This window comes from Apium graveolens, chromosome 1, assembly GCF_009905375.1.
Source record: "Apium graveolens cultivar Ventura chromosome 1, ASM990537v1, whole genome shotgun sequence".
Taxonomy (NCBI): domain Eukaryota; kingdom Viridiplantae; phylum Streptophyta; class Magnoliopsida; order Apiales; family Apiaceae; genus Apium; species Apium graveolens.
In genome coordinates this window covers 178,134,812-178,206,900 of record NC_133647.1, presented here as the reverse complement: position 1 = coordinate 178,206,900, position 72,089 = coordinate 178,134,812, and the positions used below count along the sequence as shown (strand labels likewise).

Below are 72,089 nucleotides of genomic sequence, written 5' to 3'. Positions count from 1 at the left end.
CAGTTAGAGGTTGAGTTTCTGGAGTTGAAACAGGGTGAGAAGAGTGTGGCGGAATATGAGGCCAAGTTTACGGAATTGGCCCGATTGGTACCTGAGTATGTGAGTACAGAAGCTCAGAAAACAAAGAGGTTCTAGCAGGGATTGAAGCCAGAAATTCGCAGTGGAGTTATAGCCTTGCAACTCAAGACATATACCTCGGTAGTCCAGGCCGCTCTAGTAATAGAGAGTGACCAGAAGTTGGCCGCCAAGGAAAGGGGCGATAAAAAGAGAAAGTTTGAGGGTGTTATGGATAAGGCGGATCAAGGAGAATCCAGTCAGAAGTTTCCAAAGCCCTTCGGAAGGAATAGAAATAGGAGGTTCAGGAGACAGACTTATTCCCAGGCTAGGCCTATTGCCACTTTAGTTGCTTCCACTCCAACCCAGTCAGTCAAGTCAGCGGTGGTTCAATGTTTCAAATGTGATCCGAAGGGTCATTATGCATCGGAGAGCAATTCAGGGAATCCAGGAATTACCTTTTTTAAGTTTGGTAAGGTTGGACATATTGCCAGGAACTGTAAGAATGCTACTTAAAGTAGCATTGGAGGTAGTGCATCCCAAGGACCGGCGTCCAATACAGCTAGAGCCAGAACCTTCAAGATGACCAAGAGATCCAATACACAGAACTCGGATGTAGTTGCAGGTACGCTCTCTCTCAACTCTGTAACTGTTAATATTTTATTTGATTCAAGAGCATCTAAGTCTTTTATATCAAAGGATTGTGTGAATAAAATGGATTTAATGTTAGAAGACTTAGCTAAATCTTTGACTATAGAAGGGGTTAATCAGGATAAAGTCTCAGTGAGTCAATTTTGTCCTAAGTGTCAACTAGAAATTCGCGGGCTTTCTTCTTCGGCTGACCTAATACCCCTCGAGTTAGGAGAGTTCAATGTGATTTTAGGAATGGATTTGTTTTCGCAACATAAGGAAAATATTGACTGTAAGAAAAAGAAAATTATATTATTTACAGAGGATAATAACAGGGTAAATTATCAAGGACAGAGGCAAGAAAATAAATTTCTCTCGATATTAAAAGCAAAGAAACTGCTAAGAGAAGGATGTGAGGCTTACTTAGCCCATATAGTAGACACTGAGAAAGAGGTACCTAATCTGGACGAGATTCCAATAGTAAGGGAATTTCCGAACGTCTTTCCAGATGAGTTGCCAGGATTGCCACCAGATCGTGAGATCAAGTTTTCTATTGACCTAGTTCCCGGAGCAGAACCAGTTTCAAAGGCTCCATATCGAATGGTCCCAGTAGAGATGAAGGAATTAGCTAAGCAACTTCAAGAACTACTGGATAAGGGAGTGATTAGGCCCAGTGTATCCTTATGGAGTGCACCAGTATTGTTTGTAAAGAAGAAGAACAGAAGCATAAGATTGTGTATTGATTATCGGGAGTTAAATAAGTTGACCATCAAGAATAAGTGTCCCCTACCCAGAATTAATGATTTGTTTCACCAGCTTAAAGGAGCGTGTTATTTCTCCAAGAGTGACTTAAGATCAGGCTATCATTAGTTGAAGATTAGGTCTGAAGATATACCAAAGACTGCGTTCAGAATTAGATATGGACATTACGAGTTTCGGGTGTTGTCATTTGGATTGACCAATGCACCAGCTGCTTTCATGGATTTAATGAATAGGGTGTATAAGGAGTATTTAGATAAGTTTGTTATTGTATTTATTGATGACATCCTCATCTACTCAAAGACTAAAGAGGATCATGCAGAACATCTGAGGATTGCCCTACAAAGGCTGAGAGAGAAGCAGTTGTACACTAAATTTTCAAAGTGCGAATTTTGGTTGGAGGAAGTTCATTTTTTGGGTCATGTGGTGGGAAAGGATGGTATCAAGGTGGATCCTATAAATATTGAGGCTGTATCCAAGTGGGAACAACCAAAGAACCCGATGGAAGTAGAAGTTTTCTTGGATTAGCAGATTACTACAGGAGATTTGTAAAAGACTTTGCCAAGATTGCGACTCCATTAACCAAGCTAACCAGAAATAATGAAAAGTTTGTTTGGACAGAGAAATGTGAGAAAATCTTTCAAGAGTTGAAGAAAATATTAGTGCCAGCTCCAGTGCTAGCATTTCCAGATGAAATGGGAAATTTCATAATCTACAGTGATGCTTCTTTGAAGGGTTTGACCATGTGTTGATGCAGCATAATAAAGTTATTGCCTATGCATCCAGACAACTAAAACCTCATGAGCAGAAGTATCCAGTTCATGATTTGGAGTTGGCAGCAATAGTGTTCACGTTGAAGCTGTGGAGACATTATTTGTACGGAGAAAAGTGAGAGTTCTACACGGACCATAAGAGTTTGAAGTACATATTCATCTAGAAGGATCTGAATATGAGACAAAGGAGATGGTTGGAACTGATGGTTGGAGACATTATTTTTCTTTTTTCTCTTTCTTTTCTTTTCTTCTTTTCTTCTTTTTTCTTTCTTTTTTCTGAACGAGTGCGTTTCGCTCCATCTCACTCAACCCTAGACTACTCATATAAATATGAGCCAGCTACTAACCATTTGAGACCTAGCCACAACAACTAGCCATGAAATCCGATTTTTCCCAATTTCTAAAAATCCATGTTATTTTATTATTAAGAGAATACCCTAAATTTTAAATATAAACAAGCGATTAAACCTCGACAACAAACAAACCATGATCATGATCTAGCACTTAAGCAACCTATAAGACTTTGTGAAATACAAGTGTCTCTAGCATGCAAATCAATTCGATATGACTTAACATCGCTAAATACGACATCATACACTAGCATCAATATCACAAATTAATCAGAAATAGCTCAACTTAAGGGATCATGTTGTATGCATGCAAATGCAACTATATGGACTCACATAATAACATAAATAAATATGTCCTATATGAACAATCATGCAAAAATATGAATGAAATATATGCAATATGAATCTATATGAATCTATATGGACACACACAAACTAATCCTTACATTATTAACCCCAAACTTAAAATTTTCAATATCCTTATTGAAGGTAATAATAAGGATTTCAGGCATACCTAGTTGTCAGGAAGATCACCCTCCTCGGGTAGAGGATCAGGTGGCCAATCAAACTCGACACCAGTGGCTCAGAAAATAGTACCCAAAGCCTGTGTCAAATCTGCAGCAAAACGATGGTGAATGTCGTGCATGGCCTCCATACGCCTAGTCACTCGACTGTACTGCTCATCACCAACACCAGTCCTATCAACTACCTGCTGTACATGAGAAGAACCCTCAGTAGGCACGGGAAGATCCGTCCAGCCACTCTTTACATCATCAAAAATATATCCCAACTCCTTATCATGGGGTGCACCTAAGAATGAATAACTCAAGTGATCTAGCAGTCGGTTGAGCTCAAGTGTGGGAGCTTCTTTAATAGATAGTTCAAAACGCTTCTGAGAAATTTTCAGCTCTGCTAACCCAAGAGAATCGAATGGCATATCCAACTTCCTCTTTCATGGAGAAGCATTCAAAACCTGCATTTGTTCTGCTCCTTCTTCATCTTCAATAACTGATTCCCCTATTAAGGATCTCTCTAAGGTATCTGACTTTGGCAATTTTTCAAGTTCCAAATTCATGACAGAGTTGACCCACTCTACTTTAAAGCACTCATCTTTAGTTGTGGGTAACTTTATTGCCTTGAACATATTAAAAGTGACCTTTTGATCGTGAACCTTCATCGTAAGCTCTCCTTTTTACACATCGATCATAGTTCAGCCAGTAGCTAAGAATGGTCTGCCCAAGATAATGGGAATCTTCTTATCCTCCTCAAAGTCAAGAATTACAAAGTCAGCAGGAAAGATAAGTTTGTCCACCTTGACCAACACATCATCCACAATGCCTCGTGGATATATAATAGAACGATCGGCCAACTGCAAGGACATATATGTCGGCTTCGGATCAGGTAGACCAAGCTTCTTGAAGATAGACAAGGGAATCAGATTGATGTTAGCTCCCAAATAACATAAACACTTGTCGAACAACAAGTTTCCAATGGTGCAAGGAATAGTGAAGCTTCCAGGATCTTTAAGCTTCGGAGGCAACTTCTGTTGCAGCACAACACTGCATTCCTCCATTAAAGCAACGGTCTCTAAGTCATCGAGCTTCATTTTCCGAGAGAGAATACCTTTCATAAACCTCGCATAGCTAGGCATCTGTTCAAGAGCTTCAGCGAAAGGTATGTTGATATGAAGTTTCTTGAACACCTCTAGAAACTTAGTAAATTGCTTATCCAACTTCTGCTTTTGCAGCCTCTTAGGAAAAGGAGGTAGAGGATAGACCTATTTCTCCCATGTATTACCCTCAGGAGGAGTGTGTTCCATAGTTTTCTTCCTTGATTTAACCTCGACATCATTCTACACCACCTTTTCAGCCACAACTGCATTTTTTAAAACTTGAGATTTTTCAGGCTCTTCGTCTTGCTGAATTTGGGGCCTTGCGACCTTTCCAGACCTCAAGGTGATGGCGTTCACCTGTTCTTCAACTCCCCTCTTTCCTGGATTGGCTTCTGTATCACTAGAAAGCGTTCCTGGTGGTCGATTCAATAAAGCATTAGCAATTTGCCCTATGTGGTTCTCTAGAGTCTTGATAGAAACAGCCTGGCTTTGGCATATAAGAGCCTGGTTTTTGCACATAAGCCTCAACTCCTCCAATTCAGATTTTTCATTAGCAGATTGACCGACACTTTCATGCGAGTAGTGTTGAAGTTGGAGTTGTTGTATTGGTGCATACTGTTACTGAAAACCAGGAGGATTGAATTGATTGGATCCAAACAGCTGATAAGGGTGTTGTACCGTATTCTGATTGTTGCTCCAGCTGAAGTTAGGATGATTCCAGTTGTCAGGATGATAAGTGGCAGGAACTAGCTGCTGCGATCTCTGAAAGTTGCTCACAAACTGCGCTGAGTCACTAGATATAGCACATTGCTCCGTCGCATGCGGACTTGCACACAACTCACAAACACTGGTTATCTACTTAACACCATAGTTAGCCAGAGAATCGATCTTCATAGACAATGCCTTTAGTTGAGCAGTGATAGTTGTAGCTCTATCCACTTCAAGAACTCCTGCTACCTTTCCCTATGGCAATCTCTGGGTTGGATATTTATATTCATTAGCAGCCATCAGTTCAATTAGATTGTAAGCTTCCACATAGCTCTTTGCCCATAATGCTCCACCTGATGCTGCATCGAGCATGGGTCTTGAATGTGCTCCCAAACCATTATAAAAGCAATTGATCACCATCCAGTCAGGCATTCCATGATTAGGACACTTTTTAAGCATCTCCTTGTAGCGCTCCCAAGCTTCACATAGAGATTCTCCCGATTGCTGCGCAAATTGAGTAAGAGCATTCCTCATTGCAGCTGTCTTCACCATAGGGAAGAATTTAGTAAGAAATTTCTGAGCAAGATCCTCCCAAGTAGTAATTGAACCAGCTGGTAAAGCGTGTAACCAGCTCTTAGCCTTGTCCTCAGAGAGAATGGAAACATTCTCAGTTTCACAGCATCCTCAGAAACACCATTAAACCTGAAGGTGTCTCAGATCTCTATGAAATCTCTAATGTGCGTATTAGGATCTTCCGTTGGAGCACCCCCAAAATGAACTGAATTCTGTACCATCTGAATTATGCCAGGCTTGATCTCAAAGGTATTAGCTGTGATAGCTGACCTGACAATGCTAGATTGAATGTCATTGATCTTGGGTTGAGAACAATCCATCAAGGCTTTCGTTCGTGCTGCTAGATCTCCCATTGTAATGAGTACCTGAAACACAACAAGTAAACCGTGAAAGTAAAAGAGTCTGAGTCAGTGAACTTTAACAACCACTGATGACAAGCACATAAACTAAAAATTAACAACACCGAGTCCCCAACAGCGGCGCCAAAAACTTGTTAGTCGCTAAACACGCACTAAATTACACGCAAGTATACACGTTCGCAAGTAGTATAAGATTTAGATCAAATTCATTCCCACGGAGACTCTTTGATTAATTTAAGAATATGCACCTATGCAACAATAATATGGTTATTATCCAATGCTAAGACAAATAACAAGTTATGATTGTTTATAACTAAGAATTAAACTAACAATTATAACTAAGAGAACAAGAATGGTTGAATTAATATATATGACAAACATGGGATCCTAACTTCATTAAATACTTAATTCAATAGCCTTTTTGTTCTTAACCTTAGCATGTAATGGTGATGACACTAATCAGATAACACGAAACTAGTAAACGCCAACTTTCGTTGTACGAATACCCTACTACCAAGCATCTACAAAAGAGATAGAAGTTGAATAGCCACTAATTATGTTGAGACCCTATATGTCTATAGAATTTGACAACATAAAGGTTTAATTCGCAAGTTATCTATCGTGATTACATAGGGCAAGTAAGATGGTTAAAATTACCTACGAATGATGCGGATCGCTCCACAGAGAAAGGAAAAACAAAAAAAAGAAAAGGGATAAGAGAAGAAAAGGATATTTCAAAAGAACACGATCAATCCAGAAACGTGAACTTTGAATCTCAAATTGCTTAGATCAATCGAGAAACTAAGTAATTTGAATCTAACCTTCAAAACAATCCAGTTATTGATGTTTAGAGGAAAGAAAAACTACTCATAGTTTATCTCAAAACAAAAGTTTTATATCATCCATTGTCTCTCTTAAAAGATTACATGAGAGGGGTATTTATAGGCTTAGACAATAACCTTTCCAAGAGAAATTTAATATCAGCTTGAATTAGCCAATATCCGAATCCTTCCAGGAAATAAATTCAAAAACCAAACCCGAATAGAATAAAGACAAAAACCAAATCCAGATAGGAAAATAAAATCCTAAGTGCTTAAAACAAGAAAAACCCTTTCAAGCGAAAGGTAAAAAATTGCAAGCAAAATTCTAATTAATAATTATATAATAATCAGCTACTTGTCCAACTTCGTGCATCGCTCCTTTATTCCTTGTTGTCCAAGTAAGCTTCACAACCCATGTTTGCGTCCTCTCCAATTGAACATCACAACAAGTACACATAGCCAAATCCCAATTAACATATTCATTCCTTGATCCTCATCCAAATTGATGTGGATCTCTCCACAAAGAAAGAAAAGAAGAAGAAAAAAAGGGATAAGAGAAGAAGAGTATATTTCAAAAGAACACGATCAATCCAGAAACGTGAACTTTGACTCTCAAATTGCTTAGATCAATCCAAAAACTAAGTAATTCGAATCTAACCTTCAAAATAATCTAGTAATTGAAGTTTAGAGGAAAGAAAAACTACTCATAGTTTATCTCAAAACAAAAGTTTTATATCATCCATTGTCTCTCTTAAAAGATTACATGAGAGGGGTATTTATAGGCTTAGACAATAACCCTTCCAAGAGAAATTCAATATCAGCTTGAATTAGCCAATATCCGAATCATTCCAGGAAACAAATTCAAAAACCAAACCCGAATAGAAAAAAGACAAAAACCAAATCAAAATAGGAAAATAAAATCCTAAGTGCTTAAAACAAGAAAAACCCTTTCAAGCGAAAGGTAAAAACTTGCAAGCAAAATTCTAATTAATAATTATATAATAATCAGCTCCTTGTCCAACTTCGTGCATCGCTCCTTTATTCGTTGTTGTCCAAGTAAGCTTCACAACCCATGTTTGTGTCCTCTCCAATTGAACATCATAACAAGTACACATAGCCAAATCTCAATTAACATATTCATTCCTTGATCCTCATCAATCATGCATAACAATAACACATGAACCTATGCTAGCATGGAAAGTTCTAAACCTCTATATTCACTTTCGCTTCAATAGAGATTAACACACTATCTTATATGTTAGCTACGCACATAAAACGAATAAGCAAAACCAATACTAGGATATCAATCAATCACCACACACCAAGATATTGAATAAATTAACTATAGAAATCCATAAGTAAATCTGTTAGAACCCCATGATAACGATCAGTTCAATATAAAACTCGTCATCAACGTGGGTTCCAATGAAAACATGGTATAACAAATGTAGTCTTAATAACGAATAAACAAAACCAAGTACGAACCAAGAGTAAGGTTAACAAATAAGAAAATTAGCATCCAAGTTACAACTTAGAACAAAGACTCACAAGTAAAAACAAGATCTTCTTCGTCTTCGTTGAATCCGTGCTAAAACGGTCTTCTTACGGCTCTCATTGCGCTCTGGTACGTCTCTCTCTTAAAAACGTCCTTTATTTGAATATATATAGCAGCCCCATACAATCCAAAAGTCCTCCAATAGTAATTATAATAAAATCAGGATTCTTTGAATTCGCACCGGCGCGGCCGCGCGCTACCACAGCGCAGGCGCGCTGCCTTTCTGACATCCTGGCACGGCCGCACGCTTGACCAACGCGGGCGCGCCGTACCTCTGGAAAAAACTTTATATTTCTGATTTTCTTTGCTGCTTTGAGTCGGCTTCCCACAAGCTTTTATTCCAACACTACCTTGACACCAAATTAGCACCAAAACAATGCTAATTCACCTGATTACCTAGATAATGCCTGAAATGCAAAAACACTAGAAAACACGTTAAAACACTTAACAACGTGAATACAAACGCATCAATTCAAAGCTTAATAGAGCATTATAAAGTGTCACAAATGCCACTCAACAGACGGTCACGAATTTGCTCAAGAACAATAAAGTTGAGCCGAACTCGAACCGAGTTTGGACAAAGTCGAGTTGTCCACAAGTAATTCGCATATAATTTGTCTTCTACCAAAATTAGAGTATAATTTATAATTTTATAAATTACATCGTGATTAATTCCTAGTCTTTATCTTACAGGGTAATACTGTTACTCACACTTATTTCTTAATCTATACTAGTTTATTTTTAATTCAAGTTTTGAGAACATACCGAATTTTATTTAAAATTATTAAGACATTTTTAATTATAAAAATCATAAAATATGTTTTAAATTATTGATGTTGAAATTTTATTAAGCTTTCATATTTTTGTTAGATTAGGGTTTTGTAAATTGTAACTTTTATTTAATAATATTTATGAAAATGTGAAGAATTGGATTAGAGATGAACATACTGTGATGAAAAATTTACCAAGTTTGATATATATATTTATGAAAAAAACTAAATATTGAATTTAGACATATATATATAAGTCCAAAAATAATAAATTATTAATAAATGACGAAATAGATGCAATAAGATTTTAATTTTTTTATCGTAGATAACCCGCAGCCGCTACCCTTCGGGTGCGCACTAAATAAACCCTACGGGCTCACGCAATAGACTGTAACCCACGTGAACCAAGGTAAACCTTATTAAGCGATAGGCTCTGACTCAGGAGGCATTGTAACGACTAGGAATTTCGTGACGTAATTAAGTGAATAAAGTATGATTTCTGTGGTGTGATTATAAATTATGTGATTAAGTGATTTTGATGGTTAATTGTCTTTATTGTAAATTAGTATCTGGGAGCGTAGATAGATGCGTTCCAATTTAAAGAGTCGGCTTAGGGGTTAAGCTGTGTTATCGGGCCGTCAGGTAGAACGGAACCCGTCCAAAAAGGGAATTAAAGTGTTTAAATATGAACTATGTGTTGATATGTGAAAGGGAATATTTAAGTGAGTATTATGTTCTAGTGACGTGTCGGTTGGTAAAGATAATTGTGAAGCGTAATTGAAATGCTTAGCGTCGGGTCGTCAAGGAGAACGCAACCTGTTACGCAAAAAGAGGAATAATAATAAAAAAAATAAAGGAAATTTTATGATCAGATATGAGTTGGGATGTGTGAATATATGTGCTTGCTTGTCTGTATGCATGATTACGTGATCTTTTGATTTTAAAAAGGATTTAAGGGATTTATTTAATTTAAAATAAGGATTATTGGACCTTTGTGCATTTTTATAAAATTACTCGAATAAGGTCAAGGCGTGAAATTTATCTTGTTATCTTCAAAATAGTCCTAGGAACTTTCTAAAAATGATAGACGGATTTATTTCATGATAGTTGTATTTTAAAATGATTTTATGGAGTCAAAATGCTATTTTCAGCGTAATCTTGTAAAATCCGTATTTAATCAACCGTTTGCTCAAAAATTATTCTAAAAATATGGATGGAAAGCTAATTCTGAGATCTACGTTTTAAAATTTTTATTCTTTGAATTCCCATCTTTTCCGAGAGGGTTGTTTATTTATCAAAATTGTTTTTAGAAATTGGAATTAAAGAATAAAGGGAAAATCCTTGAAGCTAGTGGGTAAAAGACCTTTATGCCCTTGGCTACTCACTATATATAACCTCACTCCCCTCCCTTTTTTCTTTTTCCTCACACAGTTCTCTCTCTCTCTCTTTTACTCTCATCTCTCTCTCGGCTTTCTCTTCTCTCTCTCGGTATAATCTCTCTCTCCTTGTTCCTTCCATAACCTCCATTAAAATTCAATCTAGAGTCAAGATTTGAGTTTTTATACTCTTAAGATTCAAGAACACACTTGCATGTGGGTGTATGTGTCTTGTGTGTGTGTTCGATGTGTGTGATCACCGAGAACCTCTCGGTTCTTGTTGTTCTTGTTGATTACTTTGTTTTAAGCATGATTCCTTGTAAATGAATGATATCTAAGTTGTGCATGTTAGTTATTTTGAGAAATTGATGGAAAATCGGGGGTTTTGTGGTCGGACACCCTCGAATGAGGGCACCACCATGAAACCACCGCCACCGGTGATGAACTCCGGTGAACCGGTGGTGAGTGATGATGTTATTACTGAGCTCTAGTATTCATAAAACTTATTTTCGGTGTTGCATGTGGTGATTGCCTAAAAATCAAATATGTTGGATATATTTGAGATGTCATGTCTAATATGTCTCATGTTTAGTTTTATATCTTAACAAACATGAAGTATCAGTTCTTACCGGGATCAGTACTTACTGGAAGTCAGGACTTAATGTCATATCATGACTTAAGGACATATCAGAACTTAAGTGCGGGAGGACTTACAGTTAAGGAAGGAAGCTGATTTACAGGAAAGAGAATCGAGACTAATACAGAAGAAGATATGCAAGGAAAGAGTTAGAGGACTAGAAGAATTATATAAGATATCTGATTGATATATTTTAGGAGACAGAATTATATTCCATATCAATTAGAAGTTATCTTGTAACTGTGTACTATATAAACACAGACATAGGTTTATACTATATGTGTTATCATTATCGAGAAGAACATACATTGTAACCTAGCAGCTCTCGTGATATTTGTTCATCACTGAGAGAGAACAGTTCCATTGTAATAGAGTTTATTATATCGAATACATCTGTTTTCTGTTACTTGTGTTCTAAATCGATTTGATTGTATTTTACACTGTATTCAACCCCCTTCTACAGTTTTGTGTGACCTAATAAGTGGTATCAGAGCCTATATGTTAACACACATACAGTAAAGATCCAAAACAATCATATCTGAAGAAGCGGAAAATCCAACCAAGCCCGCCAAAAATGAAGAAACTTCAAAGACTCAAACACACAGTCGATATGAGACTATTAGGGTTCCCATACTGAGACCTTCTGAGTATCCCATATGGAAAGTGAAGATGGCTATGTTTCTGAAAACCACAGATCCAGAATACCTTGACAGAATGAATGAAGGACCATATAAGCCAACCAAGCTCTCTGTTGTAGTTGCAGATCAGCCAGCAAAGACCGTACCAAAGGAGAAAAGTTAGTATACAGCTGAAGATATCTCATCTATTGCCAAGGATGCAATGGTAAGGCATTTGCTGTATAGTGCCATTGATAATGTCATGTCAAATAGGGTAATTCACTGCAAGAATGCAAAGGAGATATGGGATGCCTTGGAGACAAGATGCCAGGGAACTGATGCAATCAAGAAGAACAGGAGGACTATACTCACTCAAGAGTATGAGCACTTTGACTCAAAACCTGATGAGTCATTAACTGGTTTATATGACAGATTTGTCAAACTCTTGAATGATCTGTCACTAGTGGATAAGGAATATGATCTTGAAGATTCAAATCTTAAATTCCTTTTAGCTCTTCCTGAAAGTTGGGATTTGAAGTCAACTACTATAAGAGACAATTATGCTCTTGATGAAACTACTCTTGATGAAATTTATGGTATGCTCAAGACTCATGAACTTGAGATGGATCAAAGAAGCAAGAGATATAGGAGAAAGTCAAGGACATTTGCTCTTAAGGCTGAGGAGGAATCCCCCAAAGTGGCTGTCTCAAAGAAAGGCAAATGAAAGGCTCTCATCATAAAGTCTGATTCAGAATCATCAAGTACTGATGATGATGATTCAGAAAATGAAAGTCTACCTGAAGTAGATGTTGATGAAGAGATGATGAAATTGTGTGCTCTTATGGTGAAGGGTATCACAAAGATAGCCTACAGGAAATTTAGAAGGGGAAAGAAGTTTTCCAGGAAAAGTGGAAGTTCTGATAAGAAGGAATTCAGAAAATCTGAAGGCAAAGTAGGAAAGTCTGACAGAGGAGATTACTCGAATGTCAAATGCTACAACTATGGTGAGAAAGGCCACATATCTCCTGATTGCAAGAAAGGAAAGAGTGACAAAGTCAAGGCTCTTGTCACAAAGAAGAAAAGCTGGATAGACACTTCAGATTCTGAAGATGAGGAGAACTATGCCTTGATGGAAAATACTGATAGCATTTCTGATGCTGCAGAGTTAAAAGGCAACAGGTTGAACATCCTAGTTCTGGACAGTGGATGTTCAGGACATATGACTGGAAATAAAGCTCTGCTATCAGACTTTGTGGAGAAAGCTGGCCCAGGAGTATCTTATGGAGATGGCAAAATGGGAAAAACTCTGTGATATGGCAAGATCAATCTTGGAAATGTCATCATTAAAACGGTAACTCTTGTCTCAGGACTTAAACACAATCTGTTGAGTATAAGTCAAATCTGTGACAGAGGTTATCATTTGGATTTCTTTGAAGAACACTGTGAAGTTATAAGCAATTCTATAGGCAAAGTGGTTCTGAAAGGTAACAGGCATGGCAACATTTATGAAGCCAGACTTTCAACAAGTACTGATGGTTCTGCAATCTGTCTGTTGAGTAGAGCGTCAATTGAAGAAAGCTGGAATTAGCACAAGAAACTCTCTCATTTAAATTTCAACAATATAAATGAGCTTGTAAAGAAAGATCTTGTGAGAGGACTGCCAAAGTCAGTTTTTGCTCCTGATGGCCTTTGTGATTCATGTCAAAAGGCAAAACAAAGAAAATCTTCTTTCAAGAGCAAAACTGAGTCATCAATTCTTGAGCCTTATCACCTATTGCATGTTGATCTATTTGGTCCAGTCAATGTCATGTCTATTGTAAAGAAGAAATATGATATGGTTATAGTCGATGAGTTCACAAGGTACACTTGGGTGTACTTCTTACACAAGAAGAATGAAACTGCATTTACTCTAACTGATCATGTCAGACAACTGGATAAATTGATCAAAGATTCTGTTAAAATAATAAGGAGTGATAATGGTACTGAGTTCAAGAATTCAATCATGGAAGAGTTCTACAAAGATCATGGAATCAAACAAGAATTTTCTGCACCTGGAACTCCACAACAAAATGGAGTTGTAGAAAGAAAGAATAGGACTCTTATTGAAGCTGCACGAACAATGCTTGATGAAGCAAAGCTGCCAACCTATTTTTGGGCTGATGCTGTGCAGACTGCTTGTTTTACACAAAATGCTACACTCATAAACAAGCATGGAAAAACACCATATGAGATGGTGAAGAAAAAGAAGCCAAATATGAAATACTTTCATGATTTGGTTGCAAGTGTTTTGTTCTTAAGACTCATCCTGAGCAGCTATCAAAATTTGATCTAAAAGCTGATGAAGGAATTTTCGTTGAATATCCACTTTCCACAAAAGTCTTCAGAGTCTACAATTTAAGAACAAGGATTGTCATGGAATCTATCAATGTCTCTTTTGATGATAAGAAGATTACTGTACTTGAAGATTTCAATGATCATGATCAGCTGAGATTTGCAAATGAAGATATAAATTCTGATTCTGATGACTTAGATCCTGATCCTGTAAGTTCTGACGGTTTAAGTTCTGATGTCATTGAAACTATGGTAACAACTCCAAAGGAAAATGCGCCTATCTAGGGGGAGCAAGCTGAAGATCCTACCACATCTCAGGACACTCGAGAAGCATCAGAACCTGTCACTGGCTCTTCAAGCTCTAATTCATATAGTTCTGATGAGCCAAATTCTGATAATTTTGGAAGCTCTGATTTTTCAAATCCTGAAAAATCAAACTCAAATTCTGAAGTCTCAGAGAGCATAACTACAGGGGGAGCATCAGAAAATGATGATGGAGAAAGCATGGATCATGGGGAAGGATCCAGTTCTAGAGATCAACTTCCATCTGCAAGGAAGTGGACTAAAGCACACACACCTGATTTAATCATTGGAGATCCTAAAGCAGGTGTAAGAACTTGAACTGCAACTTCAAATGAATGTCTCTATCATTCTTTTCTATCTCAGACTGAACCAAAGAAAGTGGAAGAAGCTCTTCAAGATGCTGATTGGGTGCAAGCAATACAGGAAGAGTTAAATGAATTTGAAAGAAATAGAGTCTGGACCCTAGTGCTAAGACCAAGAGAACCTAACTTAATAGCTGTGAAAAGAATTTTCAAGTACCTCAAGGGTACAGCTGATTTAGGATTGTGGTATCCTAGGGAATCAGATTTTAAGCTAACAGGTTACTCAGATGCAGATTTTGCAGGATGCAAAATAGACAGGAAAAGCACTATAGGAAGCTGCCAATTTCTTGGAGGCAGATTGGTTTCTTGGTTTAGCAAGAAACAGAAGTCAACTTCCACATCAACTGCAGAAGCAGAATATATTGTTGTAGGAAACTGTTGTGCACAGATTCTTTGGATGAAGAATCAGTTACTGGATTATGGGTTAGAATTTTCTAAAATCCCTATTTACTGTGATAATCAAAGTTCTATTGCTATGACAGGTAATCCAGTTTAACACTCAATGACAAAGCACATCAGCATTAGGTACCATTTCATAAGGGAACATATGGATGAAGGTACAGTGGAATTGCATTTTGTTCCAACAGATCAACAGCTAATAGATATCTTCACAAAACTACTATGTGAAGCTACTTTTATAAGATTGGTAAATGAACTTGGAATGGTTTCAGGTTCTTTCTCAACATCTGCTTAGTTTTTATTCTCATGCATCAGCCTTTATGATCAGTATTTACAGATTGTATTATCTCTATGTAATTTGTGCTTAATTTGAAAATTCATTAAATGCTGATTGTTATCTGATGTGGATCTATATACTATGATAAGTGTTTTGAATGTTCTGTGACTATTCAATCCAATGAGGATAACTGTGCTAGATGTTGACCTAGTAGTCTCTAACATACTAGAAATCCCATGTATGGATTAGTTGTTCATGTGGAAACTCATTAACACAAGCAAATTCTGATATTGAGCTAAGTTAAGTTTAGTTTGTGTATCTTATTACTAAGTCACAAACTAGAATCTTGTTTCTTATCTGTCAAATTTTGATGTCAGTAAATCTTAAGGATACATGCTGATAAGCCTCACTTATCAAAAGAAAAGAAAAGAATAAAAGTCAGGTACTCCTTTGAGATCTAGAGTATAAATGTGGAAGGAAAGACCCAAGTGCATTGCTCGTATTAAGTAATATGCATTAGAAAAGCAAATAAATTTTCTTGGTGACTTTTCACATTCTCTGATTACTGGAGAAATACTCGGACAACATCATAAATTCTGATAAGCAGTCGTGACTCACTTACACTGAGAAGCCACTGTAAAAAGGAATTTCAAAATATGCATAAAATGAGCACAAACAGTTGAGGTGGACTCATGCATAAATTTGTTCTATAGTAGACTTCATGATTGATGACAGATTTTAAGCACTTTTCTGAGTTATTCCTTATTTCTAAGATGTACTGAATTTATCAGAGTTTAATTTTTACCTGATATTTTGATAAATGCACACACTTTCACTCCATATGAATGATGAAAATCACTGTGGTGATTAAGTTGTTTTTGACAAACAGTCAAGTGTCATTTTGCATAATTTCTAAGGACAAGTTTTGATGGAAGTTCTGATGATTAAACTCTGAAAGAAATAAGTCAGTATTTGTATGAAGAATCACAGAAAAAAAGATATTCACTTATTGAGTACAGAAGCCAAATTCTGATGACTGGTAAAATCTGATATAAGTTAAGTTCTGATATTAAATCCTGATGAAATCCTTGATGCTTACGTGTGGCGCCCTCCAAACCCGGGTCAGAAGTTTGGGGTCCACACACACCTTAATTATAACCTGCTTATAACAATAATAAAGATACTAATAATATATGCAATGACCCTACTTACCAACCACCACGGACCGCAACAGGTTAAAGTATGCACACAAGCCAAACACACTAATATATTACAAACCGTTCAAATCCCAACTATTTCAAATTCAAACTGAGTATTAAACATTATTACAACTTTTACAAACTTAAATTATTCCAAAAGAAGCCTACTAGCTCAGCTTTCTTAACCTGAACCCCTAGCTCTCGTGCTGGACTGGGGATCCTCTTTACCAACTGGTTCCTTTTTAACTGGAAAGAATATAAACAACATCGCACAAATGAGCTAACTAGCTCAGCAAGTCACAATGACAAAACTGAGAATAATGATCATCAGGTGAATATGTTTATGATATCAAGTGAACAATGGATTATGATTTAGAATTGGATATTATACTTTTAATTTAAAAACCAAGGTTAGGCTGCTGATCAGTCACGCACTAACCCCGAGCAAGGCACACAGCATTGCTCTAACTACTGGATCCAAGGCACACATTGGCTTAACTTGACCATTATATGGTCTAACCATGAATCTGGTCCACAATTTTATAAAAACAATCCAATTCTAATATAATAACAGAATATGCAATAATAAACAATAACCGAAATCATTAACAACAATAAATGTTTAACAATGAAAGGGTTTCAATCCTTGTAAAGATCAACAAGGTACTTTCAAAGCTTGAATGTTGGGTAATGAAAGAATTGGATAACAAAGGAAACAACGTTTCAGGGTTTCAAGGATTTGGTCTTTCAAAGCATAAGATATCATGGATTGAGTATATAATAATTCAGTTCAGTGTCTGGTATTTAGTTTGTATGTATTTGTGGAGTAGTATCGTAGATTTGTGGTTCTTGTTTGGGTATACAATAATCAATGGATTAGAAAGAATATGGTTCATAGCTCAAGAACAATAACTGAAATCAGGATTTAGGTTTTCGTGCTTCAAAGCACTTGCAATGTCAACAAGACTATCAAGAATTATAATATCTCGAGAGAGTTCAGAACACTTGCCTGATATTAGCTTACTATCCTGCACTTGCTTTCAATCTCAATCGTCTTACTCCTCAACTACCTGTTTCCCTTTCCTACGCCTTGCCTCTTCTGCTCACATATAATAAGCATCTATCAATCATCAACTCACAGGATTCTATTCAACACATACTTCTATCTACCCTTCGTTTTACCCAAATCCGATTAACGGATTGAAATATATGCAATAACCAAGTAAACACCGAATATATAGACCGATAGTCAAACAACAGGTCACGTATAACACATAATACATCACGTAATCAATGACATATCATCTATAAAGAAGTCTCGGGTCATAAATATGCTTTCGGGTATTTAAAATGATTTTTAAAACATTTTTCGGAATTAAAACGGGTCATTGGATCAATTTTGGGTTAATAAACAGGGTTCGGTTGGCCCATTCTGGCTCCGAAATAATTTTAGAATAATTATCGAGCCTTGGAAATAATTTAGAATAATATTTTAAAGCTCGAAACTATTTTTCAGAATTTTTAAATCATTTTTAAATAATTAAATCTAATTAAATAACTAATTAAAATCAATTAATAATTAATTAAATCAATTAATCAATTAATTTTCGAATTAATTGACCAATTAATCAATTATAAATTAACTGAAATTAATTAACTAATTAATTCAGATTTATTTGTGAATTAAAAATAATTTTCGGAATTAAAATAATAATTTTCAGAATTTTCAGAAATTAAAAATGAATTTTTATAATAAAAATAAATAGGAAATATGATTTTTAAACATTTTTTAAACAGGAATCCTATTTTTGAAAACTTTGCAAACTACAGGGACTAAACTTCACCATCTTCAAAAATACAGGGACTAAACTGCAATTTTGCAGTTTCAGTCGTCGGAAAATCGGGGGTGGCCGGAGAAGACGATCCCGGCGTCCTCACCCCACCAACACCTCTAGATCAACACTACACAACACCAGGAACTTGTTCATGCATTCAAAACATTCTAATCATCCCTGTTCTGGCCGGAAATTGGCCAAGAACATCGCCGGTTTCCGGCGAACATCGCAAATCTTTAAAACACAACTCCCTTCGATTCAAGCATCCTCTGTTAACGAGCTATATATCAATCGATTGCAAATTTTATAAGGAACACAACCCACTATAAATCAACAGCTAATAACCCCTGAATTAAAAACCCCCAAATTTCAATTGAAAACATTTATACGGGTTATAAAACCTAATTTTGAAATTCGAAAATTAAACCCACTTTTGAGCATGTTATTGAACTCCAAATCAGACGTATGACATATGAAAATCATCAGGAAAACAAGCTCTACAACATGCAATCATCAAATCATACAAACAACCATCCGAACAAAAATTCATATTTTCAATAAAATAAATTCGAAAATAAATAAATTTTTAGAAAAATACCCTTGATTTCTGCAGTGAAATAAAGCTCAGAATCTGATAGAATACCTCAAATCCTTCGTTTTGGTTACTCAAGCTTTAAAAACAGAGATCGGTAACGCCTTCGTTTTGCTGTTTGATTCTTAGAACAGTTTTAAGAAATTAGGGCTTTTCTCTGAAAATTATATAATTAACTATCTGCAAATGATTTTGATACGAAATAAAATACGGTAAAAGGCTATTTATAATTATGGAAAATTTGTATCCCGTTGGATCATTCCGGATATAAAACAGTACGTTTATCTGTAAAAACTGATCCAAACGGTATCGGTTTTCGGGATAATTATCCAAATTAGTACAATTTGTACTGCGGTCTTGGTCTCAGCGCCTGGTTACACGTATTACGAAGTGATAATTGGGATAGTTTAATAAAAAGCTCCCGTTTATCAAAAATACGGGTTTTATTGATTTACCGAAACGAATATTGCATCGAAAATGTTGCGGGACCCGCGCAGGACAAACCGTAAGCCGGATCGAAAAAGTCGAAACATGGAATATGCTCGGAATATTACAATTAGGTTAGGAAGGAGTTCTCGAACGAGTTTCGGGTTCCAAAAACGTAACAACGGTTGACGTCGGTTGGTTCCCGTTTTTATAAAATAGATTTTAATTACCCGGAAAAAGATTTTAGAAATTTCATATGATTCTTATAAATCCATAAACCAACATAAAAATAATTAGGAAGATATGACAATTATCTATATTTTATTTTGGACATATAAAAATTAAAATACTCAATTAATATTATTTTTGAATATTCAAGTACAGATAACACTTAACAATTAACTCACAGAATAGATACTGAACACACATAATAATTGTATAATAGCAAAAATAATTACACGATATATCCCGGATATTACATTACGTGGAATTTTTCTTTACTTAACTTATTTGTGGAAAAATCTGAAACAGTCATATTTAAATCAGAATATATTTGGGTAAAATAAAAACAGTCATAATCGTTATTGGTTAGTGGTTAACGTGTTGGTCCTGAAAAACTGCATGTGCACGGTAATTATTGCTTATTTTACGTGCCCATTAACTCCTGTTCTAATCGTTTACTGATTGTTCAAACGTTGCCAGGTGTAAAGTGTATTTCATGCTTCAAAAATTTAACTATTGAGTGGAGAGAGTATATATATGGGAGTTAAAAGATTTTCAAATCTTTTATTTACTTTTATATTCTTAATCTCTCTTATTCTCTCTCTCTCTAATATTCCTTAAAGCATTCTCTTACAGGACTTTTATCAAACACCTTGCAAACACTCTCTCTTTCTCACTTAATTTCTAACAGAGATGGCACCAAAGGACTTGATTTTCAATGGATCTAAGTTTGTCCCCAACAACTATGCGTCTATTCTTAGTAAGGTTGAAGCTCCATCGGAACCTCACTTTATTCAGGACTTTCTTGCTAGTTCTGATATTGGGTAGCTCTGACCCAACCTGACGCAGTCTCTGGAATCCAAGTACTGGAGTTTTGGAGAAGTGGAATCTATGATGATGGAGGTGCTCAAGGGTCCCCAAGTATTATCTTTACAACAGGGAATGATGAACATGTCGTAACATTGGCCACGGTTCGACAAGCACTGTAGCTACCTGAGAACTGTGATTATTCAACTGTTGAGGAGCCAGTTCTTCAAAATCTAATGGCAAGTCTGGGGTATGAAAAGACATTAGTGAAGCTAGGATAGTTGAAGAGATCCAATATTATGAGGGAATGGAGTTTCTTCTTCGACTGCATTACAAAGGCTTTTGCCAACAAATATTCTAATTTTGATGCAATCCCCATACTCAGTCAACAAATCGGGTATGCTCTCATTAATCAAACTGATTTTGATTATGAAAGTGCTATTTTAGGTTTTATTGGGGATAGGATGACAGAAGATAGGAATACTGTCTATTTTGCTAGATTCTGTCAGCTTACTTTTAGTTTTTGTTGTAATGATAAACCCCAATCTGCTAGTGAATTAATTCCATCTTTTAGACTAGCAAAAAGAGCATTTAATGACTTATTATCTACTGATAATAAGAAGGATGTGTTAAGACCCCTCTGAGTCCCTTTATCTGTCAAACAGGCCTTAATAACCTATGATCCAGTTACTTATACTGCACTATATCCTGATGTTCAACCATCCGAACATCAACCATCAGCACCTACCACCTCCACACAAACACCTCAAACTTCTGCACCACATCCAAAATCAACCATCAGACCTTCATCGTCCAAATCTTCTAAGAGGACAAAGTCTGTTCCTCAACCTCAACAAAAAAGAAGGAAGATGATCCTCAGAGATGAACCTGATAGTGAGGATGAAATTATTGAAGCACAGGTTCTTGCATCAGAACCTGTGATAAATGAAGCTGAGAATGTTACTTCTCAGAAAGAAACAGCAGCTCAAAGTTCTGATACTCTGACAAGGGAATTTGTAAATTCTGATGCTGCAACAGCAACTCCTTCTTTGGCAAGGAGATTGAAGAAAATGAAGGTTAGGAGGTATTTGGCTAAATCTTCATCAGAAGATAATGAAGAAGCAGAGGAAGGGGATCAGGAATCTCTGATCTCACAAGAACCAATCATTATTGAAGCTCTGATTTCTCCAGCTTAAGCCACAGACACTGCTACTGATACAGTGGTAACACCTCCTGGCTCTCCAATAAAAGCTACAGATTATGTTAAAGAACAAACTGACAATTCTGAGATAGATATTCACAATTTGAATATACCTCATATTCTTTATCTGGAAGCTCCAACTACTGAAGGTCGGCCATCTATAGTCAAATCTCTAATCTTAGATGCTGAGATACCATCTACATCAAAGAGACCAGCTCTGGAGATAAATTCTGATGATCAGAATTTAGATGATATTATTCTTGAATCTCCAGTTGCATCACACACTCTTGTACTATCAGAAAATGATGAAACTTCCTCAAGCTCTGGAGACAGTATGTTTGTTGAAACTCCAGTTCCTATTCTGGGAAAGGAAGCTTTGGTAAAGAAATTTGTTAGACATGATGCTCATGTACCTTGGGAAGAAACTCACAGGGGAGTTGAGTGGACCAAGAAGTGGAATGAATCAGATTTTATTCCATGCACCAAAATTCTGACAGAGCATGTATCAAAAGCTGATGAGTTATTATCAAATTCTGATTTCAAGACTCAACTCAAGGTTACAGCTATGAGTACAAGAAGTCTTCATGGTCAACATTCTATTACTCATGCTAAGGTTGATACACTCAAGGAACAAGCTGATAAGCTAGATCTACAGCTCAAGCTTGACAAGAATAGGTATGTCAGACCTACTCTTGCGAAAATTGAAGCCATTGAGAAAGTTTAAGAGGAGCAACAGGCCCAAATTGTTGAAGTTATGGTTAATCAAGCTTCTCAGAAAGCTCAATTGGATGACATCCAATCTTCAGTTGAACTTCTTCTCTCTCTCTCTTACTTCCTGATGATGCCAAAAAGGGGGAGAAGGTAGTTAAGTCCAAATGCTCACCTACTCAAGTACTGAAGAAGGATGATAAAGGTGATGACCAGGGAAACTCTGAAAAGAGCAGAGGTCAAAGAAAAGTTCAAGGAAAATCTTCTATACAGAACAAGTCAATTTCTGATATTGTGAATGCTCAAAGTCTGAAGTCAAGTGCTGATAAACAAAGTCTAATATCAAGTTCTGATATTCTCATTCAGTTAGGATCAAAAGACTCTCAGAAGTTTATGCAAACTTTGAAGCTAAAAGGGAAGCAGACTACTGTTTATTACAAAGATCCTAAAATTCAAACACTTGATGAAGAGATAGTAAAAAGATTATTTCTGAAACACATTCCAGGAATGGATTTAGAAGCTCTCAAGGAGGAAGAAGCTAGATTTGCAACTGAGAAGACAAATCTTAAGTCTAAAGCTTCTGATACAAAGAAACCTCCAAGGCCTAAGGAAAAAGGCATTGTGATCAAGGAAAAGTCAAATTCTGAAATTTCAAAGTTCAAGACTAGATCACAGACTGAGAGTGATCCCAAAGACAAAGGGAAAGGAAAAGTTGATGAACCAACCAAGTCACTGGAGATAAAAATTCCTCAAGTTCTGATGAAACCAGTGTGCAAAATGGTTCAAGTAACTGATGATAATCTTGTTGAAGATGAAACTGTACAAATTCTGAAAAGAAGAAAGATAATTGAAGAATCTAAAATAACCTCTGACATTGCGCAAGTTGTTCAGAATGAAGGACAGCAAGTTATAGAAGAAACAACAAATTCTGATCAAGGTATCAAGACATCAACTACTGACAATGTTCAAGTTGATTTGAATAAAATGACAATTGCTGATAAGCAGAAGCTGTTATGGAAGAAAGCTACTCTAGTTGAACCAAAATCCAATCTCATGATTAATCAACTTGCTACATTTGGGTTGAGAGACAAGCAACCTAGAGATAGAGCTGGATTAGGTTCTGATGAAGAGAAGATTCAAACAGGAATAGAAGTTACTCTAAGAGATCATTTCATGTTGACAGACAAACCATATGAACAAATCAAACAAAAGCACCTTGACAAGGTGTTGTCTGCTCAAATCATGATAGATGCTTATGATAAGGAAAATCTAAAGGAGAAATTGATTTTATTTCTCTATGATGGATTAACTTCCAGACTAGCTTATACTGATGTACTAAAGAAGTCTGTCAGAGAACTTCAACATATTCACTATCTTCTGGAAGTAAAATCTGATGTTACAAGAAGATGGTAAGAATACATTTTGAAGGCTATAAGAGATCTACTCAGAATCTCTGGTACAAAGATTTCTCATTAAAGTCCAATGATTACTAAAGATGATGGAAGAGAAATTCCTATGCTGAAGAATTCTGCTAAGATGGAAGTTATTCTGAAAGGAAGATGCTTCTGTTATAATGAAAACTCTTCACATCCTAAAGTTATCAGACTTGGTGATGGACTTAAAAGAACATCTATTCAAGCTCTCAGAACAGCCATTTATCAGATTGGTGATAATAAAGAAGAAGAACTGATACAGGTCAAAGCACAGTTAGTTGAAGTTCTGAGGAAAGTTGAAGATAAGCTGGTGAAAGATTTTGTTAAGAATCATTATGGATTCAGATTGATCCAATAAAGTTGGTAAAGCTGGATATTCTGTAAGTTGTAATTGATAGTCTTATTAAACTCTTATTACATTTGAACTTAAATGTTTTTGACATCATCAAATCTATTAACTTGTATATTCTTGCATATTACAAGTTGGGGGAGATTGTTGGATATATTTGAGATGTCATGTCTAATATGTTTCATGTTTAGTTTTCTATCTTAACAAACAGGAAATATCAGTTCTTACTGGAATCAGTACTTACTGGAAGCCAGGACTTAATGTCATATCAGGACATAAGGTCATATCAGAACTAAAGTGCGGGAGGACTTATAGTTAAGGAAGGAAGCTGATTTACAGGAAAGAAGATCGAGACTAATATAGAAGAAGATATGCAAGGAAAGAGTTAGAGGACTAGAAGAATTCTATAAGACATCTGATTGATATATTTTAGGAGACAGAATTATATTCTATATCAATTAGAAGTTATCTTGTAACTGTGTACTATATAAACACAGACATAGGTTTACACTATATGTGTTATCATTATCGAGAAGATCATACATTGTAACCTAGCAGCTCTCGTGATATTCGTTCATCATTGAGAGAGAACAGTTCCCTTATAACAGAGTTTATTATATCGAATACATCTGTTTTCTATTACTTGTGTTCTAAATCGATTTGATTTTATTATACACTGTATTCAACCCCCTTCTACAGTGTTGTGTGACCTAACAGAATGGGTTTTGATTTTTGAAGTTATTGAGCTGATTTTGGTTGAATAAAGTGATTGTGGATTATTGTTTTAGAATAATAGTGGGAAATTAGAATGGTTATTGGTTTAAAAGAAGTGAATTGATGATTTCATGTAAGATTTGAGTATAATCGAGTAAGTTAGGTTTGATTTCTAAGGGAAAGGAGTTGAATGTTTAAGTTAAGGCTTGAAACAAGTTAAATTTGTGATTTAGAACTTTGCATGTAAAAATTGATCTATGCATGTGTGTTTTTTTTTGAAAAAACCGAATGGGTCTTATGGTTAAAAGAAGATTAAGATGATTTTTTGTGAGTTTATGTGCTATTTGCATTAGTTACTAGTGAGAATCGGCATGAGAACTTGGATGCATGTCAAGATAGAGTTTTGCATGTAAGCGTTTAGGCTAAAAGATGATTTAAAGGAATGAGTGGTGAATTGATCCCAAGTTTTTATGAAATTGTGATGCTTGCATGTTATGTTTGATTCTTGGGTTGTGTTTTGTGGTTATAGCCGAATGGAATATAGGTATACAAGTGGTTGATTTGATGCTAAGTGAATGCATGTGTAATTTCAAAGAATTATGTAGTTTATTTGTTTATTTTGGTTCGAATTAAGTGATGAAAAGGGAAGGATTGAATCATCTTAATATAAGGCTATATAAGTGATATATTAACTCAAGTATAGAGTTGAGAATACAAGGATTAAATGCTATATGTCGTAATTGCATCGTAATGCGTGATTTGAAGTCTATATGGTTAGAGTCTACGAGTTATGATATGGACGTGTTGTGTGATTATAATTGAGAATATAAATACTCTTAAGATATTGTGATTAAGGGAAATGTTAAGCATTCTGGGAACATCAAGTGGGAATCTAATTAAGGTTTTGCTTTTTGATTGTAGATTCGGAGCGTGGGGGCATTCATGCTAGGAAAGGGAAAAGTAGTTCAACCTTTGTGAAACAGTAAAGCGAATTCAGGAAAGTAACTCTACTTACTTGTGTAAATGGTTATAAAGAGGATATTGTTCATTCCATGTAGAGGATTGAACTTTTATAATGACGTACCCCTGTTATGGATTCTTGAGATACCCTGTCATTGTTCTTGTGAACTTGTTATTGATAAGATTATTGTCAAACCCTTTGGTAAACTTTTCTTATCCTGATCACCTAATAATATTTAGAATTCGCGTAAGACCCTATAAGAACCTTTGTGAACCCCTTATGTATTAATCCTTCGTTCCTTTATAATTTTATTCATGATGATCCTTAAAACTGCTATGATTCCCTAACTTGTGTATCTTGTGATCATTTGATCAAGATCCCTAGAATTGAACTTTGCTTATCATTGATTCATTCCCTTATCTTTGAATTCTTGAAATTGAACTTAAGAATGAGTTTTGACTTGAAAGAGTCTGAATGATTTCATATTCTTGGTAATGATAAAATGAATTTAGTAAAACCTTCTTTTCCAACACAAGGTTTTCCAAACGAATTCCTGATGGATTGAATTGAGACGTAAGAGACTACTGGGACTAGTCTAGTCATGTTAAAGCGGCTAGCGGGGCTAGTCCATTCTAAGGCTGAAATTATGCGATAGGTACCTTAAAGACCGGATGGAGTTCGGTAGCGGCTGATCACCCGTATTATTATGAAGGAAAGATAAAGTAGTCCAATCAAGGGTTCCATAACTATATAAAACATAATTGAATTTCCTATTCAGTAAATGATTCTTTGAAAATGAAAAGGGGTTATATTGTTTTGAAAAGAGTTGATTGTGATATTGTGAAACTTACAGCTTGTGAACCCTGATTTTGATTTTGTTGATATTATCAATCATATAATTGATTTCCAATGTTGAAAAGATTATCGTTTTCCATTTGAAAGATCTTTTGCGATCCTATTAATGATTTGTGATGAATGTCGGCTTTCACTCTATCTTGACCCTTGTTCCTTGAAAGCCCAAAGTTTTTCTTCATTACCCTTTCATAGCCCTAAAGATAGAAATCTGCCACCTAGGAATGATAAAGTAGAATGCCCTAGTTTAGAAATGGTATATTGTGGATTTTATATGGTAGAACTGTTTTATAGTTACTTGCTGAGTTTTATACTCATATGTTTTATTTTAATCTAACCATGGCACTTAAGCAAGAAGATGGCCAGGCTTAGGCGCACTGCTCGTAAGAGCGTACCTGGTGGTCCCTACCGTGTTGAGGGCTTTCGGTTGCCAGAGCAGGTAGTACAGGATATGTGTGAGCAAGCGCTTAGCCAGAAAGTTGTAAAGATACAATGGGTTATCTGTCGGTTCCATGTCGGAATCGATTATGTAAATTTGGTTTTATTTTGGAGTTGTAAATTATATTCTATAGTTGGTAGTTGTAATTCTGTCTCATACATGTTTGATCCTTTTAGTATTTAATCGGAGTTTGTGCTTATTTAATTCATAGATTAAAGGTGTGTGGGTCCTCATTTCCTAATCCCGAAATTGAGGGCGTCACAGGTTGGTATCAGAGCTATAGGATCTAGTCCCTGAGACAAGTTTGGAGTAAAAGGGTATTTTGGGTAAATATCTATATCGCGAGAGAGTTCGACTCATACAGAGTTGAGTTAGACTATTAGGTATAGTCTAAGGAAATTGTAAGTTAAAGTGGCAACTAGAATTAGGGTGTGAGTTGGTTGGGAGTTTTATTTAACCCTAATGTTGTTTCTTGGTTGCTGTTTTATGTTTTCTCTCAGGATCCCAGTAGTGGTAGTGATTCCGATTCAGAGGTTAGTTTGACCGGTACCCCAGTGAACCCCATTCCACCCTCTTCTGAGGGGCCTGTGTATGTTAGTTCTGGTCCAGAGGAGGATCCATCTGAGAGTAGTGAGATCCCTATGCAGATATCACCCTTGAGGCCAGAGTTAGAGACCCCAACCCCTGAGCTAGAGTCTGAGATGCCTAAGATTGTGCCTGTCAGTGTTGGTGGCAAGTTAGCCCAGGATCGAGATTTTGTTTACTCCCGTATTCCTGAGTTGGGAGCTTTGGTGGATAGGCTAGCTCAAGAGACTAGGCAGAGCACTTCAGTTATGGATGATGAATGGCGAGTCCAGATTAAGATGGTGGAGCAGGTTGCCCGGAGGAGATTGGATGAGGGACCATCCACTAGTGATGCTGATGCTGAGGCCCGGAGGCTGCATAAGATCATTCGCTGGATGTTGGTAGTGTTGAGAGAGATTTTGGATGATTATATGTTAGTGTTGGTCAGGCGGGACTTTTAATGGAGCCCATATTTGTTGTTTTTCAGCGCCAGTAGGCTTTGGGATATTTGGTCAAATGACGGGATCCCTTTTTTATTTGCTGTATTATATCTCAGAACTTTGTAGTAGTAGTTATTGGAAGTTAGGGGTAGATAGGGGGATGTTTTCCAGTTTTTCCTCTGTTTAACCCTGTTATATTATTGTACCTTATTTCAGAACTTGTCATAATCAGACTTTTATCTATGTACCTTTGGCTTGTTGAATCAATCATATATCTTGTTCCTATTGTGCACCCTGGAAATCTTTATAAACCGTCTTGCATACCATGTCTCTATACAACTGTGTTTAAAATTTCGTAAATCATACCTCGTGCCATGAGAAAACAATACTGATATGGGGAAATTATATAGTAGTAGGATTGCATGTGCAAATTGGGTAAAGCTTAAAACCCGCAAAAGAGATTTCTTAATAAAATGTTGTTATATATCTGCCATGCTATCGTATTGCTAAATAATTGCTCAATCAGGTTTGTAAGAAATGGCCAACTCACCAGATCACCAAGAAGAAGAAATTCAAACCCAAGACCCAGAAGTGAATCCAGAAACCACTATGATGAGCCGTCTTGCTCAGCTTTTGCAATAACCCGTAGCCCCTAAAGTTGGAAACTACAAACATTTTCAATCTGTTCATCCCCCAGAGTTCTTAGGTTTACCCGACCCAATAAAAGCTCAGTCATGGTTAAGAGAAATGGAGAAAGCGTTCGAGTTAGAAGAAGTTAAGGATGAAAAGAAAGCTCAGTATGCGAGTTATTAGCTTAAAGACGATGCGAGTTTCTAGTGGGAATCTTCAAAGGCTTTGCTTTAAGGAAAGGATTTATCGTGGGAGAAATTTACTGAAATGTTTCTGGAGAAGTATTTTCCAAGTTATATGCAAGACCAGTTGGAGATGAAATTCTTGGACCTTAGACAAGAAGATATATCGGTAGCAGAATATGAAGTGAAATTTTCGGAGTTGTCTAGATTTGTACCTGAGTATGTAAATACGGAGATGAAGAAGGCCAAAAGGTTCCAACAGGGACTTAGACCATGGATTCGAAGTCAAGTGGCACTTTTCGAGATCAAGAACTATGTCGCCCTAGTGCAAAAGGCAATGATAGTGGAAGGAGAGCATGAAGCTGCAAAAAGAGAAAATGAAGGTAGGAAAAAGAAGTTTGAAAGCTCGGAGCAAGAGCAAGGAAGTTCAAAATTTATAGGAAAGTTTGGAACGAAAGGTGGAGGTCAAAATCAAAAGTTTCAGAAGTTTAAACCCGGTAACGGAGCTCAGAAGAACCGTTTCCAGAAGGCAGGACAACCGGGAAAGGATAGTAGACCTCAGATTCAAGAGTGCAAAGTTTGTGGGAAGAGACACCCGGGAAGATGTAATAAGCTGGATGTGAACTGTTTTAAGTGTAACCAGAAAGGGCATTACTCATCAGAGTGCCCAAATGGAGCAAAGAAGCCTGATTTAACCTGTTTCAAGTGTGGAAAGGTGGGCCATATGCCCAGAAACTGCAAGGAGCCTGTTCAGAAGGCCAATGTTCTTAGGATCGCTGGACCGCCGCCTCTCCCAGCACCATCAGCTCAACCCAGAGCTAGAAACTTCAATATGACAATGAAAGATGTTGTGCAAGATGTGGATGTGGTGGCAGGTATGCTCGTTATAAACTCAGTAGAAGTAAAAATATTGATGGATTCTGGAGCAACTAGATCTTTTATTTCTAAAAGTATTCTTGATAGACTAAATTGTGTTGCGTACCCTCTGGAACCTAATTTGATTATAGAGGTAGAAAATCAAGAGAAAGTCATTGTTGATAAGGTTTGTCCCGATTGTGTTGTGGCTATAGAAGGTCGGCACTTTTCTGCTGACTTAATTCCTTTTAAGTTAGGAGAATTCGACGTTATATTAGGAATGGATTGGTTGTCAAACCACGAGTTGCAAATAGAGTGTAAAAGTAAGAAGGTGAAGTTAAGAACCAAGGATGGTGATGAAGTGATATTCGAAGGGAAAAGACAAGAGAAGAAATTTCTAATAGCTATTGAGACGAGGAGATTGATACGTCAAGGATGCGAAGTTTATTTGGCTCATGTTAAGAACGTGGAGAAAGAATCCATGAGGATTGAAGATATTCCGATAGTAAGAGATTTTCCTGATGTGTTTCCAGATGAATTACCTAGATTACCTCCAGATAGAGAGGTCGAGTTTACAATTGATTTGGCTCCTGGAACGAAACCAGTATCGAAAACTCCCTATCGTATGGCGCCAGTCGAGATGAAGGAATTAGCAACGCAGTTGCAAGAATTATTGGATAAAGGAGTTATACACCCAAGTGTATCCCCGTGGGGTGCACCGGTGTTATTTGTGAAGAAGAAAGATGGAAGTATGAGATTGTGCATTGATTATCGCGAATTGAATAAGTTGACGATTAAGAACAAGTACCCTCTACCGCGAATCGATGACTTGTTTGATCAGCTAAAAGGAGCTTTGTGTTTCTACAAGATTGATTTAAGATCTGGGTATCATCAGCTAAAAATTAACGCAGAAGATATACCCAAGACGGCATTTCGAACAAGACATGGACACTACGAGTTTTTGGTAATGGCGTGTGGTTTGACGAACGCGCCAATCACATTTATGGATCTTATGAACAGGGTGTTCAAGCAATATTTGGATAAGTTCGTTATAGTGTTTATCGATGATATATTGATATATTCCAAGACGGAAGAAGATCATAAGGAGCATTTGAGGATTTCCTTAGAAATTTTAAGAAAAGAAAGGTTGTATGCCAAGTTTTTGAAGTGTGAGTTTTGGCTAAAAGAAGTGCAATTTCTTGGTCATGTGGTTAATAAAGAAGGAATCAAAGTAGATACATCTAAGATAGAAGCTGTGATGAATTGGAAAAGACCCAAGACTCCTACGGAAGTCAGAAGTTTTCTGAGATTAGCCGGATACTATAGAAGGTTTGTGCAAGATTTCTCTAAGATTGTTGTTCCATTGACTAAGTTGACAAGGAAGAACGAGAATTTTGTGTGGACGGATAAATGCGAGGAAAGTTTTCAAGAATTAAAGAAGAGATTGGTAACCGCCCCAGTGTTGGTGTTACCAGATGAAAAAGGAGAATTTGTGATCTTCAGCGATGCTTCATATAAAGGACTTAAATGTGTGTTAATGCAACACGGGAAGGTAATAGCATATGCGTCAAGGCAACTCAAGCCGCATGAACAGAAGTATCCCTCGCATGATTTGGAATTAGCAGCAATTGTGTTTGCCCCAAAATTTGGAGGCATTATCTGTACGAGGAAAAGTGTGAGATCTATACAGATCATAAGAGTTTAAAGTATATTTTCACTCAAAAAGAATTGAATATGAGGCAAAGAAGATGGTTAGAATTGATCAAAGATTATGACTGTACAATAAATTATCATCCTGGAAAGGCAAATATGGTAGCAGATGCTTTAAGTCACAAGGAAAGATTGAATATGTTAACTTCATCGGAGGAATTGATCAAGGATTTTGAAAAGATGGAAATAGAAGTGCAGGCCCCAGAATTTGGAGGTGAAGCAATGTATACGATGTCATTTCAACCTGAAATTTTGGAAAAGATTCGATGTTGTCAAGAGCAAGTGATGAACCGCGAGAAAGATAAGTTATCGGGCGAGGAAATATAAGCTCAAAAGGATGAAAGAGGAATATATCGTGTTAACTCACGTATTTGGATACCTAATGTTGTGGAGCTAAAGCACGAGATTTTGCATGAAGTGCATAACTCAAGATTTTCAATTCACCCTGGAAGTACGAAAATGTACAAGGATTTAAAAGAGAGTTATTGGTGGCCAAACATGAAAAAAGAAATCACAGAATGGATAAGTAAGTGTTAGACGTGTCAAAGAGTAAAAGCGGAACATCAGAGACCAAGTGGATTGCTTCAACCACTGGACATACCAAAATGGAAATGGGAACATATCGCGATAGATTTCGTGGTAGGATTACCAAAGACCAAGTCTAATCATGATGCGATTTGGGTGAAAATCAATCGATTGACGAAATTAGCACATTTCTTGCCGATAAACGAAAGGTTTTTGTTAGAAAAGTTGGTCAAATTGTATCTGGACGAGATTGTGATGCGTCACGGAGTTCCAGTATCTATCGTGTCCGATAGAGACCCGAGGTTTAACTCGAGATTTTGGCGACAATTTCATGATCATTTGGGAACTAAGCTGAAAATGAGTACGGCATATCATCCCCAAACTGACAGACAAAGTGAAAGGACAATTCAAACGATCGAGGATATGATGCGAACCTGTGTAATATATTTCAAAGGAAATTGGGACGATCATTTTCCATTAATTGAGTTTTCCTACAACAACAGTTATCACGCGAGCATTGGCATGTCGCCTTATGAAGCGTTGTATGGAAGAAAATGTAGATCCCCTACATATTGGGACGAAGTTGGTGAGCGCAAGTTAATTGGCCCAGAATTAGTTCAACAAATGAAAGAAAAGGTGGAAGTGATTCGAAAAAGGTTAATTGCTGCTCAAGATCGACAAACGAAGTACGCGAATCGGGAACGAAAAGATATGCAATTCGAACCTGGAGATAAAGTATTGTTAAAAATATCTTCTTGGAAAGGTTTAGCCAGATTCGGAAAGAAAAGGAAGTTGAGTCCTAGGTATATTGGACCATTCGAAGTACTGCGACAAGTTGGAAAGGTGGCTTATGAATTAGCGCTACCTCCGCAAATGCAACATCTTCACAATGTGTTCCACGTATCTCTTCTAAAGAAGTATAATGCTGATACAAGCCATGTGATCGAATTGGAACCAGTGGAAATTCAACCTGATTTTTCTTGTGTGGAACAACCAATTCGGATCTTAGATCGAAAAGAGAGGACACTTAGAAATAAAGTTGTACCTCTAGTTAGAGTGTTGCGGAGAAATCCATTAGTGGGAGAGTCAACTTGGGAATTAGAAAATGAAATGCAAGAAAAGTATCCCCATCTATTTGCTTAGACTAGATTCTGGGACAGAATCCTTTTAAGGGGGTAGATTGTAACGACTGGGAATTTCGCTACGTAATTAAGTGAATAAAGTATGATTTATGTGGTGTGATTATAAATTATGTGATTAAGTGATTTTGATGGTTAATTGTCTTTATTGTATATTATTATCTGGGAGCGTAGATAGATGCGTTCCAATTTAAAGAGTCAGTTTAGGGGTTAAGCTGTGTTGTCGGGCCGTCAGGTAGAACGAAACCCGTCCAAAAAGTGAATTAAAGTGTTTAAATATGAACTATGTGTTGATATGTGAAATGGAATGTTTAAGTGAGTATTATTTTCTAGTGACGTGTCGGTTGGTAAAGATAATTGTGAAGCGTAATTGAAACGCTTAGCGTCGGGCCGTCAAGCAGAACGCAACCTGTTACGCAAAAAGAGGAATAATAATAAAAAAAAGAAAGGAAATTTTATGATCAGATATGAGTTGTAATGTGTGAATATATGTGCTTGCTTGTCTGTATGCATGATTACGTGATCTGTTGATTTTAAAAAGGATTTAAGAGATTTATTTGATTTAAAATAAGGATTATTGGACCCTTGTGCATTTTTATAAAATTACTCGAATAAGGTCAAGGTGTGAAATTTATCTTGTTATCTTCAAAATAGCCCTACGAACTTTCTAAAAATGATAGACGGATTTATTTCATGATCGTTGCATTTTAAAATGATTTTATGGAGTTAAAATGCTATTTTCAGCGTAATCTTGTAAAATCCGTATTTAATCAACCGTTCGCTCAAAAATTATTCTGAAAATATGGCTGGAAAGCTAATTTCGAGATCTACATTTTAAAATTTTTTATTCTTTGCATTCCCATCTTTTCCGAGAGGGTTGTTTATTTATCAAATTATTTTTAGAAATTGGAATTAAAGAATAAAGGGAAAATCCTAGAAGCTAGTGGGTAAAAGACCTTTATGCCCTTGGCTACTCACTATATATAACCTCACTCCCCTCCCCTTTTTATTTTTCCTCACCTGGTTCTTTCTCTCTCTTTTACTCTCATCTCTCTCTCGGCTTTCTCTTCTCTCTCTCGGTATAATCTCTCCCTCCTTGTTCCTTCCATAACCTCCATTAAAATTCAATCTCGAGTCAAGATTTGAGTTTCTTATACTTTAAAGATGCAAGAACACACTTGCATGTGGGTGTATGTGTGTTGTGTGTGTGTTCGATGTGTGTGATCACCGAGAACCTCTCGGTTCTTGTTGTTCTTGTTGATTACTTTGTTTTAAGCATGATTCCTTGTGAATGAATGATATCTAAGTTGTGCATGTTAGTTATTTTGAGAAATTGATGAAAAATCGGGGGTTTTGTGGTTGGACACCCTCGAATGAGGGCACCACCGTGAAACCACCACCACCAGTGATGAACTCCGGTAAACCGGTGGTGCGATGATGTAATTGTGGGAAATTAGAATGGTTATTGGTTTAAAAGAAGTGAATTGATGATTTCATGTAAGATTTGAGTATAATCGAGTAAGCTAGGTTTGATTTCTAAGGGAAAGGAGTTGAATGTTTAAGTTAAGGCTTGAAACAAGTTGAATTTGTGATTTAGAACTTTGCATGTCAAAATTGATCTATGCATGTGTGTTTTCTTTTGAAAACCCCGAATGGGTCTTATGGTTAAAAGAAGATTAAGATGATTTTGTGAGTTTATGTGTTATTTGCATTAGTTAATAGTGAGAATCGACATGAGAACTTGGATGCATGTCAAGATAGAGTTTTGCATGTAAGCGTTTAGGCTAAAAGATGATTTAAAGGAATGAGTGGTGAATTGATCCCAAATTTTTATGCAATTGTGATGCTTGCATGTTATGTTTGATTCTTGGGTTGTGTTTTGTGGTTATAGCCGAATGGAATATAGGTATACAAGTGGTTGATTTGATGCTAAGTGAATGCATGTGTAATTTCTAAGAATTATGTGGTTTATTTGTTTGTTTTGGTTCGAATTAAGTGATGAAAAGGGAAGGATTGAATCGTCTTGATATAAGGCTATATAAGTGATATATTAACTCAAGTATAGAGTTGGGAATACAAGGATTAAATGCTATATGTCGTAATTGCATCGTAATGCGTGATTTGAAGTCTATATGGTTAGAGTATATGAGTTATGGTATGGATGTGTTGTGTGATTATAATTGAGTATATAAATACTCTTAGGGTATTGCGATTAAGGGAAATGTTAAGCGTTCTGGGAACGTCAAGTGGGAATCTAATTAAGGTTTTGGTTTTTGATTGTAGATTCGAAGCGTGAGGGCATTCAGGCTAGGAAAGGGAAAAGTATACTAGGTGGCAGTAGTTCAACCTTTGTGAAACAGGAAAGCGAATTCAGGCAAGTAACTCTACTTGTGTAAATGGTTATAAAGAGGATATTGTTCATGCCATATAGAGTATTGAACTTTTATAGTGATGTACCCCTGTTATGAATTCTTGAGATACCCTATCATTGTTCTTGTGAACTTGTTATTGATAAGATTATTGTCAAACCCTTTGGTAACCTTTTCTTATCCTGATCACCTGATAATATCTTGAATTCTCGTAAAACCCTATAAGAACCTTTGTGAACCCCTTATGTATTAATCCTCCGTTCCTTTATAATCATATTCATGATGATCCTTAAAACTGCTATGATTCCCTTACTTGTGTACCTTGTGATCATTTGATCAAGATCCCTAGAATTGAAGTTTGCTTATCATTGATTCATTTCCTTATCTTTGAATTCTTGAAATTGAACTTAAGAATGAGTTTTGACTTGAAAGAGTCTGAATGATTTTATATTCTTGGTAATGATAAAATGAATTTAGTAAAACCTTCTTTTCCAACACAAGGTTTTCCAAACGAATTCATCATGGATTGGATTTAGACGTAAGAGACTAGTAGGACTAGTCCAGTCATGTTAAAGAGGCTAGCGGGGCTAGTCCATTCTAAGGCTGAAATTATGCCATAGGTACCTTAAAGACCAGATGGAGGTCGGTACGGGCTGATCACCCGTATTATTATTAAAGGAAAGATAAAGTAGTACAATCAAAGGTTCCATAACTATATAAAAAGGAATTAAATTTCCTATTCAGTAAATGATTCTTTGAAAATGAAAAGGGCTTATATTGTTCTGAAAAGAGTTGATTGTGATATTGTGAAACTTATAGCTTGTGAACCCTGATTTTGATTCTGTTGATATTATCAATTATATAATTGATTCCCAATGTTGAAAAGATTATCGCTTTCCATTTGAAAGATCTTTTGCGATCATATTAATGATTTGTGATGAATGTCGGTTTTCACTCTATCTTGACCCTTGTTCCTTGAAAGCCCAAAGCTTTTCTTCATAACCCTTTTATAGCCCTAAAGATAGAAATCTGCCACCTAGGAATGATAAAGTAGAATGTCCTAGTTCAGAAATGGTATATTGTGGATTTTGTATCGTAGAACTGTTTTATAGTTACTTGCTGAGTTTTATACTCATATGTTTTGTTTTAATCTAACCATGGCAGTTAAGCAAGAAGATGGTCAGGCTTAGGTGCACTGCTCGTAAGAGCGTACCTGGTGGTCCCTACCGTGTTGAAGGCTTCCGGTTGCTAGAGCAGGTGGTACAGGTTATGTGTAAGCAAGCGCTTAGCCTGAAAGTTGTAAAGATACAATGGGTTATCTGTCGGCTCCATGTTGGAATCGATTATGTAAATTTGGTTTTATTTTGGGGTTGTAAATTATATTCAATGGTTGGTAGTTGTAATTTTGTCTCATATTTTATCCTGTTTGATCTTGTTAGTAGTTAATCGGGGTTTATGATTATCTAATTCATAGATTAAAGGTGTGTGGGTCCTCATTTCCTAACCCCGAGATTGAGGGCGTCACAGGCATAATCATAAATTCTCCTCCCGTGAGATTCGAACATATGACCAAGAGGATAGTCACGAGGATAATTATTAATTGGGTGTTTTGCCACATATTCAGTGTAGTAGTCAACTAACTTGATAATATATAATATATATGCCTCCTGAACCAGAGTATGTCGCTTAAATGCAGTTTATCTTGGTTCACGTGGTTTGCAGGTTATTGCGTGAGTTCGTAGGGTTTATCCAGTGCGCACATGAAGGGGGGTTTATCCGGTGCACACACGAAGGGTAGCGTCTGCGGGTTGCCTACGATAATTTTTTTTTTGATAATATCATAAATTCAAATTTTACAATTGTATTTCGAGGAAAAGTGGCATGATTTAATTAATTTTTGATAAATTAAATAAAATTAAGTAAATTAATTTTGTATTTATTTTTAACATAAAGACACTTTTTGTATATTCTTGTATTCATTGTAAAATGTGTTACAATTTACAAACACTTATAAATAAGTAAAATACCAAGAAATATGTCTAAAAAATGTTAAAATATTGTAAATTCACTCAAAGTTCAAAAGTATTAAGCGCGTGAATGATACAAAATTATAAACATGTGAGTATATCTATCCTCCTTTTGCCGCTATGACAGCTCAAATTGAAAATCATCATTTCCACAACTTTCTTCACCCAAGAACCTCAATCTCTATAATATTTGTACCCTCTTGCTTATAAATAAAACCCATTAGTTTTCTTGATTTTTCTCTGCAAATTTTCAAGAACTCAAATAAAAACACACACACACACACACTAGCTGTTTGTGTTGTATTAAGATGGGTAGTAATGTTGGCAGTACAACAAAGTTTATAAAATGTGTTACAGTTGGTGATGGAGCTGTTGGCAAGACTTGTCTTCTTATATCTTACACTAGCAACACCTTTCCTAATGTAATTAATTTTATATATAGTGCTGATATTGATTCAAGAACTATTTTTTTAGCTTGTATAAATTTGATGGTTTGTGGGGTTTTTTTTTAATTTTCTTGGTAGAGTTAATTTCATTGTTTTCTTTATAAATTTGATGGTTTGTGTTGCTTATTTTTTTTATTTCTTTTTTGCAGGATTATGTGCCTACAGTGTTTGATAACTTCAGTGCAAATGTTGTTGTTGATGGGAAGACTATAAACCTTGGTCTATGGGATACTGCTGGTATGTACATCGTCTATTGGTTTATAGCTCTCGTGAGAACTTGTGCGTTCGGACAATGTTTTTGATTAATCTGATTTTTTTTTCTTTGACATGTACTCCCAAGTTCAAAACTTTGATCATATTTAATTATTATTTTACTTATGTCTGATATCAAGATTTGAAATGCAGGTCAAGAAGACTATAACAGGTTAAGGCCTCTTAGTTACAGAGGAGCTGATGTTTTCATCCTGGCTTTCTCTCTCATTAGCAAGCCTAGCTTTGAGAACATTGCTAAAAAGGTAGGTTTCCTATTTCTTTTTCCTTTCCCTGTTCATTTTCTATTATTTTGATCACTGGTACTCATTTTAAATTACCATATAAATATAACATTGCATTTCTTACATAATTTGCTTTCTTCTTCTTGTTGCTAAAGTGGGTCCCAGAGCTTAGGCATTATGCTCCATCGATACCCATTGTTCTTGTGGGTACCAAACTAGGTTAGTGATTTTTCATGTTGCTGTGATTGTGTTGCCTTTGCTTTCCAATTAAGTCTTGAATGAAATAAGTATTTTTGGAGAAACAATATTTTGAAAGTGTAGGTGGTAGAGTCTTTGCTTTATCTTTTGAGGAGCAATAAAGTAACTTCCCACATGTTTTTCTTTTAGTACAACTTTTTTATATATATATGAGGCCTAGCTACCTTAGCAATCCACAAGAAATGATGAAAACAGGAAAAACAAACTTCTTGCTGACCCTCTCTACTCTACTGTCTTTTTATGTCTGATATATATACCTAATATTAACAGATTTGAGAGAGGATAAACAATTTCAGTTGGATTACCCGGGTGCATCTGTCATTTCCACTGAACAGGTTTTTATTTTGTGCAGTTTTCTGTTTTAGTGTTTGCATTAATTCTTTTAATACCCTTATCGGTGTAGCAACTTGTAGCTGGCGGGGCACAAACCTAATATTTTTAGAATTATATTTTGAAACGGAGATTTTTATCTAAATAATACGTTCATGACTTGTGTTGAAGAAGGGCAAGTAAGATATATTTGTGTCATGTCTTAACATTGTGTTTGAAAGAAACGTATCTGATTGAACGAAATAAATGATGACTAAGGAACACCTTGAATTGAGAGAAGCATAACCAGCAATCTCAGAGTTCATATAATCTTTCATTAACGGACAGAACTTGTGTTTTTGATTTGGTAGAATCCCAGGTTTTCCACAAACACACTTTGTTAATGTTTTTAAAATATATCTACACTCTGCAGGGTGATGAATTAAAGAAGCAAATAGGTGCAGTGGCATACATAGAGTGCAGCTCCAAGACACAGCAGGTTTGTCACATTTACAGTTGCATAAGAAATTTCAAGTACTATGTCTAAATGACAGATAACAGAGGTCAGTGGGCATAATGATTTTTTATAAGAAATAGAAAACATTCAACTTAATCATTTAGTTAAAAACTTAAAAAGATAATTTTCATGGTCAACTTAGTAGTGAGAAATGGATTAGAGCCATACAAGCTTGTCCTCTAGACGCCTTTTAGGTAGCGCTGATAGGATTATATAAATATGCACCTCCGCATCTCCACTGAGGTTCGACCCTTTGACCTCTTGTTACTAAGAGAAGATAAGTATCCACTTGACTACATTTGTCCATTCTTGAAGCAGAAAGACTTTCTTGTCGGTTGTATTGGAGCATTGAGTTCTTTTATAAACCATCATTTGAGGTTCAACTGATTTGTTTGTCCCTAGAAAATGATCTGAAGTTGCATTGAGTTCTTTTATAAGTGTTCTCGCATATAATTTTACATATTTCCGGATATCGTCAAGCCAAACCTTAGCTACGAAGCTTATGGTGTATTTAGCTACTTTTTGACGACCAGAACATACTAAAACTCAAACTTCATAATACACTGCAGAATGTGAAGGCTGTGTTTGATGCTGCAATCAAGGTGGTCCTTCATCCTCCGAAAACCAAAAAGGAGAAGCGAAAACATAAAGGTTGTCATATTATATGACTGGCCAATTCCACTTCTACACTTGCTTTGATATCGATACAGATTCCCCCAGGATTTCTTCCTTCTTTATCCACGCCTTTGTTTCATTTAATGTAATCTACACATCTCTTTAAGTTTTGGCATTTGCCAGTTTGTAATTTGTATGCTGACGATAGGTCTGCGGTAGATTAATCAATTATCCTTCCCCGCTTATTCATATTTGTGAACTGAATGATATGCAATGATGAACATGTAGTAATCTGTGATATACCTCTACATCACAGAAGAAGTCTCTCTTCTCTAGCTCTTAGGATGGAGTAGGGATTGCTTTTTTTGTTCATGACACTATCTCCAGACTGTACTTCTGAATTTATTATTTGAGTTAAGTTTTATCAACCTCCAACATAAGCTTATAAGTATCAAAATCTGGCAGGTTGGTAAGGTTAGTCATTTAGGTTGAAAATGCAATTCTTGTTAAACAAATTTTATCTACCACGTGTTATTTTATCAAACTATCTTCAATTTTCGGCTCTACAAAAATACCTTATTTGAACTATTTACGTCTAGAGTAATGCTAGAAGCAGAAAAGAAAGTTACAAAAAATTGTCATAAAATGACATGGCATAGGTGAAGTGACACAATGAAAAAATTCAATTGGTCCTATTAATGTAACTGCAGGGTCCATTTATATTTAGTCAATCAACATGTAACATGTGGCATTTGTAACTATTTTAGTAACTCATTTTGTAATTCTAGCATTTTCCTTACGACTATTGGGGAGCTAAAAGACTACTCAAATATTTAGATTATTCAGTTTTTCCTCACGACTACGCTGTACCTATCATGGATCTTTGTAGTAGTGAATCGATGCACCTTTGAAAAGATTACAAAAGGTTTGTGACCAACTCATTAACAAAGCCGTCTTAGCTCAGCTGGTAGAGCGCGTGACTTTTAATCCCGTGGTCGTGGGTTCGATTCCCACAGACGGCGTTTTTTTTAAATTTCAATTAGTTAATGATATATAGAACAAATAAAAAGAGCGTGGTAAAATTTCTGTTATCACACGAATTCTACTCTCTTGTCTCTTATTTGTACTGTTTTGCCGTATATTCTCTCCAAGTGAACCCATTTATCATCACCTGGAGTTGGAACCCAAGTTGATTTAATTAATTTAATCCCTTTCCCATCGTTATCCCATCTATTCTCTCCAAGTGAACACAAATAACATCTTTGCAAGTCAAATTTTGTTTTTCCAAGATGACAAAAATCACAAGATAATGATCCCAAAGCTAACGAATGCCTGAAATGCAGACTCAAAAGCATATAAATGTATGAAATGCAGTGGCCGCACTATATGAGCTTGACATCCTACCTTGCAAATGTTTCTCGTAAAAGGAGATCCACAAAAGTACGAAATGCAGTGGCCTCACTATATGAGCCTGACATTGTACCTTGCAAATGTACCCCATAGAAGATCCATTATCAGTGATCAAAAGCTTCAAATTTACATTGTAGATCACATTTAAGGGAGGTATAAGCTTGTAACTTGGCATGATACAAATACTAACAAATTTGTATCACAAAGCTGATCAAGGAGTGTTGTAATGTAATAGTTCGACTGATTTTTGCAATCACTTTAATAAATGGAAGCATTTCAATCATCTGCTGTGATCTGGTATAAATTTTTTCTACAGTACAATCAGGAACGTAAACAATCAGCACGATAAATGACAGGTCTCTACAGTAAGTTTTCCTGTTGAAAAATGCAACAGTGGCAAACATAACTCTATACATTCCGTTCTCTAAACCGAGATCTGTAGATTTCCATCTCAAGCTGAAGAAAGCGGAATCCAGGATAAGCTGTTTGCATATAGGGGTAATATAGCAGGAATGAGGGACCCGCTTATCTGTGCACTTTTATACTGTACTGTCAGGGACTACAATATTACCGGCTGAGAAGAGAATATGAAGGCAAGTCCTCAAGCCTAGTAATATTGTCTTGCACAAGCTCCGCTTCCAGACGACGACGAGTTGCTTTCATCACTGCCTGCAGTGCAAATGATGTGACATAAGCACATTTAAAGAAGGTTAACCCTGTACAATTTACTCAGGTGTTTCAAAAATATTTTTAAAATATCCAGTTGCAAAAGAATTGTTTTATTGATATGCCAGTACAAAAGGTCACCGAGTAGAGAAGTTAAAGAAAAGATGACATACTTTTCATAAGAACCCTTATTATTACAAGTAATTAAACCTAGTGTAATCGGTGACGCATTTCAATAAGGAAACACCCAAAAGTGGTCATATATTGAAGGTGGGACTTGGGAGTGATGAGGAAACTCTTACACGTACAGAAGTTACAACATATATGTGGGTGTGTAATGCGTATTTTAATTGCTTGCTTATCCACATTCTGATCTGCACTATCCTCCATACATCTTGAATTGCTTACTCACATCTAGATCTTATCTTTCTTTCCTAAACACGTTTACCCTTGCATAAGCATTGAATCCTACTCCTAATAAAGCATTGGTACCCTGGAAGATTTAACCATATCTACATAGGTACAAGCAATATATCAAACACCCCCCAATAACCCTAAAATTCTGCACCAACCTCTCTCAGTTGGCCCGTCATGTAGGTGACAGGCTTTTATCATAAACATGACCCATTTACTTGGATACAAGAGAAAGCAGATTAATTTCATACTAATAGCACAACAACGATGCACACATGCACGGATAGAAAAAAAAAATGATGTATGATACTCCACTTGTCACATTAAACATGTTTGACTTGAGAAACCTACATTGAAGTCCATGTAGGAAGCACGCATGCCAAGCCACTGATGGTCCATCAGCTTGAACGTGATGCAATATAGAAGATCAAATGCGGATTCGTTTTCTGACAAAAATAAGGTGAACACTTTAAGTTGGAACCAAAGTAAATAAAGGAACAACATAGACATAGAATTTTATAATACCAAAGTAGAAATAAACCTAAAAAAGTAAACAAGCTTGAAAAAAGATCTCCTGGGAATCTAGGACTAATGTCATAGTGCTCAATTTCAATCTAAACTTTTATGTGTCAATGCAAATTAGATACTGCAAGAAGTTAAAAAATCCTTTTCACGCAGAGAGGTGCAATAACAAGGTTTTGTAATTGTTCAAGCATCACCTGCAAGAAACTTTAGAAAGGTAGCTCCCACAAATGTCCGCGGTTTAACTGCACAATAATAGAGTACCATGAGTGAATAAAACTTCACAATTATAACTTCATAAGAATATCAAGGGAATCTTAGTCCAAATTATAATATATATCGTCTAGCCTGCATATATAAACAACCAAAATATGTCACCCAATTTTATATCTTAGCCATTATTCCTTCAACGACCGGTAAACAAATGGGACAGAAAAGATATACACGAGCACCATAGACCAGACCCAAAGTTATGATACAACGACAGCATTTCCTTTTATTTAAGGATGCCAGCATATATATGTTATAAAGATAATTTACATACATTCTATACAGCATAAACAACTGATGCAATCAAGCTACTAGATACTTCCAATGTGCAAAGAGTATAATATGAAAACAACATCTAAATACATTATTAGTTTCACAATTTCCGTCTAGTCTTTTAGAAACGTAATAGTCCACTACCGCTTACAGGAAACAAAGAGTTTCTTGAAGTTCACCAATAACATAAGTCCCAGAAGATCTCTTGTAGGACTTACTTTGATGGTGAAAGTAGACGATTCAGCAAGCAATGGGTCTTTTCATCCTTTTGCTGGTTACAAATTCAACTAAAGCTTTGGTGAATATAACAAGTTTGCATAAGAAAATAATATCCCATGTTTTAGCATATTTACCAGAAATGGAAGAGTTGTTTAGAGTTATCTGGTACAAAGCCAATTAAGAGTATAACTAAACTTGATAGAAATGGGTCCTATGAGCCCTTTATCAGCAATAATAACCAAAAAAGTGATAAATTTTCCTCCAATCACTGAGATAACGAGATGGATAAAGCCATTACAAACCTGCTTCAAGATCAAGTATCTGAATAAGCATACATGTGATGTTGACGCCAGCTACAGCAAATGGATATTCCCACAAAGCCCTATCACCTTCCTGCTTCCAGAGAAGGGCCTGAAATGATTTCTGCAGAGAAGATGGGACTCTTAGACATTAACACTTGGAAGCTACTGTAAATTCTTGAAAAGAGCATAAAAGAAGCAGCAGAACCAGCATGTCTTGGAATTACTTAACAAAAAACCAGGAGAAATTTCCGGTGCTTACAATCTACGACTGCCAATAATACTATAATGGAAATATTATGAATCTAATAATAATCTCATAACATCATTGGACTGAAGACAGTAAAAGTAAAATGATACAACTTCCACAGATATATTCAACGGTAGACTGTAAGCAGTACAAAGGATATAGTATTACTAATCCAACTGTTGAGAAGACATAAGATTTTAAAAAACTGTAGAAAGAACAATCTAAAGGATGTTAAACCTTCAGGTTTGCATAATGACAAATGATTTGAAACTAATTGATGTTTGGTCTTTTACTTTATTATTACGTATCAGACACATGACATTACAGAACATCACCTTAGAAATCAATCCATCACCTTACTGAGTAGATTTCTACTGACCCTGGGTCTTTTCTAAAAGGAGCATTCTAGAATAATATTGCCACCCTTGATAAATCTTCTCGCTAAATAATTATTTAGTAGGACAATCCCCTCAACATATAGATCAATGCTCTATCTCTATAACTTTCCATATAATGTTTAGTACAGTTACAGAAGCAAAATCTAATGTTTCCTTTTAAACAATACAAACCCGAATACATTCATGTTTTTTTTTTACCTGCAACAGCATAAGAAAGACGAGGAAGAAAAAAAGAATCATTTAGAGATAGAGAGAAAAACTTATAGAGTTATGTAGAAGTTGACATACCGGAAAATTTCTAGCAAAGTACAACAAGTTTTCCAATGATATATAACCTCCGCCCCTACCAAACAAGCCATTGGTTAAATAAAAATCAGGTAGAGGCAAGACAGGAAGACGTAAGGAATAAAAAGGCTGAATGCTGTACCTAAAGTCTGTGGATGGATCTTTCCCTTGCCATCCCATCTCCTTCCACTGGTCAGATATTAGATCATGTAGATGCTCTTCCGGAAAGGCAGCGGTCCACAATGCCATTAGTGTTTTCTACCAGAACAAAGCAAATATTAGATAATAACGCAGAATATCACTAAAGTTTAATTACAATTCATACACGATAAAAACTAAAATATGTATATCAATCTAATATTAAATCATAGGTTACAGATCGATTGATTAAAAAAAATTATACCTTATGTTCAGGGAGAGAACTATCATAAGAAACATCTATACGGTATTGTAGTCTTTGTAAGCAGTGTTCCTGTCAGCATTGCCAAGTCGAAAACACCATCAGAAAGTGGAAGAGCCGCAGAAGGGCATGTATAACATGGAAAGCAAATAGATAGATTATGAATGAAATTATTTTCTCCACCAAACACCACTTGTAGTCGTATACAAATTATGTACAAGATGTTTTTTTAAAAACTTTATTTAGCTAGAGGGCACTATATTGCTTTAGCTAGCAATTTGACTAGTGTGGTTGAACATGATCTAATTGTCTCAAATGCCAAACTAGTTAAAATTTGCTAAATAAATCCATTGCCAGCATAACATAGACTCCAGGACCATATCTTAAGACACCTCGAGCAGATTCATACATACAACCAACCTATTTTAGTGCAGTACCCCCACTCTTAGAGCAGCTCGAGTCTTACAATAAGGTATTTACATTTAAGCTAAAATATACTGAGCTCCCGCTAAGTGCGCTTGCAAGAGGCTCAGACTACGTGAGCTGCTTGCAAACTTGCATGTAATCTATATAAAAACAAGACTTAATTGCACAGAAGTGGCTTCAACTATTATTTTTTAGCAGGAAAATAGCTCAACTATAGAAACTATCACGGAAGTGGCTGAACAATTTTTTTTTAAACGCCCGATAGCACTCCGTTAACTGGTGTAAACAGACGTTAATTTTAAAAGGGTAAATATGTAAAAACGTAATTCAAGGGGCAGTATATACTTACAAGCACATGAAACTTACATCACTTCTCACCTAGATCTCTCTCTCCCCCCCCCCCCCCAAAAAAAAAATTATTACGATAAAATGACCCTTGGTTTGTGCACCAGATCATGATAAAATTCATACTCAGCTTCGTAATCATGTAACTGAAGTTCGGCCTTCTGATTGGTATGGTAATGATGCTTAGCTTTATCTGACTTCCCAAACCCGAAGATACTGACTTTGTCGCAGACCCCCAAAGCAAGCATAATGGCTTGCATACCCGAAGAATAATGAAAATTAATTCCGTCATGAGCAGACCCCACTTACCAACATCTTAGGCAGCAACTTCTATAAAGCGATTCAAAGAATAGTACTTGACAGTCCGAGAACACAACGCATCCAACCATGGATCAGTAATAATCAGCAGTGCCTTATGCGATGAGTTACACAATACATAATCAAAAAAATGAACTGGTTGGCACATATACATGTTAATCGGAACCTTCTCACCATAAGGATGACAATAACAACTTTCCCTACGAGCACACAAATGAAGCATATTACCATTCACAAACGAAATACTCGTTTTTTAAAAACATTCTTTTCAAAATGACTAATTCTCGCATTATTCAATCGAATTCTAACCTCATGACTATCAATCAACTTCCCATACTCATGATTCAATAAAATCTCACTATTCCCAACAACAGCACAAGTCTTATGCTTTTTACGAACATCAACTACGCCATTAAAAGAATCAACCAAATTACTCATCATATTACCTTGAAACCGCCACCTACGCGACCATTTCTGCAAATTCTTCTCAAACTCCATCCACAATCGATAAAATTCAGGAGAACGAAGACTCACCGGGATCCCTCTAGCAGACCTAACATGAACATTATCTTGTTGCTTCCCCGTTGACATAAAAGTCCTAGGTCTACCTGTTTTAAAATTCCCTTCCAACAAACTCTCAATTTCTTGACTCAACTTAGACTCCCCCATATCAACACAAGCAAACTTCAACAGGGTAGCATTAAAAACCGGTCTTTCGACAAAATGCGAGCTAGAATCAACCTCATAACCACGTTTAAAACTCATTTGAAAGCTCACACTAACCACTAGCAGAATAAAAATCAAGAAACTCAATAAATGCTTTAGGGGTTGTTTCATTTTACAAGTTTAATCAAATGGGGTTTAAAATATTACCTTAATTAAGCTAAAGATTGAATCTTTCTGAATTTAAACAGAGATTTGAGTGGTTCTTGATCATGGTTTAATTGAAGTAGAGCAATGGAACAGTAAATGTGGGATTCTTAGAAATGTGGAGGGTAATTGAAGTGTAGATTGAGGTGAAGATGTAAGTTTTAAATGTGGGTTTGTGTGTATAATTTTGGGGCGAGAGAGAGATCTAGGTGAGAAGTGACCTAAGTTTCATGTGTTTGTAAGTATATATTGCCCTTTAATTACATTTTTACCCTTCGAAAAGTAACGTCCGTCTACACCAGTTAACGGAATGTTATCGTGCGTTTAAAAAAAATTGTTCAACCACTTCCGTGATAGTTTCTATAATTGAGCTATTTTCCTGCTAAAAAATAATAGTTGGAGCCACTTCTGTGCAATTAAGTCTAAAAACAATTACATATTTTAACAGAATAGTAGAAACATACCTTAGTTAATAATAAACTAATCATCTGAATTCTTCAATCATAGATATTCCTAATAAATTACACGAGTAACATATATCTATCTATATTCTTGAATATTCCTAACAGATGCTTTGAATACTTAATAAAAAAAACTCCAGAACTGAGGATAAATATCCTAAGAATACCAAATTACATAAGTTAGTTCGATATTGAAATTGAAACAGATAATATTCCTGTAGCATCATATTCCAATAGCGATAACATTTCAACCCTAACAACAAGCTGAAAATGCTCTTAAAAACTCTTGCATTTGTGTAGTACCAACAGTAACATCATACACACAAAATATAAAATTACATATCGGATGGAGTGGATAAGCTTCTCATAAAGTAATCAATGATAGATCTCATTCAATTACAAGGTCAAATAAGCAATTCCAATAAAAATAAGTTAAAAATATATACCTGAGCAATAGACAAATCAAATGATGGGCGAGCATCGGCCTCGCTTCCCTGAGCACAAACACATGAAAGGCCTCTCCCAAGCCACGCAGCAGACCCTGCCCCAACTTCACCTGGATAGCAAATCCGCGTTAAACTAGTTTACTAATCATACAGCTACAGCTGTATTAATGCAGTTACTAGTGGCTTGTGACATACACATTATCCAGTTTACAATGTAGGAATTCTTGTATACTAGCGCATTGTTAATTAAATTCTTTTATTTAAAATTAAAAAAAATGATCCAAGTAATGGAGATATTCTAGATTTAACAAAGCATGAACAAGATTGAAAAAAATTCATATATTTTACAGTCTCTCATATGTTAGAATACATTGCATGATACAAAGTGTATGCCCCAGGGTATCAGATGTGAGATTAACATCTTAAAGGAAACTGATAAAGGACGTGAATAGAGAAAACCACATAGCAACAAATTATCTCAATTGAGTCTATTACATTATTCTGTTTAAATGATCTCGAGCGAGTCTATAACATAATTCCTTTAAATAACTACGAAGTTACAAGTCATGTATATATTTCCCTAATTTCTACACAATTTCTGAAGGAACCAATTAAAACCTGCTTAAGCAACCTTAGAATCTCTGAAGGAACCAATCAAAATTCAAATTATGTACAAAATGATTATATAGATCTCACATATTAAGCTCTTTTAATGTATCCCTGCTGCACACTTCAATTATATATATAAAAAAATGTCAGGAGTGCAGAAAAGAGCTGCAGCATACTCTTGATTATTAAGCACTATCTGTAATATTCACTCTGTTTCTGATTGATAATAATCCCTGAAAAAAGGGCTCTCTCGTCTAGAGACCTCCTCCTAAATCATTAGATAACTACCTTTCACCCACTGTAACTGCCTGCCATTTAGCTCTCTCAAACTCAACTAATCTCTTACTTGACTTCAATAATTTTGTAATTTCCTGTTGTTAGATTTCTTTTCCTAACAGATTCAGAAACTTTGCCGGATTCCCATATCTTTTAGTTTACATCCATCGCTATACAAATATATGTGGACAAACATAAAAACATATATATGTGACAACTGACAAGTACCCTATATTGGCTCTTCTGCAAAGGCTGTGTGCGACTCTCACTTGGCAGTTACTAAAATTTTCATATTAAAAAATAAGATAAGGAAAAGGGAGAAACACCAGCCAAAACAACGTACATAGCCAATAAATAAGTATACTAGAGTAAATATTACATATATAGGCGTATAGATATATTACACCAAGTTTCACACCTCTACAACTCAAAACCTGCTTATTCAATAAACAAGCTTTGAACAAGGATACCTTATTAAACACCATGTTAACGATAAACTATGAAGATACACTCATGTGCAATTATTTGGAAAGCCCAATTGTGAGCCCTAATGTTGTACATAAAGGAATCTCATTCGATTTTTTGCAAGTAAACGACTTAATTTTAGTAAAGTCAAACAGGAACCCTCCATATCCAGCTTCTCTTATGTAAATGACATTCCACCTCATTTAGGTCAATATTATTAGTACCTAGTTTCAGTACAAAACAACAAATTTGAGTCATCAAGATACTTAACTGAATTAACTTTCCCAGCTTCAGTTTTACAATAAATTCGCATCAATTAACTAATTAAATCCTTCATTTAACTGCAATCCTCAACAAAAAGAGCAAATCAGCAGCTCACACACCACAAACATCATGCACAAACACATAACACTCGTTCTCGAAATCCCGAATTCCAACACCTAAAATCAAACAATATAATCTACAATACATGATACAAATACAATTACATGATCATATATATGAAAATGAGCAGGAAATGAAGAATTACAGTTATCTCCGCGATCGAAACCTTGCGAAATCCTTCTCACAGCGACGAACGAACCTCCGCTATCATCCATATCTACGCTCTCGTTAACATCACCTTGAACAAATAATCTCTCTCAATCCGAAAAAAACGGAATAAAAAACAGTACAAAATCGAAATGTTCCTCTTGAATATATGTATATATTGATTACAGATACAATTAGAAGATGTTAATGCTAGGGTTCCATTTCGAGATCTGCGCTGTGTGTATAGCCATGGAAGGCTTGTATATAATCTCTCTCCGTTTATAGATTATGTATTTACAGAGAGAGAGAGAGAGAGAGATTGTAAAAGAGAGGTTTATATTATAAATATGTATGTATATTTTTGTCTGTGTATGTAGATGTTTTTATCTATCTGTTAGGTTGTTTGGTGGCCTTTCTTGTGTGTTATTTTGCGAAAAACAGAAATGGGGGGATGATATCCATGTGACGGACGGACATGGACGGATGGCAACCCAAAACATGATGCCTTTTCCGGATTATTATTTTAAGAGGTTTTGAACAAAAATATGATTTTTAAAATTAATTTTGTTAAAATACGTTTTTAGTTTGAGTAAAGTCACTTCATGTATGTTTATAATGCGTCTCATATTATTTGAGATGCTGTATTTTAAAAACTTCTTCTTTATGTATATGTACTTTAATTTTTTTTACAACGTGTGCATGTCCGTCAAATAATTATAACGCCGTTAGTTTGAAGGAGGGCAATTCAGACAACCCATAAATTATCTATATTTCATGTCCTGCTTCACTTGTCTCGATCTATTTTCTCAAAATAAAAACTTTTGTCAATCTATACAGACAACTCTCATTATCTACCTATAATGATTTTACTTATCATTTTTCTTATTTATACATCGCTCAATTTCAATTTTCAAACACTCTAATACATAATTTCTCACTTCAAATTACGGTTTTTAAATCTATGCATACATAACGTTACGGAGGAAGTGGAGAATCGATACGGAGGAAGTGGAGAATCGATACGGAGGAGGATGTGGGTTCGCGAAGAACAAAGAGAATAACTTTATACAAGCTTTGTTATTGAATCTTGCGGAAAAAAAAGTAATTGATTTGTTTAAGATCGAAACGGTGACGATTGGAAGAAACAATTGGATGATTGTTACGAGAAATACCCTAATATGTTGATCATACACTTTTTCAACACAATTCAACGGTTATATAACCGAATTTCGATGCTCAAAGTTGTTTTGGACATTAAATTTGAGAATGACACTGATTCGTTTGGGATTCAGAAGCAGGTTTTGATTTATAATAATAAAAACTTGTTGGATTGTGCGGAATGGGGGATGTGTTAGTGATTGCCTAACCTTTAGTGGTGGATGGGAGTGCGAAATCGCATAAGATGTCACTGGTTTATAATAGTAAGGGTTTGAATAAGTTGAAATTATTGTTGTGTTGCCGCAGTTTGTGAATCATGTTTGGTGATTTTAAGTTATATGTGTTTGGAAAGCTGTGAGGTGTGTTGAGAGGAAGTCAGTCACCGGATATGAGTGAGGAGAAATTGCTTGTGGGTTGCGGAGGCGATGAAATTGAATTTTTTTCAACTTTGATGTTATTAGGGATACTAGAGTTGGGAATCGGTATATGTTATTGATATTAACTATTTTCTAGGGCATATAAAGATGTCGGGTTATGAGAAGGTTTTGGAATATTTCTTTTATGTTGTGTTTAACAAAAAACAAGCGGGTAGCCTTGATGGGGTCAGCTAGCGATGAAGTGTGAGAAAATTTTTTGGATAATGATGGGTGATAATGGGCTCGTTGATGTTGAAGGTGGGTTTCCTATTTATATAATTAGGTTTAATTGAAAGACTAAACTGTTTGACGCATATGGAGTTGTTAAATTTGAGAAAATTCAGATATACCCTTCCAAAAAGTAACGTCGTTAGCCTCAGTTGACAAATATACATATATCGTTAAAAAAAATAAAGCTCACGAACACAAAGTGAGAGATTTTAAATTTTAGTATTTTAAGTGGTCTGACACACATAGTACAAGTACACAAAATGCACTTTAGTCTTTTAGTTTTGATTTGCAGAAATATGACATTTCAAATTAAAAAAAAACGATTTTGCAACCGATGCAACCAAATCTATCATCGAATGTAAACCATGCAATGAAAAAAAATGTTTGTGATATTTTTCAAAAAAACGTAAAATGAGCTGCATATTTGATTGATTTTGGTTGCAAACCATGTTTTTGTAAATATTTTCAAAATATGATAAAATCAATAACAATTTTTAAAAATTTAATATTTTTAATAATTTTTCTTAATTCAATCGCTAAAGTTATTTGTATTGATATTTTAATTAATTAAATTTTATATTTAGGTCATTGAAACTTGGGTGTAGGACTGTCAATGGATCATATTTGGATCGGATCGGCCTTGATCCATATCCTGATCCATTTAATTTTACCATATTCAGATTCGAACCGGATTTTGGTCGGATTTTTCATAGCATAATACATATCCGGATCCGTTAGAATCATGGATTTTCGTATTGGAGTTCCGATCGATTTATATTGAAAAAACTGAAATGCAAATACGATTATTTACAATATGTTTAATATTTTATAAAATTTAAAAGCAAGCAGAACAATGATATACGTTATGATGTTAATCATTAATAATTAGTCCTTATAATATGACAACCCAGGATAATTCTTGCATGCTCAATACATTGTGGCAACAATTATTCTGATATACTTGAATAAACAGACGAGACAGAAGGAAGATATCAAAACCATATTATTCTTGTGAACATTTCTGAAAAGCATACTTATGAATGATAAAATTCATTTGCCCAATTAGGTAGTTAATACACACTCCGCATAAACACTAATAAGAGTACAAGGTACGCTGCAAGGAAGAATTGAAACAAAACTTAATATATGCTTCATAAATTTATATAAAATTTATTATAATATATAATATTTATGTATGTAAAATAAATAGTTAGATCAGATCGTTAACAGATCGGATCGGCTTAAATCCATATCCATTACTTATCCGACCGGATCGTTACCGGATTGGATTTTTTTCAATGATCCGTATCCGCTCCATTAGCCGGATTGGATCGGACCGGATTTCCAATCCATTGACAGCCTTACTTGGGTGAGTATAAAATTCGAAATCGAGTTTCCGATTTAATATCCAATTTAAAAAAATTCGTAAATTAGGATATCTGATCCGAATAATTCAGACCGGATATCCGATCCGATTTTTATACAAATCTGGATCCGGATCACAGCTTTCAATAAAATCAAATATCCGAATTCGATCAAGTTTTATTTTTACTTAATAAAAAATATCTTATATTTTTATATACATGATAAATAGTAATTAATTTATATTTTTTTAAAATATTTGTGACGATATGATTCTTTCTGTCATGTTTTTCTAAAGTTTTAAGTTAATACCTAATTGACTTATCATTCATTCTTTTATCATGAATAAATTAAAAAAATATATATCATAGTAGAACATATGAAGCTGTTAAATTTATATAATTAGGTTTATTTGAAAGACTAAACTGTTTGACGCCTATGGAGCTGTTAAATTTGAGAAAATTCGGATATACCCTTCCAAAAAGTAACGACGTTAGGCCCAGTTGACGAATATACATATATCGTAAAAAAAAATTAAGTTCATGTACACAAAGTGAGAGTTTTTACATTTTAGTATTTTAAGTGGTGTGACACACATAGTACAAGTACACGAAGTGCACTTTACCCTTTTAGTTTTGATTTGCAGAAATATGACATTTCCAAAAATAAAATTAAAAAAATGATTTTGCAACCGATGCAACCAAATCTATCATCGAATGTAAACTATTCAACGAAAAAAAATGTTTCTGATATTTTTCAAAAAACGTAAATGAGTTGCATATCTGATTGATTTTGGTTGCAAACCATGTTTTTTGTAAATATTTTCAAAATATGATAAAATCACTAACATTTTTTTAAAAAATAATATTTTTAATAGTTTCTCTTAATTCAATCGCTAAAGTTATTGGTATTGATATTTTAATTAATTAAGTTTTATATTTAGGTCATTGAAACTTAGGTGTAAGGTTGTCAATGGATCGGATCGGTCTTAATCGATCCATTTAATTTTACCATATTCAGATTCAGACCGGATTTTAGTCAGTTTTTTCATAGCCCGATCCATATCCGGATCCGTTAGGATCACGAATTTTCGTATCGGAGCTCCGATCCATTTATATTGAAAAAAACTGAAATGCAAATACAATTATTTACAATACGTTTAATATTTTATAAAATTTAAAAGCAAGCAAAACAATGATATAAGTTATGATGTTAATCATTAATAATTAGTCCTTATAATATGACAACCCCAAATAATTCTTGCATGCTCAGTATATTGTGGCAAGAATTATGTTGATATACTTGAATAAAGAGACGAGGCAGAAGGAAGAGATCAAAACCACATTATTTTTGTGAACATTTCAGAAAAGCATACTTATGAATGATAAACTTCATTTGCCCAATTAGGTAGTTAATACACACTCCGCCTAAACACTAATAAGAGTACAAGGTACACTGCAAGGAATAATTGAAACAAAACTTAATATATACTTCATATAATTTATATAAAATTTATTATAATATATATTATTTATATATGTAAAATAAATAGTCGGATCGGATCGTTAACAGATCGGATAGGCTTAAATCCATATTCATTACTTATCCGATCGGATCGTTATCGGATAAGATTTTTTTCAAATCAGATTTTTTTCAATAATCCATATCTGCTCCATTAGCCGGATCTGATCGGACCGGATTTCCAATCCATTGATAACCCTACTTAGGTGAGAATAAAATTCGAAATCGAGTTTCCGATTTAATATCCAATTTAAAAAATTCGAAAATTAGGATATTTGATCCGAATAATTCAGACCGGATATCGGATCCAATTTTTATACAAATCTGGATCCGGATCTCAGCTTTCAATAAAATCAGATATCCGAATTCGATCAAGTTTTATTTTTCTTAATAAAAAATCATTTATATTTATATATACATGATAAATAATAATTAATTTATAATTTTTTAAAATATTTGTGACGATATGATTCTTTCTGTCATTTTTTTCTAAAGTCCCAAATACTCTTACTCTTATCTGTTAGATATATTTGATAATGTCATGTCTAATGTGTTTTGTGTTTAGTTTTCAGGTTTTACTTAAACAGGACAAATCAGTACTTAACTGGAAATCAGCACTTATACTGAAGACAGAACTTAAGATATCAGAACTTAAGTTGTCAGAACTTAAGTTATCAGGAGATATTTATCAGGAGATAATATCAGGACTTAAGGATACTTTCAGATAAGGAAGGCGGCTGATTGAAGGGAAAGAAGATCCAGACGAACGCAAGAAGAGATATGCATGAAGAAGGAAATCTATGAAGAATAGAATACTTGGAAGAAAGAATAACTAGTTGATATATTTTAGGAAGCAGAATTATATTTCATATCAATTAGCGATTATCTTGTAATTGTGTAGTATATAAACACAAACATAGGGTTTACACTATAAGTGTTATCATTATCGAGAATAATATTCATTGTAACCCTAGCAGCTCTCGTGATAATTTGTTCATCACTGAGAGAGGACAGTTCCATCTTGTAACAGAGTTTATTATATTGAATAAAGTCTGTACTCTGTTACTTGAGTTCTTTAATTCGATTTGATTGTGATAAACACTGTATTCAACCCCCTTCTACAGTGCGTGTGACCTAACATTATCTATGTGAGATGTTACATTATATTGATCATACTTCCACATTTAAATCGATGTTTATAGTAAATAGATTTACGTGTCACCATTTTTTTCTAATAATAATATATTGGAAAAGCATAATTTATCGCCTCATTAATATTACAAAGTAAATTGTAATGTTTTTAAAATGCAATTTTAGATTTCCAGTCCAGTTTAACTAGATATTTGGTTAAATTAGATTTGAATACGGAATATACTTTTAGTGATCTGAAAAATAATTGATTAAATAGATTCGGATACAGATACGAAATATAATTTTATTGATCTAAAAATCGGATATTTGGTTTAAATTTAAAAAGCGGACCGAATATCTAGTTTTGCTCATCCCTAATTAAAACTCGGTATTTTCATATTGATAATTCATTTTTTTCTTTAAATTCTATTTAAGATATATTTTTTATTTTTTTTTAATTTTATTCTTGATAAAAATGAATTAGTAAAGGGTTGTTTGGGGACATAAACAGCAATATAATCTTTTTAATTAAAATAATATTAATAATTAGATAGAAATTTCAAAAAAGAGTATTAAACCATCTATTGCAGCTGGAGTACAATATATTCTCACAGCACTGCAGATTCTAATAATTTCATTAACTTATGAAATATACTATACTCTCCTCATTCTATTCATTGTCATAATTCCGTTATCCTATAAAGATGAGATTGATTGAATAGATTCTTTTTTGACAAATAAAACGTAATTTTCATTAACTCAAACATAATACAGTTGGGACAAACCCCCAACTGCCGATAAAACCAGGTTATAAAAAAAATAACATACTAAAAATAATTTAATCAACCAGGTTGGAAAACAAATAACATACTAAAAATAATTAGATGATTTGTTTACTAATCGTTTAACATACTGAATTTAATAATTCTTGAAGCTAGAAACGAAATCAAAGACATTCCAATCGATCCCAACTGCACCAACATCCTAGAAAGCAGCAAGATCACAATTGACCATATCACGTAAAATTATTGTTAGCCCGGTATTCAGAAACACCACTCGCATAAACTAAAATTGGAGAACCGGCACCCCAGCTATCTACATGTCGAATATCAGCTATAGACATGTCGAAGACATCCCAGCTATCTACATGCCTAATACCAGCTATAGACATGCCGAAAGTGTAAACACTCGAATGATGAACAAGATTTTTGGTTGTGAAAGGTGAGCTCTTGCAGTAATCACCACCGTCCCAGATTCGATGAAGGCTTTCCAGATCACCAAAAATATCAGCAAAATCATTCTCAATATATCCAACGCCAAATAAACCCAATCATAACTGAACAAAAATATAACAAAAACACTCCAAAAGAGAGACAAAAGACACACTCCAACAGAAAAGACATACACACCCCAAAAAAATTGAATTTTATTGAAAGAAAATTAACGAGAATAAAAGAAAATAAAGGGGTTGGGGCTTTCCACTAGAAAAACCAGTGAAAGCCCCTGAATTAACTTGAAAAGGCACAAACACCAACCATATGACGGGAGAAAAGGAGGGTTAACTTTAATACTGAATGGATTTTTTAATTCTCCCATATATTGATAGAATGTTGCTTGTTTTCAATTTTCACAATTTTAAATAATATTATAATTTTTCATTAATAATTTGAAATAGTTAATTGGTTTGTCAGAAGTTTCATTATCATTTTCTTAAAACATAAACGAGGAATAGTACTCTCTCCAATGAGAGTCGGCCTCCGTTTTTAGATCTAGGGTTTTAATCACCCCTTCTATTTTCCATTCCGCATATCTACAATATCTTTCACTGTTTAATTATTTTCACTCTTCCATCTTCTCTTTTATTTTACTATTTTTTTAAAATTTCGAATAAACATCTTTTATGGGTGGGATCTAATACTTTTTGAGTGAGATCTTTCTTGTACCTTGTTATCAAGGTTGTCCTAAATTGTTTTGGGTGTGAGTATGTTTTCTTTAAAGTATTTATGTATTTTGGTATTGATCCTGTTGGAAAGGATTTATATAGTTTTTTGGCAGACCTGGATTTCTTGACTCGAAACTGAGACAATGGTGAATATCACAAGTTCTTACTTTTCACAACAAAGGATTATTCATAGTTTTGAGGCATTTGTTCCTCCGATTTTAGTTGATGTAACTAAAAATTCTGAATATTGGGTTACAAATGACATTAATGTGAAGGTGAATTGTGATGTTCTTTGGCTGAATTGATGGGAAAGTTATTATAATCATTTTTATTTCAAAGAATTTTATTTTATTTGTTAAGCAATCTAAAAATAAAACCGTTATTTGTTTAGCTCATTTATTATTTCCCAATCATATTGTTTTATCGATTCGGAGGTCTGTTCCGACTATTTTACAGTATTTTAATGAATGCATTCTATTTTGTTTGTCAAAAAAAACATAAAACATAAACCAGAATTAAGTAACAAGTCTATTGCCCCAATGAAATAATGAGTGAGTTTACGAGTTTATCACTCCAATAAAACTATGTATTAATTACTATAATTTTTTGTGCTAAATTTAACTACTAGTGTTTTTCTTGGGTCTTTTTACTTTCGGTACTCTCTGTTGGAAAATATGGGTATAAGTCCCATATTGGTAAGTCATATTTTGAGCATTATGACTAAAAGATGTGTGAGATATGATGATATTCTCTTAATAATGGAAATTATTATTTTCCATTAGAATTTGGCTCAAATATTATGGCATAAATTAATTTGATTTTGTTTTAGATTAATTGATATGGTGTATGTCTTGATATATTTAATCTGATTCTGTTTCAGATTAATTATGGAATAGAGTAGCTTGCAAGTATTACACCGATTCCATAATTAATGATATTTAATTATGGAAAAGAGTAGCACACAAGTCTATCTACACCTATATAAACACCTCTAAGGCGTTAGGGTTAGACACACCAAAAACATATTCGCCTTTAAACACAAAACTCTCTCTCTCTCTCTCTCGGTGATAGTTTCGTACCCGTTCAAGCTCGCTGAAGGTGCTCGTTATCCGTAACGCCGCCGCTACCTCGTTTTATCCTGGGAGGCTATCGACTCGCACATACGGTGAGAGGCGAAATAGCTTTAAGGAGACAGTTTCAACTGGACTAGAGAATCTCTCTTCTGTTTATATCTTTTCTTCCTCCGTTTGATTTCGTTTACTCACGCACACATTTGTTTGATTATATGTATTAATCACAGATTGTATTCACAATCTTAAAGCTATTTATTTTATACATCTGTGACTGATACATCTGTATCTGCTTGTTTTGATTGAGTAACAGATCGATGGAGAACCAAACTGTAAACGATTCGATGAACATGACGGTTGATCCCAACGCACAGATCACTGGATCTGATGGGGTTCACCAGTAGCCGATTAACCCTAACGCACGGATCGTACGATCTGATGGGGGTCAAACGCCTGTTGGACATGTGCCTTCGGGACATGTGCCTGTGGGACACACTGTCATTGGACAGTTTAGTGTTCCTCTTGGACAGATATCGGCATGATTCACTCCTCCGATCATACCTGCGGTGCCTACTGGTGTGCATACACCTGTAGTACAGACGCACGTACCATCTATTCCACCTGTGGTGCCTACTGCACCTGTTATGCAAACTGTGCCTGCTGCACATGCTGAAAAACCTGAGAAGTTCAACGGAACGAACTTCAAACGTTGGCAACAAAAGATGCACTTTTATCTGACCACGTTGCATATGGATCACTTCCTTAAGGAAGAACCACCGTTGCTCACTGCTGAGAGTAACATGCAGACTGTGTATGCTGCTGATGCTTGGAAGCACTCCGACTACATCTGTCGGAACTATGTGTTAAATTGTTTGTCTGACTCGTTGTATAACGTATACAGCGCTAAGCCAACAGCTAAGGTCTTATGGGAGTCACTTGACCATAAGTATAAAACCAAGGACGCTGGGGCAAAGAAGTGGATTGTTGGCCGCTTTCTTGATTATAAGATGGCAGACTCTAAGACTGTGGTTAGTCAGGTGCAGGAACTGCAGGTGATCATTCATGACATTCATGCTGAGGGAATGGTCATAAGTGAGTCTTTCCAAGTTGTTGCTGTTATTGAAAAGCTTCCACCTGGATGGAAAGATTTCAAGAACTACCTTAAGCACAAGCGAAAAGAGATGTCTATGGAGGATCTTATTGTTAGACTTCGTATTGAAGAAGACAACAGAGGGTCCGAGAAGAAAGTTAATGTTACCACTGAGAAGGCAAACATGGTGGAGCATGCTCAAAGCTCCAAGCCCAAGAAGACTAATTCTAGTAAAGGGGCAAAGATGGCACCCAAAGGAGGGATTTCGAAGTCGAAATTTCAGGGGAAGTGCTACAACTGTGATAAAGTTGGTCATAGGTCTTCTGACTGCAAGAAGCCCAAGAAGCCCAACAAGAAGAAAGAAGCAAACATGATAGAGAATATTTCCAAGGATATGGGTGATATAGACCTCTGTGCTACGGTCTCTGAAGTGAATCTGGTCGGTTCTAATCCACGTGAATGGTGGATTGATACTGGTGCTACTAGGCATGTTTGCTCATACAAGGCGATTTTCTCTAGCCTCAAAGCTTCTGATACTGGTGAGAAACTGTACATGGGGAATTCAGCAACTTCTACCATTGAGGGTGAAGGCACGGTGATCCTGAAGATGACCTCTGGGAAGAATCTGACTTTGAAGAATGTACTTTATGTGCCTGATATCCGCAAGAACCTTATGTCTGGTTCTCTGTTGAGTAAGCATGGCATTCGCATTGTAATAGAGTCAAATAAAGTAATTTTGTCTAAGAGTGTTATGTTTGTAGGCAAGGGTTATTTAACTGATGGGCTTTTTAAGCTCAATGTAATGTCCGTTAAGGACGGTAATGAAATGAAGAATTCTTCTGCTTACTTGCTTGAGTCTCCTAATTTATGGCATGCTAGATTAGGACATGTAAATTATGACAAGTGCAAAAGAATACATACCTAAACTTACTATCGATTCAAAACATAAGTGTGAGACTTGTGTTGAGGCAAAATTAACGAGATCATCATTTAAACATGTGGAAAGGAACACCAAAGTGCTAGACCTAATACATAGCGACATATGTGATTTAAAATTCGCTCCAACAAGAGGAGGAAATAAGTATTTTATTACATTCATTGATGATTGTACAAAATACTGCTATGTATATTTATTGAAAAGCAAAGACGAAGCTATAGATAAATTTAAAATCTATAAGGAAGAAGTTGAGACACAACAGACTGAGAAAATCAAAGCGATACGAAGTGATCGTGGAGGTGAATATGTTGAACCATTTGGAGAATTTTGTTCACAACATGGTATAATCCATGAGGTCACTGCACCATACTCCCCTCAGTCAAATGGTGTGGCTGAAAGGAAGAATCGCACTCTGAAAGAAATGATGAATGCGATGTTGTTAAGCTCTGGGCTTCCACAATCGATGTGGGGAGAAGCCATCCTAAGCGCAAATAATATTTTAAATATTACGATGCGCAAGAATAAGGATGTAAGTCCTTATGAAATGTGGAAGAAAAAGAAACCAAGTTACCAACACCTGAAAGTGTGGGGGTGCCTTGCAAATGTACTGATCCCTACACCGAAGAAGGTGAAGATAGGTCCTAAGACTGTGGATTGTATCTTCATCGGATATCCTCCACACAGCACTGCATATCGGTTTCTTGTTCATGAATCCAAGATTCCTGATATTCAAAAGAATACCATTATGGAATCAAGGAATGCCTCATTCTTTGAGACGATGTTTCCCTGTAATCCAGGAAACTAACAACCTACGACGTCTAAACGATCTCATGAGTCTGTAGATGACGATAATGAGAGTGACGAAAGTGAAGACGAAAATGTGGGGGTAGTGAGAAGGAGCAAAAGACAACGAATGGAGAAATCCTATGGGTCTGATTTTATGACCTATTTGCTCGAAGAAGGTGACCCAAAAACTTATAAGGAGGCGGTTACCTCACCTGATGGGCCTATGTGGAAAGAGGCCATCAAGAATGAAGTTGATTCAATTATACAAAATCATACTTGGGAATTAGTGAACTTGCCAACTGGTTGCAAACCATTAGGTAGCAAGTGGGTTTTCAAGAAGAAGTTGAAAACTGATGGCACTATTGATAAGTATAAGGCCAGACTTGTGATTAAAGGATACAAGCAACAAAAAGGCCTTGATTATTTTGATACATATTCTCCTGTAACGAGAATAACGTCCATAAGGATGATGTTTGCTATTGCTGCAATGCGTAATCTAACTGTACATCAAATGGATGTGAAAACAGCCTTCCTAAATGGGGACATAGATGAGGAAATCTATATGGAACAACCTGAAGGGTTTGTTATCCCAGGACAAGAAAGGAAAGTTTGTAGATTGGTGAAATCATTGTATGGTTTGAAACAAGCGCCTATGAAATGGCATGAAAAATTTGATGAGGTCGTGCTGGCCAATGGCTTCAAAATCAATGAATGTGATAGCTGTGCCTATTACAAGGATAACGAGAACAGCTATGTCAAGGAGAATGATAATGGCTATGTCATGATGACGCTATATGTAGATGATCTACTTATTGCCGGAAGCAATGATAAAGTGATCAAATCTACCAAGGACATGTTGAAATCAAGATTTGACATGAAAGACATGGGACTAGCAAATGTAATTCTGGGAATTCAAATTTCTAGAACATCAGAGGGTCTCACATTAAGTCAACCACATTATGTTGACAAGATCCTTGAGAAGTTTCTTAAGGATGACTTTGAGAAAGCTAGGACACCTGTGGATATGACTTTGCACCTATCCAAGAACAAAGGTGTAGTTGTTTCCCAATTGGAATACTCGAGGATAATTGGTAGTCTGATGTACCTCATGAGTTGTACAAGACCAGACATTGCATACTCAATTAGCAAGTTCAGTAGGTTTACGAGTAATCCGGGAGCTGATCACTGGAAAGCGATCATAAGGGTACTATGGTACTTGAGGGGAACTCGAGACTATGGACTGCACTATGGCAGATACCCAGCAGTATTAGAAGGATATACTGACGCAAATTGGATATCTAGCAAGAAAGCACTTAAGTCTACGAGCGGCTATGTGTTTACATTAGCTGGAGCGGCAATATCATGGAAATCCTCAAAACAAACGGTGATAACTCATTCCACGATGGAAGTTGAGTTTGTGGCACTAGATAAATGCGCCGAAGAGGCTGAATATCTACGTCAGTTTCTGGAGGATATTCCAAGATGGCCAAAGCCTATAACTGCAATAGGGATTCATTGTGATAGTCAATCTGCTATTGGCAGAGCGCAGAGCACGATGTATAATGGAAAGTCTCGTCATATACGACGACGACACAGTTCCATTAGACAATTGATCTCAACCGGAATTATCACTATTGACTATATACCGTCAAAAGATAATATCGCGGATCCACTAACCAAAGGGTTATCAAGAGAAGTGGTTGAGAAATCATCGAGAGGGATGGGCCTTAAGCCTATTGCTTAACGACATCATGGTGGACACCCGATCATAGCTGACTGGAGATCCCAAGAACTTGGTTCAATGGGACAACTAAATCATGATGACCAAATCACTGTGGGGGTAACCCCTGGCCTGTCCCTATGATGAGGAAACAGTGAGACCCGTAAGGTACGAGGTTAAGCTTTGAGCTTTTAATGATCTTTGATGAATACATGGAGCTCAGGAGTGAACGCATGGAATTCAGTTGAGTAAACGCGGGTTACTCTATAAGATAAAGATCACCTATGTGGGAGAGAAGTGGGGTCGCTTCAAAGGAGAATTGCGAGGCACAATTCTTTAGAAACTTCTGCAGAACCAGGACGATGTTCCATGGCCAAAATGGACATACTCATGAGAGCTGAACGAGTCAGAAACGATATAGTGATAAGTATATCATCGTTTACACAAACGGTCGAACAGTTCAAGGACAAGCACGTCTACTGTCTACCAGTAAAGTCGGTATGCTTACTCGAGCGAAGGTTCAAGGAGCATTCTCTACCTATCGTATGCTATATCTGATCGAAGAAACTATCACCAAGTCAAACTCCATGTCTGTCTGTCTGTCTGGTGTGTACTACTAAGATCACCAATCTCACCCATGTGGGGGATTGTTGGAAAATATGGGTATAAGTCCCATATTGGTAAGTCATATTTTGAGCATTATGACTAAAAGATGTGTGAGATATGATGATATTCTCTTAATAATGGAAATTATTATTTTCCATTAGAATTTGGCTCAAATATTATGGCATAAATTAATTTGATTTTGTTTTAGATTAATTGATATGGTGTATGTCTTGATATATTTAATCTGATTCTGTTTCAGATTATTTATGGAATAGAGTAGCTTGCAAGTATTACACTGATTCCATAATTAATGATATTTAATTATGGAAAAGAGTAGCGCACAAGTCTATCTACACCTATATAAACACCTCTAAGGCGTTAGGGTTAGACACACCAAAAACATATTCGCCTTTAAACACAAAACTCTCTCTCTCGGTGATAGTTTCGTACCCGTTCAAGCTCGCTGAATGTGCTCGTTATCCGTAACGCCGCCGCTACCTCGTTTTATCCTGGGAGGCTATCGACTCGCACATACGGTGAGAGGCGAAATAGCTTTAAGGAGACAGTTTCAACTGGACTCGAGAATCTCTCTTCTGTTTATATCTTTTCTTCCTCCGTTTGATTTCGTTTAATCACGCACACATTTGTTTGATTATATGTATTAATCGCAGATTGTATTCACACTCTCATCTCAGCTAACTTTGAAAAAAATTAAATATTAATCTTAATCTAGTAAAAATGCAGGAAAAAATAATTTTTTACTAATTTTATACTTTATAAAGTCCTTTTATGTCTTCTGAACAATTTTCTTTTTTGAACAAAGATAATAAAATTACCTAATTTATGGCATCAAATAAATAATATTTAATTATTCTATATTTTTAACACATATATATTTGACGCTCATATGACACATGTTTTAGAATATTTATCGGAAATGTTTTCTGAGGTAATGCCATGACTTTATTCTCTATTCTTCAACTTATGATAACTTAATCACTTCTCCTAGAAAAAAATCAAGTTAAGATTTCTCAAATTTTGTGTCCCAATATGGGAGTGAGCTTTACAGAAATTTCCTTCCAAATTTTGCGTCACATCCTAAACATGCGAAAACATGTTTATTTTTAAATTCTAATTTCTTGTAATTCATAAACTTCTTAGTCAGTGTGCTACGGCTAGAAAGAATTATTGCTAGATAGCAAAATGGTTAGCTAGAAATAAAACGAGTCTTGTTCAGTGTTATAAAATTCGAAAATCAATAATATTCAGTAGAGATACATTTTAATGATTAATTAAATAATCGAAATTAATCGCATTGATTAATCGAAACATTAATTGAAAATAATTTAATTAATTGAAAAATAATATATAATTTTATTTAAATTTTCTTAAGCTTTCATAAAATTTTAAAAAATAATAGCAAATATCATTAGCTCATAATGAATATTTAAGTGATTTATACATATAATTTTCATAACTGATTTATACAACTGATTTATACATAATAATTAATACTTACGAGTCAGTAGTTAGAAAATTAGTAAGTACTGTATATAAATTAGATATAAAAGCTTGATCAGCTAGAATAAGTTACATAGCAAATCAAAATACTGTGAAATAAATGAATCGATTGAGTAAATTTTTGACGAGAAATAGGAATAATTTAATTGAAAAAACTTATTTAATATTTGATATTAGAATTTAGGTGCATATGATAGTCAATATATTATTATTAAATATTAATTTTTAACTATTATTTTTCTTTAATTTTTTTAATTTACTTTCACCATTTCACCGAATCATCTGATTGACCCGAACCGACCGATTTTTGACAAAATTGACCAATTTATGATCGATTTTTAAAAAAATGCACTTTGACCCGATTGACGATAAATTGAGACAAAACCCATCCCCATTTTCAGAATAGTGGTCCAGCCTAATAAATGAGGACGTATCACGGTATCACCAATCAACTTTCTACGACCCTTGTGTTTGGACAGGGAGAAAGGGATAAGTAATAAAATTAATAGGAAATAACGAAGTTTGGAGTAAAGCTTTAAAAAAAGAAAAGATGGGTGCATGCAAATTTTGTGAGTGCAAATTTTCGCGACAGAAGTTGTGAACAAAATGGAGCACTCCAGTGATATTTTGAACTCTACCTTACATAATTAAGAACGGGATGTAGGAAGAAACAAAAAATATAATTAATCATACATATTATAGTCAATTTTATTCTATGCCTACCATTTTCTTTCATCCCAACCAAATAAAACACAATTGTTTCATTTTCCATCCACTATGTACTGATATATGGGGCAGATATAGCAAACGTTAACAGTCAGAAACTATCAAACAGAATGCATCCGTAAAGAGACTGCCGAACAAAGATTAGACAGCATCATCCACCTTTACACCGATGGGTACCATGAGTGTACGCTTTTCGGATCAGATCAGTTTTGGGGTAAAAATTGAACCAAATTGTGAAGAGCGATTTTAGAAAATTGTCATCCGCAACCGCAAACGCGTCAATTGCGGTTGCGAATTTACGGTTATTACGGATCGATTTGCGGTTCAACCACTTATTTTAGAATAATTAATACTTTGTAAAAAAATAAATTCGGAATATTAATAAATTCAGGTTTAAGTTACGTGATAAATTTACAATCAAAAATAAAATATAAACTAATGCTCCGTGTGGGGCAAGAATATTAAAAACATAAAAAAATATGGAGGCGAGAGAAAAGAAAAAAAAAAGAAAAAAATAAAAAAAATTACATTTTGATTACATTTTTCATTTGTTTGGTTATATATTTTATAATGATTGTAAATCTTATGAACAAAATCTTAACATTAACCTAATTTTAGTTAATAAATGTATATACTTATTAATTTATATAATATCAACTACATTTTTGAAAATATATTTTATTATAAATATATGTTGCGAGTTGCGAGTTGCGGTTGCGATTTTCAAGAATTTAAAACCGCATTCAAACCGCGAATGAGCGATTTTTAAAATTTAAATCCACAACTAACCCTCGTTTCGCGATTATCCGCAAAATGCAGTTCGGTTGCAAGCGGATGAGTAGTTCGGTTCGTCATTACACCCCTAATGGATACCATACATTGCAAATTACTGACCATGTGCTTGAAGACCTTCAACCCTGGCCACAAGTCAATGACTGGAACTAAATAGATCATAGGTGGAAAGTTTTGTTGTCATATTGTCATATCAACAATAATACAGAAAAAAAGACGTTCAAATTCAAACCCGTTCACTGCATAATCTCTAATCTCTAGTAAAAAAATACAAATGACCCTTCACAGTTTACACAATGAAAAGATAATGGAAAATTTCCAACAGAACAGACTGAAAATGGTAAAGCAGACGGTGTTTTTCCCACTCAACAAGCTCTCAAATATTACTGTCATAGGTAGTCTACACTTTAATCTTATATAGGCTTGATTTTGAAGTGCAGCGAAATGAGCGAGAATACAAAGCATTTCAGATCCTGCAACAAGATTGACCATGAAGAAGAATTAGCATATTAGCAAATACTATATGAAGCAGCAGTAGCCAAATAATCAAAGTCAAAATGAACTTTTAATAATGTTAGGTTCATAATACCATATATAGTGGTTTTAACCTTTCTTCAAATATTTTAGTCTAAGCAAATCAAAACTTGTTATGGTTTTCAAAACTATCAATTCAAGTCTTGAGCTATAAGTTGGAGTATATAAACAAACCAGTAAAATGAAATAAACAGATCAAGCCACATGATGTTTTGAGGTTCAGAATTAGAGCCAAATCCCTCATAGATAACCAATATTTAAACTGTATGGACGGTAAAGAGATATAGAAGAATACTATTGATGGCAGAGAAAACTTTAAACAGGTAACTTCTTATTACCAAGAGTTTTTCTTATCAAAGGTCAGCTACCTAGTGAATACGTATGATATACACAGGTAATGTACAGCAGCCAATGTTAAAGCTATGCTTTAGGGTTATAGAACTGACATCCAATATTCTACCATGACACACACTAAACAAACTTATTGCTGCTGCATGGTTTAAAACATGATTAATCGAGATAATTAAGTTTGAACTTTGAAGGAAGCACAAAATTGCTAAAGGAGTAGACTTTAGTAATTTTTGACAGAGATGGGGGAGGAGAAACTAATTCTTTTTTAACCAACTAAAACTTATATGAAAGCTACTAATCAGCAGCGTGGAATCACTTGCAAGAAGAAAACTAGCATCACAATCAATGTTTTAATATTCAGTTGCGAGAATTATCAAGTTTCTGGACACCAACTAAACTTAGAGACATGACTATAGCTATTTGAGAAACTTAGTTCATGATCTTTTTGCAACAAACTCATTGATATACCAAAAGAAGGAAAACTGGAAGAGGTAAACAGATTGAAAATGAAAATACTGACATAATGATAGTGTGCTACTATAGACCAAAAAAGAACAAGTTAATGAGTGAAGATTAGAGGTAAAACAGACCTGAACAAGATAATAGAAAATACGAAGCCCTTCAGGATCCTTACTGGTCTGAACATCCATGAGCGACCCAATCTTTGATGTAGTGAAGGAGATATGCTCGTTCCCCATAACAATTTCAAGCTCTTGCCTACCAACACGATCAGGTTCCGGCCAACTGCTATCATCTTCCTTCATGATCTAAGCAAATTTCAAAAGTACAATAGAATTGTAAAAATCTTCCGAAACATAGTAATGCAATATAAGGTTTATACCAAGCTCACATCAATACCCCATGTCCATGGTTATCACGGAGCCAAGTAGAGTCTCGACGCTCAATTACCTTCGAGAAGACTAGTCGAAAAGTGGCCTGACTAGTCGTTAAAGTCGACTAGTCATCCATATACACATCTCTACTAGATTCAATAAATCATATTACCAAACACATTCACAGTTAAAATCATGAGTAATAGAATACATAGTTTATATGAAGCAAGTTACTACATAATAACATCCAGATTATTAAATATTATACCTGTCCAACCAATCAAATAAAAACATAAGTGGTGACGAAAATTAAGCAAAGTTATCTATCTCAATATTATGTTTATCTCCATCTCTATCTTGTGTATTATCATTGGTAAGACAGGAGCGGACAATACACACAATAATTATGTTTACCGCGGTGCCAATTCGGGTATCGAAAATCCTAGGCCCCGTCTTCGTGATTAACATGCCCATGTCATTATCTTTATCACAGAAATCCAAGTGCATGACCATATAGGAAAATACAAACAATAAAAAAATAAGGTAAATTCAAAAGGACGTAACCAATCTGTCAATCTGTTCATTAGTTCATATTATGAAAGGTTAGGTTCTGATGGGTGCCTCAAAACATTTAACGAGTTATTGCAAATTATCCAAAATTGTGCTCTTTCAACTAAAACTATCATCTTCTTCTACCTAAATGCAGCTGGCGCACATTAGTAAGAGCTCAAAAACCAATTTGACAACTTGACAGGCCCATATTTAAATCTAAAACAAAAGCACTAGTAAGATATCAAACCCATTCACAGCCCTTTTGAAATATATTTCCTAGTTCGCACACCTTAAAAGCAGCATTTGCAAACAAGACACTGTAATTTCAAGAAAAGTTTAACTGCCTCTAAGAAAAGCTAAGATTAATGTTTTGGGCATAATAACCGGTACCTTAAACTTAATTTGAAAACCCCCTAAATATTAACCATTTTCAACCTTCAATTTACAAATTTTTTTATAAAAAATTAAACCAAACAATTAGCATAATTTTCATATATCAAAATTAAGCCAAACTTTCCCATTCTATTAGGCCCAACAATGTCATACTTTCCCTTTAAAAGATTATGGGGCACTCAAATGACCATCAAGGGTAAAAAACATTAAACATACAATTTTTACCATACCTTTCCCGAACAACCAAATTTTCATACATCACTCATTTTAACCCAACAAAACATTACAAGATAGTCTCGTACTAATCTCTATCTCCCTTCCATGAGAGATCAAGTCGCGGCATATCATGATAATTTACAAAAATAGCCACTCTACTCTCTTCACCAGGCACATTCATTTCCTAATTTAATTCTAAAGCAATACATTCCCATTCTATTATACACAACAATGTGAAACTAGCCATTCACAAGCACACCCGCAACTATCCAAGCATATAACATTTAACATAACAATATCCAAATCCGAAAACATCGAAATTTCCAAAGGGCCTTAAATCCCAGCAAAACCCATGTCAAAAAAAAAATCCCAATTACACAAAATAAACCCTAAAACCCAATAAACAAAAAATATGAAGATAAATAGTAGTACCTCACTTTGAGAGATAATGCGGCGACACTCTCTTAAAACAGAAGGGGTAAGAAAGACTTCTTTACGAATCATAGTATCATTCTTGTAATTAGAATTGTTTGCGTATCTGAGTTTCCCATCTGGTCTGAACTCAAACTCCAAGAACTCATGACCAAACTTCCCTTTGTGACCCACGTAGTATCTCAAGTAAAACTCCTCTTCCTCTTCAACTGCACCTCCCATCGCCGCTCCTGCCATTATTATTCTCTCTTTTTTATACCTCAATCTTCAGTGACTTCGTTTGTGTTCACGTTAGATACGGCTTCTATTTATTTTTAAGTTATAAAATTGGGGGTCAAGTGACTTTGATATTTTGGGTGCGGGCGATTTTTAAAATTATTTTAAATTTATTATCGATTTTTATTTGTTGCTGGGATAAAAAAAATATTTTGTGTTGGGAGAGAATCTCAAAAATTTAGAAATACTCTTACAAATTATTCAAAATCTAACCAATTTTACCCGAATTTTAAAATCCTTTACGATAATTTTTTTAATTATAAAAATATTTCTTACTAATAAACAAGTTTCATTGCATTTACTCGCAATATAACTGAACATTTTTTTAGTTGTCGAGGATAACAATCCTCTCATATTTGCTTTACATTAAGAGAAACTAATTTATCAAAGAAAGATAATGTGCTTCAAAATTATCGTTCCTTCTAATATATTTGTCGTTTCTTATAATATGCGACCACATTACATAATTAAAAGAAAGAAGAAATATATATGATGGTATTATCATTTTTAAGACTTACGGCCACATGATCTACGACCTACAACCCTTGTTCTTACGGACAATCTCTTGATGGCTAGGTTTTTGAAATCTATTCATCTCCCTGTCACCTGCTTTACTTTAGTCATCTCTAAATATCTAAATATCTGGAAATCAACACACATGTCCCAGCATTCCATCCTCATCACCTAATCTATATATTATAATCTCTAGACAAATGTCTTCACTTCCCTAAAATATGGAAGATGACTCATCATTGAAGAGATATAAAACCTAAGAAAAATAGAGAGAAAAGGGACAAAATAAAAGAAAAGGAAAATACAGACACACAGAACCAAAAATGATCTTCTAATAATGGCTACAATCTGCTACGATTAAATAAGCGAGATTTTGAATACCATTATTTGGCGTCAGCACCAGGGAGCGATTAATCAATAGATCATCAACAACACGCAACTGAGCTTAGTATCAACCAGGAACCAATAAATTGCAAAATAAAGAACATACCAATATGAACCAAGAATCCAATAATCATTCTAATTCCTACCGATCATCTTCTGTCACTCCTCCTTATTCCCTTCATTCACGATCAATTTTCCAATCTTCGAGCACAACACAGATATATGCAGGAACAAATGGATAATTTGACAACCCAGATGGCTGCCAACTACCACCACTATTACATCCCTCAGCATGAGCCCCTGTATGTCTGTTAGGTCTCAATATGTTTGTAGAAGGGGGGTTGAATACAAACAATACC

General features: G+C 35.2%; 3 protein-coding genes, 2 non-coding genes and 1 pseudogene across 5 annotated transcripts; 3 read left to right on the top strand and 3 right to left on the bottom strand.

Annotated features, from left to right (window-relative positions):
* Positions 1-5,316: 5,316 nt before the first annotated feature.
* On the top strand, positions 5,317-5,423 carry LOC141683290 (small nucleolar RNA R71). The gene has a single exon (XR_012560220.1). It is a non-coding gene; the product is annotated as a small nucleolar RNA R71 (small nucleolar RNA).
* A 32,149-nt stretch (positions 5,424-37,572) lies between these two features.
* Positions 37,573-40,512, top strand: LOC141672067 (rac-like GTP-binding protein 5). Its single transcript, XM_074478569.1, has 7 exons — positions 37,573-37,867; positions 38,041-38,128; positions 38,297-38,406; positions 38,541-38,604; positions 38,914-38,978; positions 39,386-39,451; positions 40,039-40,512. Exons 1-7 carry the CDS (start codon positions 37,754-37,756, stop codon positions 40,135-40,137), a joined length of 606 nt encoding a protein of 201 aa, XP_074334670.1. The 5' UTR covers positions 37,573-37,753; the 3' UTR covers positions 40,138-40,512.
* Positions 40,513-41,033: 521 nt separating this feature from the next.
* TRNAK-UUU (transfer RNA lysine (anticodon UUU)) lies at positions 41,034-41,106 on the top strand. Its single transcript has one exon. It is a non-coding gene; the product is annotated as a tRNA-Lys (tRNA).
* A 607-nt stretch (positions 41,107-41,713) lies between these two features.
* On the bottom strand, positions 41,714-50,712 carry LOC141672060 (uncharacterized). Its single transcript, XM_074478557.1, has 9 exons — positions 50,236-50,712; positions 48,357-48,466; positions 45,494-45,562; positions 45,233-45,348; positions 45,094-45,148; positions 44,161-44,281; positions 43,294-43,341; positions 42,926-43,020; positions 41,714-42,163 (listed from the first exon to the last, which is right to left on the bottom strand). The coding sequence occupies exons 1-9, from the start codon at positions 50,303-50,305 to the stop codon at positions 42,062-42,064; spliced, it is 786 nt and encodes a 261-aa protein (XP_074334658.1). The 5' UTR covers positions 50,306-50,712; the 3' UTR covers positions 41,714-42,061.
* On the bottom strand, positions 45,494-47,915 carry LOC141672051 (beta-1,6-galactosyltransferase GALT29A-like; annotated as a pseudogene).
* Positions 50,713-67,407: 16,695 nt separating the features above from the next.
* LOC141672042 (protein mago nashi homolog) lies at positions 67,408-70,866 on the bottom strand. The gene is made up of 3 exons (XM_074478535.1): positions 70,558-70,866; positions 68,722-68,898; positions 67,408-67,719 (listed from the first exon to the last, which is right to left on the bottom strand). Exons 1-3 carry the CDS (start codon positions 70,792-70,794, stop codon positions 67,660-67,662), a joined length of 474 nt encoding a protein of 157 aa, XP_074334636.1. The 5' UTR covers positions 70,795-70,866; the 3' UTR covers positions 67,408-67,659.
* Between the last annotated feature and the right edge of the window lie 1,223 nt (positions 70,867-72,089).

Coding starts and splice junctions, on each gene's coding strand:
- LOC141672060 (XM_074478557.1), bottom strand. CDS start 50,305: ATGGATGATAGCGGAGGTTCGTTCGTCGCTGTGAGAAGGATTTCGCAA. Junction 48,467..50,235: donor TTTCGATCGCGGAGATAACT/GTAATTCTTCAT, acceptor TTTGCTATCCAG/GTGAAGTTGGGGCAGGGTCT. Junction 43,342..44,160: donor GATACTTGATCTTGAAGCAG/GTTTGTAATGGC, acceptor ATTATTGTGCAG/TTAAACCGCGGACATTTGTG.
- LOC141672067 (XM_074478569.1), top strand. CDS start 37,754: ATGGGTAGTAATGTTGGCAGTACAACAAAGTTTATAAAATGTGTTACA. Junction 38,129..38,296: donor TGGTCTATGGGATACTGCTG/GTATGTACATCG, acceptor TTTGAAATGCAG/GTCAAGAAGACTATAACAGG. Junction 38,605..38,913: donor TCTTGTGGGTACCAAACTAG/GTTAGTGATTTT, acceptor TAATATTAACAG/ATTTGAGAGAGGATAAACAA.
- LOC141672042 (XM_074478535.1), bottom strand. CDS start 70,794: ATGGCAGGAGCGGCGATGGGAGGTGCAGTTGAAGAGGAAGAGGAGTTT. Junction 68,899..70,557: donor GCATTATCTCTCAAAGTGAG/GTACTACTATTT, acceptor AAATTTGCTTAG/ATCATGAAGGAAGATGATAG. Junction 67,720..68,721: donor TTTTCTATTATCTTGTTCAG/GTCTGTTTTACC, acceptor ATCTTGTTGCAG/GATCTGAAATGCTTTGTATT.